At 33.2% G+C, this 60,948-nt stretch overlaps 2 protein-coding genes and 1 long non-coding RNA gene across 3 annotated transcripts in view; 1 reads left to right on the plus strand and 2 right to left on the minus strand.

The window, feature by feature from the left end:
• LOC133180698 (uncharacterized) overlaps positions 1-3,580 on the minus strand; it is a 39,957-nt gene extending 36,377 nt beyond the window's left edge. Inside the window, exon 1 of the mRNA XM_061315165.1 lies at positions 2,705-3,580. Within this exon, the coding sequence (XP_061171149.1) occupies positions 2,705-3,536 (832 nt within the window). The 5' untranslated portion in view covers positions 3,537-3,580. The remainder of the gene's footprint in view (positions 1-2,704) is intronic.
• Positions 3,581-25,601: 22,021 nt separating this feature from the next.
• LOC133180788 (uncharacterized) lies at positions 25,602-26,431 on the plus strand. Its single transcript, XR_009720383.1, has 2 exons — positions 25,602-25,721; positions 26,134-26,431. It is a non-coding gene; the product is annotated as an uncharacterized LOC133180788 (long non-coding RNA).
• A 29,680-nt stretch (positions 26,432-56,111) lies between these two features.
• LOC133180787 (uncharacterized) lies at positions 56,112-57,197 on the minus strand. Its single transcript, XM_061315251.1, has 2 exons — positions 57,086-57,197; positions 56,112-56,581 (listed from the first exon to the last, which is right to left on the minus strand). The coding sequence occupies exons 1-2, from the start codon at positions 57,099-57,101 to the stop codon at positions 56,286-56,288; spliced, it is 312 nt and encodes a 103-aa protein (XP_061171235.1). The 5' UTR covers positions 57,102-57,197; the 3' UTR covers positions 56,112-56,285.
• Between the last annotated feature and the right edge of the window lie 3,751 nt (positions 57,198-60,948).

Below are 60,948 nucleotides of genomic sequence, written 5' to 3' on the forward strand. Positions count from 1 at the left end.
TTCATATACATCATGTAAATTATTGTCAATTTTTAAAAATCCCTAAAGACTTGTGCTTTACACAGTAAGCTATCATTTGATGAAATCAAGAACATTTATGACTGAAAATTTAGTGGAAACTCACCATAATATTGATTTAGTGCACAATTTACATATCCCCCCAAACCTGACTGTAATAAAAATTTACCTTAAGTATTCGGAGGGGCATAGAATCTATTATATCAGAGAGAGAGAGAGAGAGAAATAAAGAAATTTTCTCTGTCTCACCCCATTCACACACATATATATATATATATATATATATACACATGTATGTATATACCTCTATCATAGGTATGTAATTACAAGGAATATATGCCACAGCATAAACTTGGTTTGTTTTCTGTGAAAAATTAAAAAACAAATACACAGAGACAGACCGACAGACAGACAGACAAACATCAATAAAAAAGCATGCGCAGATCTAGAGGGGGTTAGGGGGGTTGTTGGGGGGAGGTGTCTGCCCCCCCCCCCCTTCCCCCCTGGAATTTGCAGAGTTCTTAAATGTATATACTAAACCAAGTAAAAGTATGTTTTTCTAGTGGTGCAACCTTTAATTATTCAAAACATATAAAATATACAAATCATCAAATTTTTGGAAAAGCTTCCCTCTTTTCTACATGTTGAAATTTATTAAGGATCATTAGTCCGGAACATTATCATTTTTCTTTATTTTTTATCATCCACATCAAATCTCACATCATGTTTTTTTCCTGAGACAGACTACAAACTTTTATTGATTCAAATACACAAGCATTGTATGAACATGACAGGACATGAGTTCACTCCAGTAAAGCATGTAGATTTACTTAACACCTGCTACAGAAATACACAACATCCCTAGACAGAGCCGTGTTAATATCAATGGTGTCTATATCTGTCAACATGTACAAAATGTCACTGATCTGTAGAATACTGAAGACAGTGAATTAATTTCTCATAGAGACTGAGTTATACCAGATTTAGTCCTGCTTAACACTACAGTAATGTCCCTTAGTTCTCATTGCTTACACGACCCCCCCCCCCCCCCCAACTACATGTACCACCACTACACCATAATCATAATTCCTCATATCTGTTGTGAACTATAAATTTAACCTGTGATGATGAATTCAAATCAAATATAGGACGAAAACCCAAAAGGTCATAATATTCAATATATGATTATATCCAGTCAGAGTAGATCCAGTTGTACATGATGTACAGAATCTGTGTAAAGTTTGATCTGTAGTAATAAATAGTTTGTATAAGACAACAAAGTTATAGTGCACTAACATGATTATATACCTATATATATAGGTATGATTATATCCAGCCAGAGTTGATCCAGTTGTACATGATGTACAGAATCTGTGTAAAGTTTGATCTGTAGTAATAAATAGTTTGTATAAGACAACAAAGTTATAGTGCACTAACAGGATTATATACCTATATATATATAGGTATGATTTTATCCAGTCAGAGTAGATCCAGTTGTACATGATGTACAGAATCTGTGTAAAGTTTGATCTGTAGTAATAAGTAGTTTGTCTAAGACAACAAAGTTATAGTACACTAACACGATTATATACCTATATATATAGGTATGATTATATCCAGACAGAGTAGATCCAGTTGTACATGATGTACAGAATCTGTGTAAAGTTTGATCTGTATTAATAAATAGTTTGTATAAGACAACAAAGTTATAGTACACTAACACGATTATATACCTATATATATAGGTATGATTATATCCAGTCAGAGTAGATCCAGTTGTACATGATGTACAGAATCTGTGTAAAGTTTGATCTGTAGTTATAAATAGTTTGTCTAAGACATCAAAGTTATAGTACACTAACACAATTATATACCTATATATATAGGTATGATTATATCCAGACAGAGTAGATCCAGTTGTACATTATGTACAGAATCTGTGTAGAGTTTGATCTGTAGTAATAAATAGTTTGTATAGGACAACAAAGTTATAGTACACTAACACGATTATATACCTATATATATATATAGGTATGATTATATCCAGACAGAGTAGATCCAGTTGTACATGATGTACAGAATCTGTGTAAAGTTTGATCTGTAGTAATAAATAGTTTGTCTAAGACAACAAAGTTATAGTGCACTAAAATGTTCCTTAACCAAGAAAACGTCAAACATGTAAACAATTCCTAGTCACCATCTCTCTAGTCTCAATATTATCAGACCAGTAATTATATATTTATGTATATAGATCTGTATCTGTTAAATTTAATCTTATATTTATTTAATATATATATCTGTATCTGTGAGATTTAATCCAGTAATTATATATTTATTCATTTAGATCTGTATCTGTTAAATTTAATCTTGTTACGTAATTCAACAAATCATAATCAACGTAATTAACATGTAATGTAGTTATACACTTATAACAATGATTACAGTTATTCATTAACAACTTGTGATTACATTTAAAATAATGACTTTAAATAATGACTTTTAATTCAACTTAAAACAATGTCCATATTTATTGAATATTAATGACTTCCTGATTAATTATCTAAGTATAATCAATGACCCTATAAGATTATTATTTATGACTTCATTAATAATTATCTAATTATATTTATAATATAGTTTACACCTAAAACAGAAGACATAAACACAATACAACAGTATAACTTACCGGTCAGAGAGTCTCCATAAATAAGTCTATAGATGTTTACTTTGTTGTTTCTGTATGATCCAATCCAGAGTAAGTGAGTTCTATCATCATAACTCAGGCCACGTGGTCCGTATATCCTGTGTTGTCCTGGCTCTAACTGTGACAGGAATTGCCCGTCCTTGTCAATCATCTGTACTGTGTTGGTTCTATAATCACACACCAGGATGTGTGACAGCGCGTCAGTACAGATTCCACGTGGTACTAGTCCTGATCCTGATGGAGGTCCTGTGTAGGAGAAGCGGTGTCTACCTACACGATCTGTCACCACTACAGCACCACGGTCATAGTCAGACACAATAACATCTCCATTGCGGTTCTCTGTGATGTATCTAGGTCTACTATACAGTCCCTGACCTGTGTTGTCGCGCTGTATGGTCTGTATGTGTTGTCCTGTGTTCTTGTAACGGTTTACCTGGCCTGTATCTGTATCAGTATTACGCATCCCGACCAGCAGGTCTCCAGTGGAGGGGGAGCTGTAGACACACAGTGGTCTCCATGGTGCTGTGTTGTACTTTATTAATGTAGTCTGTACTCTGTGATCTGTAGACAGTTTGTTGATGTTACCGTAACTGTCTATATAAATTAAATCACCGTCACTTGTCACTGTATGTATTCCATAACCATAACTATATATACCTGTCAGATGATGTAGTTTATCACCTGTTGTGTTTGTCAAGATGAGATTGTCTTCATCACTGATCCAGACCCGGTCTGGTGATACACGGGAAATGTGACTACAATCACTAACACCTGTCACTGTGACAGATTTCTGTAACACTAATCTATACATCATTGACAGCAGACATTTATTTCATCTTTATCCTGTGGTTTTATAACAGAATCCCGTGTAGATTTCCTCAGTCAGGGAGATTTCTCTGTAAATAACAACATTGTGTTAGAATTATCTACATCAATAACAGGGCTCTCTTTACACTTACAATGTCTTAGATAAAAAACTATGATGTAACATAATTATAACTATATTAACTAGTGTCTCTGTACACTCTCTTTAGAATTATATAATAATTTATACTGATAATGTTTTAGATAAACAACTATAAATAACACATAAATATAACTATATAAGTTAGTATCTCTGTACACTCTCTTTACAATTATATAATAATTTACACTGATAATGTTTTAGATAAAAAATAACTATGTTGTTACACATAAATATAACTATATAAGTTAGTGTCTCTGTACACTTTATATCTGGTGTCTATATTAATATGACACACATCTCTGTACATTATGACTCTATTATCTAGATGTATGTCATCAAAATGTATACAAACCATAATATATTTACATGTACACACGTGTAGAATCCTTAGACTGTGTCTGTGATCAAGGCGACGTGTACACACATACAGTATCTATATACTGGGCCTTTGATCAAGTTGGCTTCCTCCATTTTGGAGTCGAGCTCGAGGCTGAAGCAAAAGTGACAAAATTAGAGCATCTTCATGCAAATGTAAGATTATTCTAAACATGCATGGGAACTCATCTATTTGTAATACATGTATTTACTTTTTAACTTTTTAATGACATAATAACACAGTTTATAAAATAAATATAGAGAACTTCTAAACAATTACAATTAGTTATGAAAAATTATTTCACTTGTTCACTTGCCATACCCCCCCCCCACCCCCGGGCCACTTACTTTTTTCTGTCTTAATTAATTTTCTATTAATTAAGAATGACAATATTCATTTTAAGACTAGTACCCTCATCTTTTTAATCCAGTATAACCTAATCTCTCCTATGTTAATGGACCTAGCCCCACACCCCCACCTCCCTAAACAAGATTTTGAAGTTTGGAGAATTCTGTTCTTTTTTTTTGTTAAAGATTTTTTTAAGTTAATTGTTAATTTTTCCTACTTTGATGTTATGTGTCTGATCTTTTTTTCTTTCAAATATAGTTTAAGAATTCTAAAACTAATACAAATGGTTATGGTTATTTTAAGCTAATTTCTCATTTCAATATGCAATTAATCAAGAAAGATATCTAAGTTTGCTTAACAAGTTTGTGTCATTTTATCATTAAATGATATAGTAAAACAATTATTGCTGTTTTTCAGTCAATACCACAATTTAGCCACCCTTGAAGTACAAGCCTTTGGTTCGGTGTATATTGTACTCCTCAGGTGGCTAAATCATTGTATTGACCTAAACCAGAAGTCTCTGATAGGACTGTAGCTCTAATGGTGAGTACTTGTAAGTATTATTCAGAGAACGAGACTGGTTCTGTATCGTAGATACAAATTTGGGGATGGACAAGTGCGTAGCAAGAGTCTCCGCCCCCAAATCTGTATCTACGATACAGAACCTGTCGAGTTCTCTAAATGATTTGTGACACGATCAATCAAAAAAAGCACATCCCACTTTTAGCTGTGCAGCATCCGCAGTATATATATTTCTATGGAGAACGTAAGATTCACTCAGATTAGTTTTGACATGGGGTAGATGTAACAGACTCGAAGCAAGTCTTAATTGATAAGGTGGACAATTTAACCTTGTTGTAGATGGAGATTGATCCTAATTTATGTCAGGGGTCTTAAAATCTCAGTTTAACTAGATACAAATACAGCTGATACAGACAGCTCTTCGATGGACTTTGATGTCACAGATTTTTAATTTTTATTGAAATGCGATATTAAAAACGAAGTGAAAGAGATGTGCGACAGTCGTCCGCGATGAGGATTTAAGATGAAATTTTAGAAAATAAAAATGCTAAAAAATGGAAATGATCGAGTTTGCATGAGAAGAGTGGAAAATTGGGAGGGGGGGGTATCGAATTTCACTAATACATTTCATTAATGGATGGTGCAACCGTGAACCCATTGCTTTACCATTTTGAAGGGGACACAAAAAAGCAGGAAAAGAAAACAGGTTTTGAGGAATTTAATTATCCAACACAGGATGTTTTCCATAATTGCGAATTTTCCTTTTCATTTGAAACAAAATAACATATAGATTCTGTGTGGAATAAGTTTTTAAACGTGATTGAGAAAATTTGACATTTTACATTCCTAGGGAAATATTTCTCCAAAATTTATAAGAGGAAAAAATCAGCATTTACTATTTGTACGTGCTTTTGATCAATTGAATCAGATTTATTTTTAGACCATGCTGTATTTTAGATACAGAATAGTTGGCTAATACAAGACAGTATATAGGGCTAATACAGAATGGAAAGTAGCTCTGCCCACTGTAGTCATTCCGTATTGCTAATACAATAATAAGAAAAACACCGGTTTCGTGTCACAATAAAGAAAGATGTACCTTGTTATAATAAAGTTTAATTGTGTATCAAGTCTTGAAATCAAAAGTCGATAAACAGAACTATGGAGTATAGTATAGTATAGTAAAGTATAGTATAGTATAGTATATAGTACTGTATAGTATAGTATAGTCTAGTCTAGTCTAGTCTAGTATTGTATAGTATAGTATAGTATAGTCTAGTCTAGTCTAGTCTAGTATTGTATAGTCTAATCTAGTCTAGTCTAGTCTAGTATTGTATAGTATAGTATAGTCTAGTCTAGTCTAGTATTGTATAGTATAGTCTAGTCTAGTCTAGTCTAGTATTGTCTAGTCTAGTCTAGCCTAGTCTAGTATAGTATAGTCCCTGAGGCTTCCACGAGGGGAATAGTTTCTGTCAAGGGTTTGATGAAAGAGCTATCCCACTCACAACTAGTAAATAAGCGTTTTATAAAACTTATGTACATATATATCATAATTTCTGAGGGTTGGATTTCCTGATACTACAGTTTCATACGTAAAATATGGAAAGAATAATACCTTGAGGCGGCACATATAAGGATTTTCAGTCCAAAACGACTTCAGATTGTAAAACGTGGGTGATTAAAAGTGAATTTTGATTTTCCCTTTTTCTTTTTGGATTATGTTAATTATTAAAGTTTTGCACAAGTATTTGTAAAAGGACACTGCAAAAGTGAGCTGAATCCTGATGACATCACAATCCTGATGACATCACAATGCTACTAAAGTCGTGATGATATCATCAGTCTAGAGATTGATCACAGAAAATCAAAACTGACGGCAAAAATTGAATTTTTGAAGGGTGGATAGCACAATCTATACCCTAGGTACAGATTTGCTAGGCATGAAATTTTCAGACTATAGAGGAATAGTTAATTTACCCTCTTAACTTAATATAGGAAATGTTTTTACAGAAGTGTAATAGTATATCACCTTAGTATAGTTAATTTGTGCACCAAATCTTGAAATCAAAAGTCGATAAACAGAACTAGATATCATTGAGATGGTGGCCATCTCAAAGGGCCCCGCTTTCAGCAAGGAACATGAAAAAGTAAAGGAGCTGAAAAGGGTTTATTTTGAAGAGGAACACTTGTGTACTATTAAGGGATGTGTTGTTTGAGTCTAAAGGGCTTCTATGTAAACCTTGTTATAATAAAAAATGGCATGAAAATCACGAGTGCTCCATACCATCTATCAAAAAGCAGCACAAAAATCACAAATGTTGCATATCCTCTATGAAAACTGTTGCATATGTATCAAAATATGGAAGGAAATTCACAAATGTTCTGTACCCTACGTCAATTGGTAAAGTTTGAGGCTGACTAGACTAATAAGAGAAAGAAACCATGCACCGAACAAAGATTTTAAACAGAGAGGCTATTTTTGACCTTGACCCTTGACCTAGAAACTTCGTTCAAGGTCACTGCACATCCATTGACCAGTGGCACTCTGTGAGTGAAGTATGAGCCACACTGGACCAAGAGGAGAGAAGATATGCTCCGGACAAGGATTTTTCATATATATAATTCTTCTATGACCTTGACCTTAGACCTAGAAACATGGTTCAAGATCACTGCATGCCCTTTACCCAAAGACACTCTTTGGGTGAAGTATGAGCCAGATTGGGCCATGAGAGAGAAAAGATATGCTCCGGACAAGAATTTAAACAGAGAGGCTATTTTTGACCTTGACCCTTGACCTAGAAACTTTGTTCAAGGTCACTGCACATCCATTGACCAGTGGCACTCTGTGAGTGAAGTATGAGTCACACTGGACCAAGAGGAGAGAAGATATGCTCCGGACAAGGATTTTTCATATAATTCTGTTAAGACCTTGACCTTAGACCTAGAAACATGGTTCAAGGTCACTGCACACCCTTTACCCAAAGACACTCTGTGGGTGAAGTATGAGCCAGATTGGGCCAAGGAGAGAGAAGATATGCTCCGGACAAGAGATCTCGGACGGACAGACGGACGGACGGACGGACGGACAGACGGACGGACGGACTGATCACTATAGGGCGCCCGCAGAGCGGGGCCCTAATTATATAGTATGGTAGGGTATGGCATGGTATAGTATAGTATAGTATAGTATAGTATAGTATAGTATAGTATCTGTTAAAATGTTTCCTATATAAAGTTAAGAAGGTAAAATAACTATCTTTGATAGTCTGAAAATTTCCACGCACAGCAAAGCTATATCCCGGGGTATAGTTTTTGCTATCCACCCCTCGGAAAATTTTCATGCAATTTTTGCCGTCAATTTTGATTTCCTATAATCAATCTATAGACTGATGATGTCATCCTGACTTCAGTAGCATTGTAACGTCATCAAGATTTCAGCTCATTCTAGCAGTGTTATCTTATTCCAAATACTTGTTCAAAACTATTATATTTATTCTTTCCATGTTTTGCCTATGAAACTGTAGTATCAGGTAATACAAACCCTCAGAAATGATATACATCAGTATAATAAAATGCTTATCCACTGGCTGTGAGAGGGATAGCTCTTTCATCAAACCCTTGACAGGAACTATTCCCCTCGGGCAAGCCCTCGGGGAATAGTTCCTGTCGTGGGTTTGATAAAAGAACTATCCCACTCACAGCCAGTGGATAAGTGTATAATAGAATAGTATAGTATAGAATAGTATAGTATAGTATAGTGCAGTATAGTATAGTATAGCATAGCATAGGTTACCCTGCTTAGACCAAAACTGTAGGAGGAGTAGCATTTTGAACAACCAAATTCAAAGAATTGTGGTCCCCTGCTTTGGGTGTTTTAGTGGATGGGATGTTATCATTTACAGCTTTAATATTGTAACTGTCTTATTTGTGTGTCCTATCTTATCTGTGCATTATACCAAAAATAAATAAATAAATAAATAAATTATTGAATAAATAACAGTTATAGCAAAGATTATAGCTTCTCAAAACTATATCAAACTTCAAGTTCAAGATCATGGGGTCAAATATCATAATAAAGTCCGAAAGGTCTTGTCAAAAGTAATGCACATGTGAAAAAAAATATCAAAAACCAGAGTGTACAATCGGAAAGGTCTTGAAACAGGTAATGCACATGTCAAATGTAAATGCCATATCTTCTCTCAATCAAAAGTTCTTAGCAATGTTAAAAGTTTTGAAAAGTAGGTCAAACTTCAAGGTCAAGGTCATGGTATTAAAAATCATAGTACATTTTGAAATACTTGTCACAGGTAATGCAATTGACAAATATGATTGCCCTATCTTTGCTCCTTCAAAAGTTAATAACACTGATTAAATGTTTGAAAAAAAGATCTAACTTTAAGGTCAAAGTCACGGGGTCAAATATCATAGCATATTCGGAAACATTTTGACACAGGTAATGCACTTGTCAAATATGAAAGGCCTATCATATGTCATTCAAAAGTAATCACAAAAGTTAATTTTTTTAAAAATTGGGTCAAATATGAAGGTCAAGGTGTCGAAAATCTTAGCATGCTCAGAAACACCTTCTCACTGGTAATGCACGTCAAATATGAAAACCCTATCTCTTCTCAATCAAACGTTATAAGCAAAGATAAAAAATTCGAAAAGTAGGTCAAACTTCCAGGTCAAGGTCACGGGGTCAAAAACCATAGTATGTTAGGGCTCGTCACAGGTAATGCACATGTCAAATATGAAAGCCCTATCTTTTCTCAATCAAAAGTTATAAGCAAAGATACAATTTTTTGAAAAGTAGGCCAAACTTCAAGGTCAAGGTCATGGGGTCAAAAATCATAGTATATTTGGAAAGGTGTTGTCACAGGTAATATACATATATAATATGAAAGCCCATCTTTTTCTCATTCAAAATTATGATCAATTTAAAGTAATGTTAAAATTTTTGAAAAGTAGGTAAAAATTCAAGGTCAAGGTCATGGGGTGAAAAATCATAGTGTATTTGGAAAGGTCTTGTCATAGGTAATGTACATATGAAATATGAAAGCCGTATCTCTTCTCATTCAAAAGTTATGACCAAGGTTAAAGTTTTTGTGACAGACAGACTGACAGTCAGACAGACTGACAGACAGACGAATAGATTTAATGTCCCCTCGCTTTCGCGAAAGTGGGGGACAAAAAATGTTTACAGACAAAAATGGAAAGGCGTCAGACACATTACCTATGCATAAGCTTTTCTGGTTTCTGACCAGAGCTAAAAACAACAATAATTGTATAATACATGTGTCTTCTACATTGTTTTTTCAAACACATACATTACGTATACCACAGTGATTTCCTCTGGTTATGAACAGCAAACCCTTTGTCTGTGTCATTGGGAGGCATCTGTGAAGAGAAAACATCAGGGGGTCACTTTATTACTTTATTGTATTCTACAATTTGGTATAACTTTACTGATAAACTTGATTGCATAAGTTTAGATTTTCTGAAACAAATGACTCTAGTTATTTACAAACTTTGCACATGTATAAATAATGTATGCCATATTTTACATGTTTTATCATATCTAGCTATTACATAAAAATGTAACTTAAAGAAAACCTGAGCTTGGGTGATTTTTTCTTCTTTTACACAACAACACATAACACTCATAAGGAAATCTGTCAAATTAAATTCAATTCATTAAAATTCAATATTATTTCATTTCTTTAATTAAAATTTCACAAATTAAGTTTCAAATGCAATTAATTGTATTCTTTCTAATAAATGAAAGGCTGTAGATATGAACAAACAAGAAGTCACCGACGACACTGTAGCTCTACTGGTTTCTACTTAATAAAGGTAGAGGAAGACAGCACTTGATTTACAAATGGATCAAAATTGTAGAAATTTTGCTTTGAAAGAATTTCACAGAAATTTCTTTTTTTAAAGTAATCAAGGCAACACCATTCATTGAAATCAAAAACCAATATACTGAACTTTCTTTGCATCTTAGTGTAGAGTGTCTGAACTACAACATATTTAAATCTACACTACCTTAGGATGCTTCCATGTAAATTTATTAAATTTTCAAAACTTTGCTGTTCTTGAGCAAAAGATTTTAAAGCTTTTTTCCTATGCATTCTTATGTAAAGTTTTGATCGCCTATTATTGCCCCACCCTACTCCTGGGGTCATGATTTACACAAACTTGAATTAACACAAGCTAAGGATCCCTCCATAAAAAATATGACTTACCTTGGCTTTCCTGTTCTTGAGAAGAAGACTTTAAAAGATTTTCTTATATATTCCCTTGTAAAACTCTAATCACCTATTGAGGCCCGCCCTAGCCCCAGAGGGGGGATGTCATGATTTGATCAAGCTTGAATTACATTACGCAGTAAAGCTTACACATAAGTTTGATCATTTCTGACACAGTGGTTATTAAGAATTAGAAGATCTTTAAAAGATACTAAGAAATTTTCACTAATTATCTCCCTTCGAAAGAGGGCATGGTCCTTCATTTGAACAATCGTAAATCCTCTTCACCCAATTAAAGTTGCTTTGCGACAAGTTTGGTTGAAACTGGCGCATTGGTTCTGGAGAAGAAGTCAAAAATGTGAAATGTTTACAGACGGACGGACGGACAGCTATACAGACAGACGACGGAAAAAATGTGATCGGAGAAGTTCACTTGAGTCATCTGCTCTTTTGAGCTAAAAACATGTTTACTATAATTAATCAATTATTTATTCCTTCACAAAAATTTCCAAGGGCAATTCCTATTACCCTTGTATCTTCATTCATGCATTTTCTTTATTATAAACTGTTGTGAATTTGTTTGCCTAATATCTACAATTTGTACACATTTATCTCAAATTCCAATCATTTAGAACATTCATGTCATATGAAACAGTTTTGGGGTAATTTTGATAATGTTGTTTACCAAAAATAAGAGCTTTTGTTATCCTAGCAAGTACTTCTGTTTATCTTTGTCTAACATCTTAAAACAAGAGACCCAAGGTTCTTATAATAACTATAACCGGAGTATAATACGATGCATAATACAAAGGATCCATAGTATGGCAATTTGATAACTGTAGACTAGACTTGTAGAAATATATCAGCAAACTAAGTCTGATCTCTATAGGAACTCAGTAGATCTTCTTAGATTGTACATGTACCATCAACATGGGTCATCTACTCCTAAGGGGGAATCAGTGTTTATGTTGTTGACCTTGTGATCGTAAAATCAACATGGGTCATCTACTCCTAAGGGGGAATCAGTGTTTATGTTGTTGACCTTGTGACAGTAAAATCAACATGGGTCATCTACTCCTAAGGGGGAATCAGTATATCAAGGTTGATGTCTGTCAAAAAAAGGGTTCTTCAGATATTGAGCGGTCAATATTTTCCATTTTAACCTTTGACCCTTGATCTTGTGACCTCAAAATCAATAGGGGGCACCTACTCTTTAAGGGAAAACTAATGTACTAAAATTGATGTCAGTTAAGCAAAGGTTCTTCAAATATTTTGCAGACAATATCTTTCAAAGTCTAGAGTAGTTTAACCCTTAATCTTTGACCTTGTGACCTAAAAATCTTCAGTGATAAAGTACTCCTTTTAGGAAACCAGAGTTCCATGTTTGTTGACTGTAAAGGGCACTAACTCTGTTCCTTAATCAGCTGACCTGTTTCACATTCTTATAAAGAAGAATTTCTACACTATAAGAAAACTCCTGCTGTGGCTTTCAACTCGTTATTTACATATTTCGACGACATTTCATCAATCATCAATAGTTACTTTCATTCATATGTCTGTTTGATACATCCCAGTTAACTCGAAATCAAAAGCCTGAAAGGCGTCAATAGTGTCAAACATTTAAAAACAGTTTTCAAACGTTCTTTTGAGTTAAATTTAAAATCAAAAGATTATATATATATATATAATATACATATATATATATATATATATATATATATATATATATATATATATATATATATATATATATATATATATATATATATATATATATATATATATATATATATATATATATATATATTGACCAACTAAAAACTAAACTGTATGACAACAAGATGGCTTTAGCTTTTCCATTATCAACTTTCCTTATTTATATAGTAATATTCCACTATTACGTGCATATTTTGTTTAAATCTCCCAACTTATTCGATATGCAAGAGCATGCTTTGAGTATGATCAATGTTAAAACTGAGGCTACTGACATATAAGATGATGTTACAGGGATTTCAACAGCCTCTTTTGAAGCCAGCATAAAATTTCAAAAATTCCATGGTCACTTTAATGCAAATATAACCCATCATACAGTATAAAACTGACTGATATGTTTCATGCCAATTGTTAGGCCATTTCTTAAGCTTAATTTGACTATGAATTATTCATCTACCAGATAAGCCGCCAAGGTAGGTCAGAAGGTAGAGCGCTCACTCCGTGATCGGAAGGTCGTGTGTTCGAATCACAGCCGTGACTGATCTAAGTAGATAAAAAAAATAGTTAGCAACTGTTCCTTCGCCAAGCGCTCGGCACTTTGAAGTGAAAGTTGCAGGTGCTTCGGATGAGAGCTTAAAAACCGAGGCCCCGTGTCATGGTAGGCGTTGGCACGATAAACAACCCTCACTGCTCAATGGCCCTGAGTGCAGAGTAAAGGTCAAAATTTGAAGCCCTTCACCGGTATATGGTGATGTCTCTATATGAGTGAAAAATTCTCGAACGGGACAATCAACCAATCAATCAATCTTCCAGATAAATATGTAGGGATCTTGGTGGGCGTGACTGCTCTAATCATCCTTATATGGTTTAACCCTGAGTTTATACGGCACAAATTGATCCAGGGACCAAATGCTTTGAATGAACTTAAATCTGTATAACAAATGATGCTTCTGAATTAATTTCTTTACTGAACAATTTAAAAAAAAAAGATTAAATCAATCACATTTGAAATTGACTCTCCACATGGATTTGCAGGAGAAGTCAAAAATACATGTATATTAAATATTAAGATGAACAGGAATACAGACAAATGATCAGACAATCCAAAAGACAATAAACAAGAGGCCCAATGCTCACCTACTGTTCTTCACCAGATTTTCTCCTTTGTAATACTTATTGTGGCCCCACCCTACCACCAGGGGTCATAATTTTAACAATTTAGAATCTACACTACCTCAGGAAGCTTCCATACAAATTTCAGCTTTTCTGGCTCAATGGTTATTGGGAAGAAGATTTTTAAAGATTTTTCCTATATATTTCAATGTAAAACTTTGATTCCGTACTGTGGCCCAACCATACCCCCGGGAGCTATGATTTGAACAATAGAATCTACACCACCTCAGGAAGCTTCCACAGAATTTTCAGCTTTTCTGGCCCAGTAGTTCTTGAGAAGAAGATTTTAAAAGTTTTTTCCCTATATATTTTAATGTAAAACTTTGATTCCCTATTGTGGCCCCACCCTACCCCTGGTGGGCATGATTTGAACAATTAAGAATCTACACTACCTCAGGAAGCTTCCATATAAATTTAAGGTTTTCTGACCCATTGGTTATTGGGAAGAAAATTTTAAAAAATTTTCCTGTATACTTCAATGTAAAAATATGATTCCCTTTTGTGGCCCCACTCTAGTCTCGAGGGCCATGATTTGAAAAATTTAGAATCTACACTAACTCAGAAAGCTTCCACATAAGTTTCAGCTTTTCTGGTCCAGTGGTTCTTGAGAAGAAGATTTTAATAACCCCACCCTTTTTTGGTCTTTCCTTGATTATCTCCCCTTGGAAGGGGGCTTGGCCCTTCATTTTAATAATTTAAACTCCCCTTCACCCAAGGATGCTTTGTACAAACTATCTTGAGAAGTAGTTGAAAATGTGAAAACTTTACAGACGGACAGACGGACAATGGGTGATCAGAAAAGCTCACTTGAGCTTTCAGCTCAGGTGAGCTTAAAATGTCATCAGTCTACAAGTCAGATGACAAAAATGTTTCATTTTTACTGACATTAAGCCAATGGACATGCATTATCAAGGAAATGTTTACCACACAGATGTCATGTCTCTTGTTTTTGATCTTCTCTCTCTTGTCACACACCCTGTATCTGTGTCCTCTGCACACACCCTGTATCTGCGTCTTTAGGATACTTTACTACAAAATGATAAAGCTGCATCATTACCCAAAAAAACACTTTTTCTAAGTTTTATATATATATATATATATATATATATATATATATATATATATATATATATATATATATATATATATACATATGATATCAACTGTGTGAAATTGTGAAAGAGGGTACAAAATGATAAATCTTGCTGCAATTCTCTTTCACATTTAATTGCTGCACCCGATGTTTCTCCCAAAGTTATCCTAATCAAGGATTTTTAAATTCTAAATCAGACCCAATTGTCTAATCATGCTAATTGGTAGAAGTTATACAGGGAACCAAGACAACCACAATTGTCTCCCACACGTTTAAGGGTAAGAGAGGGGACAAGTTGTTAGACAGAGGGACACACATGCATGCAGACAGAAACTTAATAACCGTGATTATCAGAAAGCATAATCCACATTTTGATACTAGCCCTAAATAATAAGAACAAAATTAATTCTAAAAATCTGTAAAACAATGATTCCTAAGAGTCCTTTGTCCTTTACACTGAATTATGAATACTTTTACTTATTATGTTTGTTACTGACTGTCTACAGAAATATATCGGTCTGACCAATCTCATAGAAGGCGAGGCAGAGGTATGTGATTTATTTTTTCTAAGGTCATAGTATGAGAGAAATAAACAAATCTGGATAAAAAAAAATTATACCCCTATTCTTGTATTTCATATGCTTTAAAAATCTATTATATTTGTCAACAGTAAACACCCAGCTATTGTTCTATTAAACAACATTTCAATCACTGTTTATGGCCAAGGCTCTTCCACACTGCGGATCTGAGAGATGCTGTTAAAACTTATCTTGCTATTATCATTCAGTTTTGATTGTCATGAATATTTACAGAATAATGTATTTTATAATTGTAATGGTTTTAAAGTTCATTTTAATGTTTTTAATTCCTATAATATAAATGTTCAGGTCTTGATATCTGACCCGACTCATTTGCCGCGTTTCATTGAACCTATCAACTGGCCACAGTTGTTGACCCTGACGTATGTGTGGAAAAATGACGTATTTAATAGAATATAGTTCTCAGAAATAAATTTGCAAGTTAAGTCTGAGCTAGTAGTTTTTATGGCCAGGGTAGGTTACAATTATGGTAAGTAACCTGCCTGGTCTAGTATGCAATAAAAGTCAATGTCTCAAAAGTCCTTTGAAACAAAACAAGTTTAAAGCAGAGAAACACGGACCTCTAACACATCAGAGGTGGGATCAGGTGTCAAGAAGTTCAGAACCCTCACCCTCTCCCGAGTTAGGGGAGTCAAGAAAATTACTTGAAGAGGTAATCATGATCTTTTAAGGTCCTAAAAATCAAATAAAATTACATTACAAGACCGGACGTCGTAGACATTGGCTACAGAGATTTACCGAACATTCTCAGGAATCTGCAAAATGAAATGGTGATCAATAATTTATTGAGAGACCAAAAGGAATAATTAATTAAATATTGAATAGCAACTTACTTATCTTGCCAGAAAAGTTACATCGCTTCACACGACTTACACATCTGTATCTGTAAGACATACGTTGTAGATCTATACCAAACTTTTACTAGTTGTGCATGCATGGGTAGACAGACATCTCGGCCCAACGACACCTTGGCCCGTCACGCTTGACATCTCGGCCCTAACAGGTCAGCACAAGATTGTTGACACGTCGGCCCATATAAAAGACACCTCGGCCGAAGCAAAATTTTATGATGGAAAAAAATTAACAGCGTTTGAATTGATATTATTGGTGTAATTATTCTTTCTGACGATTAAACAATTTTTTTAAATTAAAAAATAGGGGTCTTTGATAAATAATCGTTTTATTTTTCCAAATTATTTAGATCAGTCTTTCATTTACATCTATGTCTTGTGGAAAATGCCATTTTTTTTCCTGCGATATCACGGTTGCGACCGTTAATTTTGTTTAAAAACAGAAAAAATGAAAGACATTTTATTGTTTATATAGATCGATCTATAAGTATATATCTAAATTATCGTATAAAGATATTTGTTTTAGCACTTAAAATAATTGCATTATTGGTCTGTACTTCATTGTATGTTTCTTTTTCTTTTTTTTTTCTTTTTTTTTGAAAAGCATACATACTTGATTTTATACAAGTAGCCTGGAAAAAAGAAAAAAAAGGGACTCGAACAATAGCGACGATAATGTATTTATAACTGGAAGTGTTTTTCTTAAGAAATAATGTGAAAATATTCAATGGATGTAAATGTCTTTAATGACCATCTCCCAATTTAGTCTGCTCGTAATTAACCCCCAATATTGTCACCAATACCAAAGGATGCGCCGCAGCATTTTGTTTTTCATCATTCAGCACTTTAATTAATAGCATTGTCTTCTCATTCCTGGAATATCGTCAATGTGCTCATGGAAGGTCTTTTTTTTTTTTAAATCTTGATAGTTTATTCATGTACTTTTTTCGGTAAATATTTAACTCTTGTTCCATAATTGGAAATATATATTTCATAGTATAACTGCTTGGGCCGAGATGTCTTACGTATGGGCCGACCCGTCTTAAATCTTTGGCCGACCCGTCTGAGCCGAGATGTCATTGGGCCGAAATGTCAATGGGCTGAGGTGTCGTTGGGCCGAGGTGTCTGACATTCCATACATGCAGGGATCTATCAGGGACCATAGTATATAGGTCCCTGAATACATTTCTCTATCCTTTTTTGTCACATTTCCTATGGGCGTCAACCATGCTGCTTAAAAATAACACTTAGCAATTTACCTTCGTTCAGCATTGCTAGGAAAGTCGTCTGTTCATGACGAAATAGTCTTCCGGTCAAGACTGATTGTAGACCGAGCCCGACGTATCCTAACATTCACAGTTTTCGTATTCTGTTCGGCTTTACACCACATCCATAAAAAACAAACCCTTAATCTTCTTCTCATAAGTCCTGTTCAAGCAGATCTTTTCCCCTATTTTGTTTTATCTTTATCGTGAGAACTATCCCTTTGTTAATTAAGCACTTAGAGTCAAGCAATGAAGTGGGGGGTATGAAGGGGGGGGGGGAGGGGAAGTCCCTCCAGCTGTTTTCCAAACATAATATCTTAATGTTAATTTAATATGAAAATGTTGGGATATTGAAAAACCAATCTCTCCCTCTCAAATACACACACTTTAATTAGTCAAATCTGCCCATATTAATGAATTGAAAAAAGAGCCCCCCTTTTTGGACAATTATCTCATTTTTTTTTATTTCTCGAGAAAATTGTCAATTATTTTTCTGCCCTTCCCCCTCCCTCCATTTCTCTTTCGAAAACGATCATCATGTGCCTGTTCCTCATTACATATGTATTATGCCAAAATAAGTATAGTTCATTAATCAGTCATTCTACAAAAACATGCCCAATTAAGATTTTTTTTTATGTCGCTTAAAAATTTACCGTTGTAATATCTTAACTACAAATTTTAAGATCGATTTCAACTCCTAGACTTAACATACACACATGGTTTTGTAAATATTTACCGATATATATGCAGTTAAAGTTTCGATATGAACATTATGTAATGTTGAAAAAACGTATTCCACTGCAAATCTTAATGTCGCTTCAATTCTTTACACATTTCAAGATGGAATTATCAGCCGTAAAAGAGTTCCAAACAGACTGCAAATAATGTTAAAAAAGTTTTTTATCCTATATAAAGAGAAATCAAACCACTTCTCGCAAAGAAATGCTTGGATCTTCTTTCATGCAAAATCAGAGCATGTCGCAAAAAATCGATTAACTTCCGTAACGATTTTGTTTTAAATTTCACGGACAGAATGCAGATTTCAAAAAGAACTGAAACTTATCTGAAAGTGACCACGGAACCTTATATCATCGATTCTAGTTGCGAGTCAGCTATTTTAGACGATTATATTTTCGACATAACAAAATGAATTAGAGAAAAAAAGTTGTCTCTCAAAAATTTAACGTCCGTAAACGGTAATTCAGGAAGGTTTTTTCATTAAAGGTATAAAAAAAATATTATTTTGGGAGCGAAATGCTTCATACTTTTGCTTAATATCCTAAAACAAGCTTTAATTTTAACTATTGCCGAGAATTTTAACTTTTATTGCTTGGGAATTAACTTCCGTAACGATATTTTTTACCGAAATTTTAACTTAATTTCGCATTCATGCGAGACTTTATGAATCATACTTGAGTGTTCTATACTGAACATCAGAAAGGAAGAATTGGTCAAATTCAGCTTTATTTAAAAATAATAAGACTTGATCAAGCATTAACTTCCGTAACATTACCTTAAAATCAATGGAATATTAAAATTGTTGTAAAAAGTTAACGTGCCAGATTTGTGGACATTTTTTTTTTTCAAGTTCATTGATAAGTCCTTTAGAGAATTATGATGTTCAATTTGCTTTTTGAAACAATTATTATGCCCCCGTATCGAAGATTCGGGGGTATATAGTTTTTGACCTTTGAGTTTGACTCAGTTTTGCAAAATTTTTCCGAACTTTAACCTTGGCCATAACTTTTGAACAATTGGTGCTAGGGCTTTCATACTTCAAATGTGTAATCCTTGTGACAAGGCCTTCCTTTGGATATCAACAACTTTGACCTTTTGACCGTGACCTTGGAGTTTGATCTACTTTTGGAAAACTTTAACATTGGCCATAACTTTTGAACGGTTGGTGCTAATGCTTTCATACTTCGCATATGTAATCCTTGTGACAAGACCTTCCTTTGGATATCAACAACTTTGACCCTTTGACCTTGACCTTGGAGTTTGACCTACTTTTGGAAAACTTTAACCTTGGCCATAACTTATTTTTGAACCGTTGGTGCCAGGGCTTTCATACTTCACATATATAATCAGTGTGACAAGACCTTCCGTTGGATACCAACAATTGTAATCCATTGACCTTGACCTTGGAGTTTGACCTACTTTTGAAAAACTTTAACCTTGGTCATAACCTTTGAATGATTGGTGCTTCAGCTTTCATATTTCACCTGTATATTTCTTGTGAGAAGGCCTTTCCTTAGGCACCATTAATTTTGACCATTTGACCTTGACCTTGATGTCTGACTTCCTTTTGAAAAACTTTTAACTAACCTTTTCCATATCTATCCAATGGTTGCTGCTGGTATGGGGCTTTCATATTTCACAATTATATTCCTCGAGACAACATCTTACTTTGGGTACCAACATATTTGTTTTGCATTTAAGAAAGTTTAATCTTTGCTATAAGTTGCCATACGGGGGCATCTGTGTTTCCAAACACATCTTGTTTTTTCTTTTCATGTTTTATACCACGAATTGGTCCATTTATCGTAGAATGACTGTAATGTTGTTTTTAAAATAAATTATGCAATTATCATTGTATATATCATTCCTTACTTGATTTAAAGATTTTACAGTTTAATGGGAAATTATTATTTTTCTTATCTATTTATATAATGATAACTACGAATCATGCATATAGTTTGGGTATACAAGGTTTCCATTGGCAAATCGTCCGATACGGTTCTAGTATGCGGTCATCCCTGCTTATTACTCTCAGAGTGATTGGTCATCCCTGCTTTCATCCTCGCAATGCCAGGGGACCCGAGTCAATACGTTGTCTAGGACAACGTATTGACTCCGGACTCCTGGCATTGCGAGGATATGACCTAGCTGATTTAGACGCTTTAGAAAAACGTCAGACAGCTTTTAATGATAGGTTGTATTTACCGACAAGGTCATTGTATAGACCATAAAGTGTGCCTACATTTCAGCTTGTTTCTGCACAAGATAAGGTGTGTGGACTTCCCTGCTTGAATCTTGTGAGCAGAGCACTGACAGTGACCGTGTAAAACGGATTCGTTAGTGACAGGTGTGCAGACGTCTCTGTTTGTCCTTTGAGGAAGCAGGGGCGGATCCAGGAATTGAAGTTAGGGGGGCGCAAAACGTAAGCAAGGGGTCTCGGGGCCGCCTGGAGCTCCTGGATTCTAGAGCTTTTGTAGGGTAAAAATGAGGTCTACCGAGTAGACATTTTTACATTTTCTCGACGAAACTATGATTTACGTTAACTTTGACAGATTTAGTGGGGGGGGGGGGGGGCGCCGGGTGAGCCCCCCTTTGATTTGCCACTGGGAAGTGCGCTAAAGTGAGGACTTCCCAGTCAGCATACTTGTTCGCTACCATGTTAAAGCGTACGGGCCGGTATCCAAACCCTTTAAATGCACAGCACGCATAGTGATTAAGACTGTACATTGTACAAGTTTGCGGCATCTCTGGGCTATCCGCTCTATTACAGAAGGGGGGGGGGGTGATCACAGACAGTGCCCCCTCGCACTTTACACTGCCTTGTTTAAAAACGGTATAATATATACTGCAAGGTTCAATACAGTATTCATAAACTATAACAGATAAAGAAAAATATCAGTTTCTGCATTTTCTAAATCCATATAAGTATTGGTGCGGTGGGGATAAGGGAGGATGTGAAACTATACCCGTGACGTTTAATATGGATGATATATAGATATATATATATATATATATATATATATATATATATATATATATATATATATATATATATATATATATATATATATAGAAAGCACAAAGAAATCCACTTTTATAAGTATACCCACTTCCCCCCAGCCCGAGGTTCAACTCTCGACCTACGGAATCTGTCTCCTAGCAGTATAGGAACAGCGCGCTAGACCGCTCGGCCATCTAGGTAAGTCAAAAAACTTGCTTTCGATGCCGATGAAATTCTTGCTGCGCCGATATATATATATATATACATATATGTATAATTAGAATTTATTTCATAGCATGTATAAAATTTCAAAATCCGAGTGCTACAACAAAAACAGGTAGGCGGTTGAATTATGATAAAAAAAACTACACTGTGTGTACAAAAAATAAATCTTTAAGAAAGTGAAAATTAAACGTCAGTTTAACGTCAGTATCATCGCTGGTGGATAATGAAACATCAGTGTCAGTGTACTTTGTACAGTCAAGATTGCATTGCTTTGAAGAAAATCCTATTTATTCATGCCAGACAAGTTAATATGATCTTCCTCGTTTAGGAATTCAATAATTGTTGAAATCCACTCGTGTACTTTTTGATTTTAACAAACTCTCTCTCCGTAGTAAGATAAATGATAAATCACATAAATGATAAAATACGTTGATCGGGCATGTGAAAGGGCCATACAAGTGCATTTTCTTGCTTTTAAACATTATGTTTTAAAAATACCTGCGAACATGGATTTTTTTACATCTGATCTGGAAAAAAAAAAAAAAAAAAAAAAAAAAAATTGTGCCGATGTAAAAAGTTTTAGCATTTGCAGAGTCGTCAGAAGAAACCTGAAGCTTCCCTCTATTCAAATTAGGGGTGCATTTTGTGTAAATGTATTCATCCAGTGACTTTTCATCCGATATGCAGGTCTTTTTAGCACTCCGTATTTCAATTTTCTTTCCCTTAAGGTTTCTCAATTGGAAATACCCAAAGTAATTTAAATTGGAAATTCTGTATTAATGAGACAGAAGGAGTTAAGTGCAAGCTATATGCTACAGGCCTCCAATATAAAGTGATAAATACCGAAAAAAAATCAAACAAAATCGACTGAAATAGCGTTTATTAACAAGTAAATCAAAAATCATAACACAACTTAATCAAAAAGAGTTTTCTCCCAGAATTTTCAGTTACCCATTTGAAAATGATTTGACCATCGATAGCTCGGAGACACCAGACACGATGTCGTATAGGGTATATTCGATTAAGCGACACGAGTTACTAGTAGGGATGGCAACGAATATTCGAACATTCGAATATTCATTCGATGAGTTGATATTCGAATACGAATTTAAGATTCGAATATTCGGTGTTTTTCAGATTTCATAAAAAGAAGTAATGTGATTAATAAATTTTGATTAGATCATTGCTGGAATTATCCCTGTTTAATTTGCTAGCGATCAATTTCGATCGCCTGATTTCTTTCACTACTTTCTTAGCTTATAAATCTACTAAATAACATGTATTTTGTTTTGAGTAAAGTGTTAAAGAATTGTACAATAATGCTTTATGTATAATACAAAACGTACTTTCATAGTTTTTATTAGTTAGATACGATCGGATCTAGAATCGAGGACAACAAATGAAATCTAAGAATGTCTAAAAGGCGTGAAGAGTATATTTATCAAAATAAGATTAATTGATCATTGAATGAATGTCCGATAGAAATAATTTGTAATTAATATTGTAAAGGGCTTAATTTCAGAATAAATGTGTAAATTACTTGATTATCTCGGGTTGTAGATAATCTTGAATTTTCTATTCATTATCGGGATATTAGTTAATCACCTAGGAAAATTGTCTATGGAAATATTTGTTTACATTGTATCAAAGATTATAATCATATCTCTTATCAGGCAGATAATTGTAATTTATTACACGTATTGAAATCTGAACAGAATACCGTTACGACTATCTTGCCTTTTGTAAGACGACTGGTTCCTCAGTTGGAGCTACTATAAATACACGTTTCATTTGTTAAAAACATTAACAAATATCAAATGGAATTTCTTATTGTACACCTACAAAAGTCTTCATACAATTTTACTTCCAAAATTTAGTATACCTACGCTAAACCTTTCATGAGAGTAGGATGATGCATATTTAAGATAAAACAGATTTTATTCATTTTATCGAATATTCGAATATATTCGAATACTTTCATTGAATATTCGAATATGAATTACTGACAAAATTGACATCCCTAGTTACTAGAGTTGTAAATAAAACAAGACATCTTTGACACGAGTGACTAACCCGTGTTACGCGAGTATACTCCTCAATTTACCTGGAGTAACAGGTGAAAAAGTGGCGGGAAGTGAAGACACAATGTAAATGTGAAAACTGTTTCTGCATTTTTCTGCAAATATCAGTGTTTGTATTAGAAATTACAACGTCCATGAAAAAAGTCTACAACGTTATTTTGACATATTTTTTTTTCTCCTTTTTTAGTTTTCAGATCAACTCATCAATTTACTATTGTGTTATCATTGACATATTTTTTTTTTTTTTAAAAAGAAGTTTATCTTTCTTTTTTGTTTTGACTATGCTTAATTGTTGGATTAATCATTATAAAAATGTCTATGTATATTGATCAATGAAATTATTCCTATAGATTTAACAATTGTAACATAGATATGTCGTGTTAATTAGTTAAATAATTCAGTTTCAAAATAATAAACTCCAATATGAGAGCAATGGCAGCTAAATGTGCATGTAATAATCTTATAAATATGGAGGTCGCATCCCCAGCTGGTTTGTTGTTTACAATAAATATGCACTTAAAAAAGTTATACTTATATGGAAATTACTTTGTCAGCCTTCAATCACAATCATAATATTGTACCATTAATACATACGTAATTTTTTTAAAAGATAAATTTAGTTAAAATATTGAACATAATTTTTAAAGACTCGGAGTTAAAAACCACAGTCATGAAAACCATTAAATCATATTAGCTCAAGGTTTATTTCCAACCGGCGTCACAAAATTTATTCAAGTATATGTCTCTCACATCCTATGACTAACACTGGATTCCCAGATAGCACGACTACGTTGGGCCAACATTGGTAAATGGTTGTATGGTTGGCGTTGGGTGGACAACGTTGGGCCAACGTTGGACCAATGTAACCATGTCAACCTTATTGATGATGTTGGGATTCCTATGTTGGCCCAACGTTGGTCCAACGTAACCAACTTTTATATTCGCTCAACTTTCAAAGGGAGTTAGGATTCTAATGTTGGCCCAACGTTGGCCCAACGTTTGTAATACACCCTTACTGAAAATGTCTAATCAAGTTGGTAGTAGTACGTCGGCCCTGCGTTGGCCCGATGTTAGCATGTATAAGTGTTTCAAGATGGGATATTTATATTGGCCCAATGTTGGCCCAATTATTGTACTGTCAACTAAATGATGGTGTCCATGTAAGCTGATGAGCGTTACGTTGGGCCAACGTTGGTTCCAAGTTCTTAAATCGTTATGTTCCCAATGTTGTCCCATTGAACTGTTGTGTTGCAAGCTTATTTGAATGCAAAACATTAATTTAGATGCACATTCTGAAATAATAGAGGGCATTCGCTGTCTTTGCTTTTAATTCACTGATGACTGCATCTGTTTAGATCTGATATTTTCACCATTCTCATCTTTGAACTAAAGTGATCACAGCACCAAAAAGTTTTTTGTTCTTTTTTTTTTTTTTTTAAGTGGGTGCATGATTATTTATTAGTTTTAAAATCCTTAGCTCTAAATTATGAATTATTTCATGAGCGTTGTATTCATGAGAATAAGAGAAGACTGAATAACATTTAAAAAGTTCCCAAGAACAGGATGTGAATGAAGCCTACATATATACATAAATCAAGATAACACAGCTTTATAATTAAATTGAAACAAAAGTTAGGCGTTCGCTGAAGCTTGGAGAGTCGCGGCGATTAAAACACCAAACTGTTGAGTGAGCTGTCAGATTCAATTGCTCACAGGTGGGTGATAGACTCAAAATGCAGAGCAAGTAAGAAGGGAGATTTAAAAACTATGGATTATACCATTGTTACAGCTGCGATGTAAGTATAATTATTCTTGTTAATTCAAGTTTACTGTTAAAATTGTTTGGAATTCATCCTTTTCTTGTTTATGCCCACAAGCACTATATAAGTTAATGTAAATATGAATTATATATGTGTATACAGTTGGCACATACATGTACTTTAAACTTTTATTTACAATAACTTCTAGTGCTCATTAAGAAATACAATAATAAGTAAGGTAAAAAACATCTTTCAACTTGTCTCCATCTATTGTCTATTGCATACACGATTATGATTTTAACAAGGATACTAAGGTTTATAGATCAACATGTACTAGTAGTATTTTACATCGTTGTCTTTAAAAGACTTAATTACATGATTTATATTTTGGAGTCTGTACCAGTATTTGCTTTGTTTCCAACACCAAATTATTTGTATTTTCAATCAGAGACTGTAAGGAAAACAAATGTTGTAGTGGTAACTGCATGACAATGAAACTGAAGAACATAAAGGACTGTATGAAGTACGTATGCCTAAGATCAAGATGGAGGCCTGGGGAGGCGACAAAGGGAGGAAAAAAGAAAGAGCGGGAAACAAAACAAAAGGACAGTGATAGAGGAAGTGAGCCAGGATTAAGAACTTTAAATTAATATTTTTTCATACATTTCCACCATTATCTATTTTAAAAGTAATTTTGTAAATTCTGATTGAATTTATATATATCTATAAAATAATTTTACAGTGAATCACTTGTAATGTTTTCTTTGAACATGTATGCATTATGAATGCAGGTTGAAGTGTGTATTATTTTTTTTAAACAGTTATGAGAAAGGTCTATATAAAGAATTATTTATAAATGTATTTTCAAGAAGTATTCATTCAATTTATTTAAACAGATGTAAGTTTCATCCAACAATTGCCCAACAGAAAGAAGCTTAAGGCCAATAAACCGTAAATATCGGACCAATCATTCAATGAAGGGTCAACGTTGGGCCAACCTAACTAACCGATTGTAAATGTTGTTTCTATGTTGGCTGTTAGTTGGCTTACTATAATAACTACGTTGGCCCAACAATATGCCATCTGACATTTCAACAAAGGCCCAACATTGGGCCAACCTAACCAACCAGTTGTTAAGGTTGGCTGTTAGTTGGCTTACACTTATACCTACGTTGGCCCAACAATATGCCATCATGTTGGACCAACGTTGGGCCGATGAGCAAAATGACCGTGGGCCAACGTAGGACTACCAACAGTGGGCCAACGTTGGAAAAAAAATTGGGCCAACGTTGGCCCAACAATGTCTTGCTATCTGGGTTAATGAAAAATGTCAGCTATGGTACTTTTCTGATCAATTATTATACCCCATGCAAAAAATTACAGGGGGTATATTAATTTTTTGGCACGTCTGTCATCAGATCTGTATTATTCTTTATTTGCTTAATACAAACGTATTTTCACAATTTTCTTACAGTATATACACGGAAAAATCAGAATGGTATGGTATGACGCTTATGTACATCCAAATATTAAAATTTGTTGACAAATATTGATCCAGTATTCTTGAGAAAATTGTGTATATTTATCATCACTGACACTGTCTGTCCTCCTGTAATCTCTGTGTATATTTATCATCACTGACACTGTCTGTCCTCCTGTAATCTGTGCTCGTTCATTATTATTGTAAATATGTATATATGTTCAGGGCTTTGTTATTCATGAGGTAAAAGGCTGGTTGAAATTTGTAAATAAGGTGCCTTTACTATAAAGATTTTGTACCTTTTTGGAAAATAACAAATGAGCACAAGACTGTTTCAGTTTCTTTCATGAATGTAAATGACTAGTACATCACTTTACACTGACCGTATTTACGACAACTTGAAACATTCATGCGCTCATATAAAAAATGGGCTTGCAAAATCGGGGTGTGGCCTAACGTCTATGAGAAATCGATGTAAACAACGTACTCCTGCTATATTAATCAGATAAATACCTAATTATAGTGCATAGAAGTTAAAATAGAAATTAATAAACCACAATGTTTGATGGAAAGATTGAGGCAAAAATATGTAGAAAATCTTCAATTTAATTTTTTGTAAATTATCGAGGGGCCAGATTTGGACGTTTAAACGATTCATTCTTTACGGGTTTACGTTACGGTGTTTTCTCTGTCTGTCCGTCCTTCTTTCTATAAAAAGGTGGATTTGATACCCTTTAAACTGAGTGATATGCTTATTCATGCAAACTTTGCGGTATAAAAAAAAAAGATTACGATTTAATATTAATTGATGGATTTTCCATAAAATGGGGAAGGAAATTTATTTCATCAAGTTGTGCTCTACAATCAAAGATATTTGTATTTTGTAGTGTAATTTTCGTTCTGCGATTGATTTTTAAGAGTTATAAACTTGGAAAGGTATGGTTATGTAAAGCAATGTCATGAAGAGTAGATGAGAGATTCAAAAACGTCAAAATTTGCAACTACTATTTCAAATATTTTAAAATATTTTTAAGAAAAAAAGATTGGTACAAAATGACGGGTTGTGGGTTAAGGCATAATATGCCACATTTATTATTGATGCAGGATAAAGTTCAATTTTGTAGAATGATACTAAGGTATATTGTTTGTTTTAGAACAGCATCAGTTTGACTGAAATATTAGTGATGAATTCAATAATCTTTCAAAGCAAAAAAATATTCTTGTTCGCCCAAAGGCTTTTATGGGTCTTTAAGTAAGTAAGGATGAAATCATGGTTACACTTTAGTATCTTTATTTTACAAATTGACAATTCTAGATTTGTTACAGCAAGACACGGAAACTTGAGATCTCGGTAATCAATCGAATCTTTTATGTAAATCGTTTATAACAAGGAAGAAAATATGTTAACATTAAATGCCTCTACACCAGGAAGAGAGTGAGAACCCATTCACAAGACTTCACTAAATCATACCCTGCTTTTGTCATACAAATTTATAATAATTTATCACAAATTACAGCAGACATCATTGGTATTCTTTTCCGTAATATGACTGGACATTACAATGTTTATGATACGTTTATCTTAATTTTTGTTTGAAGATTGACCAATAAGTACTAAAGTATCTCCTAAAAATAAAAAAAAAGGTTTGATTGATTTTCAAAACATTGACCCGTATATCATATAATACGTGTATGTGGTTGTGCAAGAAGCATAGAGCAGTTTTATAATATATTGTTTGTCATTGACAGATTTTTTTTTTACGTAACAAACATTGTTTTATGACACTAATAAAGATCTCGTAGTATCCTTTCCTGGGTTCATATACAATAAAGATTTATTTGTTTTCTTCATATAATTAACAAATAGTCGTACATACACTCTGTACATTAAAAAGAGATAATAGTAATTGTTGCTCAAAATGTTGATAATTTAAAATTGGTAATTTCTAAAGTAATATTGACTTTATTGAGGAGAGATATTCTCATGAAATAGAAATTGTAATTCTAACACAGGCATGTAGCATCTGGGAGGGGGTGGGGTGGAGGCAGGGGGCCTGACCCCCTACTTTTTTTCCAAAACATACTTTAACTGTTAATATAATTTGAAAATATTCATTAAAAAAGTAGCCCCCCCCCCCCAACACACACACTCTCTTAGGGTCATCAGAAAGTTTAAAAATGAAATTATGTGAAATTTAGAGCAGAGGTTCATTACTCCTAAAACTTGGAAAGTAATAAGCTAATGTGTTTGGATGCAGAATTTATTGGGTTTTTTTTTTTACACGAAAGAGTTGTAATGTTATAATGCAGGATTTCCCTGAAAACAAGGAAGAATGTATTATTAATTGACCTTTGCCCATTAGTTCGTGCGCGATTTCAGTTTATAGATTAGGGTGAATAAAGCTATGTTATGTTCAGTACTTGAGAGTTTAAAAAAAATCATCGCTTTCAAGCGATTAAAGAAAATTCTAGTAAATACCCGTATTTAGGATTCTAGTCTGCTTTATGTTAATGATTGGCACATTTATTATGAATCACTTAAAGAATACAGTTGAACTTCGGTATCTCGAACACTGATATCTCGAAAACCATGGATATGTCGATGTGATTTTCTCGATCCGCTGGAGTTCGAAATAACAAGGGTTGACTGTATCTTGAAACAAAATGAAGAGATATGTATTAATGCAGCAAGGGTGTGCCTTATCCATTGGTTAATAGATAAAAACGCCAAGTGTTATGGTACAAGAGTTCGGTATTTGTTTCAGAACAGCATCAGGTTGGGCTGAATATTGACGGTTCAATTTAGGAAAAAATATACATTTTATTCTTTAATTTCTTCTAACCAGCCAATGCTCTCTCTTGGACTAAAGCTTTCAATGTATATATTCTATTTATACATGCACAAAACTTTTGCATTTTTCACGGTAATAAATATTTTGGAGTTTCTTTGAATAAGGACGGAAACTTGGCTACACTTAAGTATCTTTAACAAACAGAATATTCTGGGTCTGTCAGAGCAAGACACGCACACTTGAGATTTCGTCGAGAAATCATACTATCTTTAATAAAAATCGATTCTAACAAGGAAGAAAATATGTTTATATTGAGGACCCCTTCATCGAGAAGTGAGTGATAAACAACTGACATACACTGTATGGGTATCTCTAAATTTTCAAAAAAACATATATTCCCTTTCAGGCATTGCTTCATAATAATAAATCATATCTAGTAATAAATAAAACTTATAATAAATGCGCATTCGGTGCATCAAAATTGGTACCGTATAAGATTAAAATCATATATCTCTAGGACTCTCCTCTGCCTTCAGGATCTTACTCATACAAAAAATTAGAGGAATGGCTGAATTGTTACAAAAGACTCATTATGTAGGGGCTTCTTGGACTGATAACAATTCAAGATTGGTTGGTTCATCCGAACATCCGATACATTGGACAATTAGACTTATACAGGGTGTTTCAGAAAACATGCAACCATTTACTTTCCTCGCTTTATTTATATGCAAACAGGAACATATGAAAGTTTTATATAAAATTATGCTAAAAAGGCTTAAGTTTTTATTGATAACAAAAATTTAGAAAAAAAATTACCATCTGAATTAATTATGATGTCATATTTGACATCACTGAAAAAAACAACAGATAATTTTATTCTTAATGTGGAATTTAATAAAAAAGGAGTTCCGATACTGCTTTATCAGAGCATGTCACCAGTTCCTGTGATTAGGACAATGAAAATAAGGTTTACAGAATGCAAAGAACTTAGTAATATTAGGTGGAAGTTGTATAAATCTGTAAAATTTTGCAGCTAATGGAAGAGTTAATGCATGATCAAAGAAATTTTAAGAAAGAAATGGAAGAAAAAGACAATTAGAACACACGAAAACATTTAGAATGTTGCAAAAGAGGCATTGTTCCAGAGACTCACGTGAAATCCTTTTGTAAAATAACTGAGATCGTGAACAAACTTAGCAAGTCAAGTGTAGATTAGATGCTGAAATATGTTTTAAATCTTAAACCTTGGACTTGTTAGAACAAATGTTTGCAGGACCGTTCAACTCTTTCAAATCCGTTAAATTGGGTCTCCACACTCACCTGACTTAACACCCATTGTCTTTTATCTATGGGGGTATTTAAAGGTCAAAGTTTTTAAAATACACCCCCAAAAAACAAATGAACTCAAAATGGTTCGAAAAATGAGACCTGATTCATTACCAAGAGACTCTCTGCAATAGTAATGAAAAATTTCTTGCATCGGATAGATTTATTCATTCAGCAAAGATGACGCCATTTAGAACATATTTTGTAACTAAGTGAAATTTTACAAGTTTCTTTTTCTTTTGTAATTCATTATCTATTTGCCATATTAACTTTAATTTCATAAGAATAAATCTTGAAATTGTGACTTTTAAGGACATACGCAATGTACCTTACCTACTAATAATTTTTCGAGATATTCTTAATTTTAGATTATAGTGCCATCAGATGTTCGTAGACAAAAAATCAGCATGCATTACCAGGGGTTTTGAAAAGATATCAATTGATGAAAATTCTTGTATAATTCAAAGAAAAATATACAAAAAGTACTAAACATATATTCTACATGTTTTGCTTATCCAAACCTGTTTTAGAAGAAGTGTACAATAGCATATATTGACATTAAAATGTAGGACACTGTTCCTTTAAGTATTGGAACTCTTCAACTCCAGGGAAAAATACAATAAAGTTCAAACTACGTTGCGTATGTCCTTAATTTGATATGTTGGTGCATGGTATTGGTTGAAACACCAGTAAAATTTAATCAATCACAATGGTTGCATGTTTTCTGAAACACCCTGTACTTGACACCTACAGCAATAACAGTGAGAGCTCTTTATCACATATCTTAACTTGGGACCTACACCGTTAATGTCATTAATGAAAGACCGGTAACGTTCTATTTTTCACATCTAACACCGGACACATGTTCCACTTTTGTGAAACTTCTTAAGACTTCCCGGTCACGAAGCTAGTGCCCAGCCACTAGATAAGCCGACGTAAAAAATGAAAATATTTTACGTTCAGACTTGTTTTAGAAAGGAAACGCCATAAAAGTTTGCTACAGTTTCCCTATAAGTCATATTTGTGTAAAAACGTATATTTACTCCTCTCTTTATATCGTTCAAATTTGGAGTAGGAAATGAGTCACAATACAAGGATTTCTGTCATTTTGATCTTATTCAGAAAAAGTTAAATATTATAACATTCAGGAAAAAAAACTTAATTTGTAATATTTCAAATTGTTAAATTTAGAGAAGTTTGATAATGTATATATTTTTTAAGCCAATTTGTATTGTTGTTCAAGAAGTATCCGTGAGGTTTTTTTTTTCTTTAACTAACGAATATTTGTCGCCGTTAATATTTCCTTAAATGTGTATTGATGTAGAATGTTTTCTCAGTCGCGAAAATTAGTTATCGCAGATTGATTTCAAATTGACAAACAAATAAAAATGTCGCAAATAATAGTTGGTTTATAATATGATTGCGCCCATGGGAAAAGGGCTCTTATGGCAATTTTTACAGATTTTAAGTTTTTCATGGATATTAATAGAGCAAGGTTAGAAGTTGCCAAATCTGAATTTTTATGGCCCTACGTCAACTCTAAGTAGGTCTTTTCTTCATTTATATCAATGATACTTTAACAGATAAACAATGACGTCATGTTACTTTCGCACCAACGTCAAAAGTTTTCAGAGTGAACATGACTTTTACTTTGCATTGTAATGTTACAACGGTAATAAATGTATGTTATTGAGCGTTTTCAGAAACATTTTTGAGTCATTGTCTCTTTTAACAATTGTATAATATGATAATAAATAGTTGTATTAACTATTATCCATCTTGCAGTGGTGTATAGAATTATGAGTGTTTGTTCGTTTGTTTGTTTTACATTTCACTATGCTGGAATGTCAGGAAAACCCGAGAAGCACGCGGCTTCTGTTCAATATCAATTTATTCTCTCAAAACCAAAGTATATATCTCGTGTAATAATCGTATGAGAAACCTGTAGAATTCATTTGAAAATCATCTCATTTTAAGCATGGCTTTCGATAGGACAAGATGTCATTTTTTTTTGGGGGGGGGGGGGATTGAATCCAGTCTAAACGATGTCTCTTTCAAAATGTGAAGTTAAAAAAATATTTCAAAAAAATTCTCGGGAACAACAATAAAATAGATGCTGCTGGGTAGTGAAAATTTGTTATTGTTTTGTTGTTGTTGTTGTTGTTTCTGTTTTCTAAATATAATTAGACAGAAAATTTGTGAAATGTAGTGAGTTACCGTATACGCTGTACAACAATTTAAGGACATTAAGTTGATACACTGCATGTTAAGCAATATTCAATTAAAAAAAATTCAAACAAAAAATCAGAAGGACCTCTGCCCGCATGTGGTAACAAAACTTCTTTTTGGTTTTTAAATTGAAATGATACACATTTTTTCAGTCACAGCAAGAAATATTTTTGAACAATTAATTTTAAGTAAGCAGGTTGATAAATTATAAACAAATGGATAAATTATAATTCACATGCATTTAAAATAAAAGGAACAGATCCAGGATGACCAGTGGTTGGATTGTGTGTGTGTGTGGGGGGGGGGGGGGGGGAGTTAAATGACAGAAACATGCAATACATGTACTTGTAGTTAACATGAGTTTAATAGCATACGAGGGTTGTCGTATTTTTAAAATCTTCCTACATTTTAGGTATGCAGGGGGATGCTTTCCCACCACCAACCCCATAACCTCCAAATACGTCATTTGGTTAGGTTTGAAATAATATTGAAATAATTCCTCAATTTATTTTTGCACCTTGAACTCTCTCCTTACGTACATGTATATGAGCAGGGTCATTTTCAAAACAAACAGCGATCATGAGCTCCACATGCCTGGAACTGGAAACTTAACTGCTATCAAATCTAGCTTATCATGAGAAAATCTGCGTCCTAGAATAACGATTTTGTTTGATTTTGTAAAATTAAATGGTTTTAGAAGAACATGTATACACTGGGTATTTATAGATATTGGGTATTTTATTGTCATTTCAACAAATTTTATCCGAACTTTTGATGAAACCAGTATGTAATTTTTTAAATAAATATCAAATAGATTTTTAAAAGAAATAAATCATAAATAATTATATATATGTTGTCGTTATGAATCAATGACATGCAGATTAATTAATAGAATTTTTTCGGCTGAAGGGGGGTGTAAAAATTAATTGAAAGTTTTATATATCCAGTCAGTTAAATGCGACTGGTTCATAATATTCCTTGACTGGCTGAGTTTTTAAATGACAAATTTTTACGATGTGGCACACATTTAGGTACATGTAAATATTGTTATGTGATGGTGTGTGTAAAATCTCCCCCCCCCACCCCCACCCCCCACCCCATTTCTTGCAGCTTCTTTATCGTTTGAAATTCTAATGTTATTGTTTTTTTTAAAATATGTTATTGTAAGTTTTACAATATAAAAATTCCATTCTGGCCCCATGCCAGAGACTTGGATATGCTTATCCTTGTAAAGCTTTACAGATACACTGTAAAGTAGTTAGGTCCCGGTAATATAAAATGACCCTAACCCTCTTCCCCGGTCTCCTGCACTGCCACAAAAATAAAAACTTGCAAACATATTCTTAGTCTTTTGTGCAATATATTTTTAGCATTTAATTTAATTTGTACAATGCATTTTAAATACAATTTTATCTTAACAAGATTTATTTCAATAAATCCATATAACAAAATCAGCCCGTTTATATAATTCAACGGCAAGTTAAGCTATATCATACTAAACCGATAACTGAGATTATTATTTCAATAAGAAAACGAGTTTTAGATTGATAATAGAACTGTAATGACATACAATGCTGAGATTCTATGAATGACAAGGATTACATATATTTGACTTTTAAGTGACTAAATAATGCAGATAAAGCTAAAACCTTTGAACTTTTTAATGCACAGCACGAGTACCAAAATGTTATTTTTTCGAATTACTGAAAATAAATAGACAGCAAAAGAAAAAAAAGAGATAGAGATTTCTTTTCATAACACAATATTGTTGCGTTTTCGAAAATTCGCCTTTTCATTAAAGTTTCACATTTCACACTGTATTAATAAACTGGATTTAATGTAACATGAAATATATGGAGATAACACATTGTATTAATAAACTGGATTTAATGTAACATGAAATATATGGAGATAACGAACAGTATTCAAGCTCAAAAGTCCATTAAACAATACAAAATAGGAGCAGAGCAAACACGGACCTCTAACATCAGAGGTGGGATCAGGTGCCATGGAGGAGTGAGCATCCCCTGCCGACCGGTCACACCCGCCGTGTGCTCCTTGTCACGATCGGGAAATAACGGAAAAATCCGTCGACAATTCAGTGTGTAAATAATAGCCTAACAATTAGTATGAAAAACGTCAGTCAGCATTTCTCTCTCTCTCTTTCTCTCTCCCTTTCTCACACACACATCAGGTATACATACATGTAAACTTTTTTTAAGCTAGAACAATTAGAACAATTTTATTTCATTCGGTAGTTTTTGTTTGTTTTGAAGTACTTACATCGGAAGTGGCTACAACAAAAATAAGACGAAACTTTTTTTTTTTAATTTCATTTTATTTTAATTAAATTTATGATCATTATTACTGAAAAAAAAATTAAAATTCAAGTTATTTTAAAAAATAATTTCATGTTAAAATAAATAGATGCACATGTAACAGATTTAAAAAATAAATGAAAATCTGGTTCAATGTAGCATCTCTTTCTTATTCTGTATTTTTTTTCTCTTTCACTTTGACAGCAGCTAGTTCCATGAGCTTTCAAAAATACTTTTAAAGAATATATAAATATAATAATTACAATTAAAACGTTTTTTTTAACTGATGATAAGTAGATTTTAAAAATATTTTTTATACTACGGGAGCAAATTTGTATGAGTATGTTGATTTTGAATGGTGTTAAAAAAAGACAAAAAAGAAAGTCCCTCTCTGGTACCTCTCTAGTAACTCGCTTGGCAGAGTTACCTCTCTTGTTTTTATTTATAGTTCTTAAAAGTATCACGTTCGTACTTTTGCTAGATTTGTGAAAACTTACAAGAATACTTTTCTTTTCTGTTTGAAGAAGTGTGATCAGTTTCAAATTTTTGACAATTAAAGCATTTTACAACAAAAATTTATGCACGATGTACCAATGCTTCAATGTTTACATGATCGATGTGTTGAGAATGGTGGGGCGGATCTTATACAGGAAAACGATTTCCTCTGCAATATTTTGATAATATACCCGTGTCTAACAAATAACTTCAATTTGTCTATATATCAAAATCGCATTCGTTCATCCATATTCAATTCGGGTCTCGAATAAAATTCTAAACATTTTAATTAATATCAGTGGACTAGAAGATCAGGACGTGAATTAAAGATATAAATGAAAATAAATTATTTCAATGTTGAGGACAACGACAAAAGTGAGCTAGACGTGTCAAAACGTAAAACACGTGGATAAAAAAAATCTGCGTCGACGCTCACCGTCTGCAACGTCATATCTTTATGACGTTATTTCTCTGTTTTAGCAAAATTGCCATAAGGCCCTTTTGTCATGGGCGCAATCATATATCAGGGTTGCCAAATGCTTTAGAACTTGACCTTTGGCATACTTTGTCATACCTTTGTCAAATTGTATACGACTCTTAAATCCAACAGGATTATCTTTAATTTTTATTTTCTATTTGATATCGAAGTACCTTGGAGTTTCCAGTTGTATTGACATAATACTATGACCTTTCTCACACAATTAATTCCACCAATACTATTTACACTTTCAGATACAGAGCTTTCATATTTAGCATGTACATTGCTTGTTAAAATCTGTAATTTCTGTTTAATTGTACTATTTAAGAACAGAAGTCATTCTGATGATTTTATTATGTTTAAATGTCTATTGCAGGCGACTCTCGATTCTTAAAATGCCTATTTGAATGTACCGTTGACTGAAGTATCAAACTAGTCAAATTCTCTTTTCGTATCCATTTTACATTATATGTTGATCATATCCATTTTAAAGTAAATTGTTTTTTCATTATTCAAATTTACGTTTACTATATGGTAAATAGTTATAAGTGCGAAGCACAGAACACATCTATATACATTTATCCAATTTTACATTTAAAAAACGGGTTTTAATTATTTTTTTCTGGAATTCTCCTGCGGGAAGTGCAGTTTATGAAATTAATCAGTTTTACTGGAGTTTCGCAAGGAAATCTTAATGTCACGCGAAAATTTCAACACACTGATAGCAATTTCCGGTGCAATAATCAAGTTTTGAGTGTTCTCATTTAAACTGGGTTAAACCAAGAAAATGAGCAGTTTATTACATTAAAAAATCGACATCTTTAAATGATATAAAAATCAAATAAATTTTCCGCTTTTAACTTCTAGAGACAGTTAAGAACTCCTTGATCCGCCAAACCCCGGGGGAGTGGTGTCTGATATATCTGCCTCTGAAATAAAACCAGAGGATACTACCTGTCCCTAAAAATAATAATTTGTCTGTTTAGAAGAGAAAACAGGTCATTTTAAACTAATTTCCTGATTTGATCTTTTAAGTAATGAAATTTTAGAACTTTAAGTATCCTGGTACTGGGCGATGATTGTATAAGCCGAGGTCCCGTTTCACAGTATGTGCTGGCACGAAAAAGATCAATCACTGCTCAATGGCCCTAGATGCCGAGTATAAGTTTAAATTTACGGACCTTCCCCGGCCAGCGGTGGCGTCTTCATATGATTGAGAAATTCTCGAGAGGAACGTTAAACAACAAACAAATATTTCGTTTCATATACACGCTTTCCAAAAATTTAACTTTTGAAATCTTAAAAATTGTACAATTTCCTCAAATGTCTAGTGTACTTTCCTTTAATTAGGCCCTTGAAGATTGATTGTTTCTTTCTTTACGTCTCTTTGAGAATTGTTGTGACGACACCATTTTCTAGTGGAGGACTGCAAGCTTGTAGAGGCTCTTATGCAGATCGAGCAATACGGAATCTTTTTTGTGACAGTATGTTCTGCGACACTGGACCGTAGTTTAAACAATGTCATCAGGAGAAGTGGACTCTACGTCCATCATATGGATTTGACCCTGCGATGTATATGAGAGGACCAATTCCTTCTTGAATCTCAAATGAAACGCTCTAGAAGTACTGCGCCACACAAGACTCATAAAGAAGAATATTACCTATGAATTAGAGCACTTGAAGCTGACAGTAGGTTTGAAAAATATAAGTGGTCTTGGGATCCGAGAATCTTTGCTTTTGCTAAAAAGTCGATTTCAATTAGAAAACATCCAGCCTTGGGAAGAAGACTGGAAAAGTGCACATTAGCGCAGAGTGCGAGTTATCAGTATCATTACCATACGGAAAAAAATATGCATCAAAGTATCTAAGGTCAACATTAACAACCCGTCGAGGAGCCTTATCATCTAAAGCATTTATTATAAAGCAAACAACACCACTACCTTCTAACGGAGAAACCTCTGGTATTGCCAAACTAACATGAAAGACAAATGCTACAAGTCGCTTGTCAGAGACTAGTTGGAATACAAATTCACAGTCTATGGCCCAAGGTTACACTAAGAAGACCAATTAGAGAGTTAAAAAAAACACGTTTGTGATATGCAGATAAATGGAACTGCGAAACTAATTTTATTTATTAATAAGTTTAAATATTTTCATCAAATCATTTAAAAATTTAAATAATTTAAAAGTGAAAGCTAACATTTTTTTTTCAGGAAATAAATAATAATTTTTTTTTGTTAAATCAATAATGATAATAAAATATTTTTTTTAAAGACTCAAAGTAATAGATATTTAAGTGCTGACTTTAGAGATTATCTGTATCTTAATGAACAACATCTTGTACAAAAATTCTACATCAACCTCTCCATGTGTGAGTAGGGGGCATCAGACTTAGCTGGTTAAGAAGGGATATTTATTCTACTTAACATCTGTTAAAACGTCCACATATTATTTTGTAATTCAATAAAATGTCTCATAAATCTTAGCTTCCGCTAAAATGTCCACAAACCTTCCGATAAAACGTCCATTTTTTCCTCTTAGGTGTCCTGTCAATCCTATAAAATGTCCAAGACCGTTTTTAGCAGTTTACTTGGGATCAATTTAAACAAACTATAGTTGTCTGTAAATATTTTTTTTCTAATTCTCCTCCCCTTACCCGTACACCATTCCCATCAATCCTAAACCAACCACCTTTACAGTCTCTACACTGTTAATTAAAAACCGTAGATGAGATTTATTTTAAAAAAGTCAATATTTTGAAGTTATAAAAGATTTAAAAGAACATATTTTACTCAATGTACTATTCTGTTAAAAATTTATGTTAAACAATTTTTTAAAAATGATATTTTACTTCTTTAAAAAAAAAACTAAACAAACCGACGCGATACGAGTTAATGAAGTGCATCCGAATTTATTGTTAATAAAGCTTAAAGATCAATTGATTGTACTTTGTTAGAACTGCATTGGATTGACTGAAATATTTAGGGTTTAATTCAGTTAAAAAGAATACACAAGTGTTTATTAGTCAACTAGGCTCTGGGAAATAGAGGGCCTTCGTCTAGAAATCTGATTATACCATTAGGTTACAATGCCGCAAACTATAAAGGCTACAAAAGCCGATGATCTTCCTCTTAACGAGGGCCATTTAGGTGGGTACATGGGATGTCAGAACAATGTTAGAAACAGAAGAACGCAGAAGTTGCAAAGATGTCAAACTATCATATAGCACTGCTGAAAAAACATGGAACAAGACGGTTGCAATTTGAAGAATAAAACTGAGTTCAGGAGAAATGGGGATGTATTCAGTACATGAGGTGCCCACCTACGCAAGGAGAAACACTTCTGTTATCAAGAACAGCACAGGATGCACTCGACGAATAGGAATTGCATGGGCCTAGAAGATGACATGAATTTTATCCAGCACTACACACCAGCGAATGACAGCGACGATGAAGTATACAACTGACAACAGGCTATTATTGACGGGTTATCAAGAAAGTGATGTAATAAAACCTGATGATGGGAGATCCGAGCGTAATATAAGTAATGATAACACGGGTATAAAGATGTAATTAGATATATGGAGGTAATGATAACACGGGGTATATAGAGGTAATGATAACACGGGTATATAGAGGTAATGATAACACGGGGTATATAGAGGTAATGATAACACGGGGTATATAGAGGTAATGATAACACGGGATATATAGAGGTAATGATAACACGGGATATATAGAGGTAATGATAACATGGGGTATATAGAGGTACTGATAACACGGGGTATATAGAGGTACTGATAACACAGGATATATAGAGGTAATGATAACACGGGTATATAGAGGTAATGAAAACACAGGATATATAGAGGTAATGATAACACGGGATATATAGAGGTAATGATAACACGGGGTATATAGAGGTAATGATAACACGGGGTATATAGCGGTAATGATAACACGGGATATATAGAAGTAATGATATAACGGGGTATATAGAGGTAATGATAACACGGGGTATATAGAGGTAATGATAACACGGGGTATATAGAGGTAATGATAACTCAGGATATATAGAGGTAATGATAACACGGGATATATAGAGGTAATGATAACACAGGGTATATATAGGTAATGATAACACGGGTATATATAGGTAATGATAACACGGGATATATAGAGGTAATGATAACACAGGGTATATATAGGTAATGATAACACGGGGTATATATAGGAAATGATAACACGGGTATATAGAGGTAATGATAACACGGAGTATATAGAGGTAATGATAACACGGGATATACAGAGGTAATGATAACACGGGATATACAGAAATAATGATAACACGGGATATATAGAGGTAATGATAACACGGGGTATATAGAGGTAATGATAACATGGGATATATAGATAACACGGGGTATATAGAGGTAATGATAACACGGGATATATAGATAACACGGGGTATATAGAGGTAATGATAACACGGGATATATAGAGGTAATGATAACACGGGATATATAGAGGTAATGATAACACGGGGTATATAGAGGTAATGATAACACGGGATATATAGAGGTAATGATAACACGGGATATATAGAGGTAATGATAACACGGGATATATAGAGGTAATGATAACACAGGATATATAGAGGTAATGAAAACACGGGGTATATAGAGGTAATGATAACACGGGTATATAGCGGTAATGATAACACAGGGTGTATAAAGGTAATGATAATACGGGGTATAAAGAGGTAATGAAAGCATGGGATATATAGAGGTAATGATAACACGGGGTATATAGAGGTAATGATAACACGGGGTAAAAGGAGGTTATTAGGTAATGATAACACAAGGTATAAAGAGAAAATAAACCGTCATGAAATAGCAGATATTACCGAGAATGAAGGAGGGCTAGCTGAACACAATGCTCTATATAAAATGGTTCTAGATGGCACTGTGTTCCCACACAAGCGTATACACAGAGGAGCATGCTTATTAGCATAGCACATTAATTTTAACATAATCGAACCAGGTGCACTCACCAGTTATTTTCGAAGGAGTTTGGTAATCGACTTTACATTCTTTAGAAAAAAAAATCATATATGTAATAGACGGGGGAAATCCATAAAATCTGAAAAAAGTATAGTTCTAATATATTTAGGTTGTTTCATGGATTGACAGAAAGGGTCTCAAAGATTATTCTAAACACTATCAATGATAGATTTTAACAATAAAAAGTATTTCGTATACAGGTGTACAAATTTAATGAACTCTTTTTCAGTTTCTTTGTAGTTAAGCAGCTTTGTACCCCAGGAAAAATTGTAAGGCAATATGATATAACATAATATGAGGGATCAGAAGTCACCGTTGTCCCTTCAATGGAGGAGATGCTTGCAAATGAAGTGTTCAATAAATTTATGATATGCTAAATAAATGTTCTGAATTTTGAATTGATCACAAATTAAGCAATGTACTTAGAATTTCTAATCTGAACGCAGGTCATTCTATCTGCATAGAAATACAACTCTTCAGTGTTTACTGTAAACAACGTCCTTAAAGAAGGACGGAAACATCTTAAGTATCGTTACATACATGGTATGTCACAGTAAGATACGGAGAATAGGAGATTTCCGTTGAAACCACAAAAAATCTTTAATGTCCATCGTTTCTGACAAGGAAGAAAATATGTGTACATGATGGGGTACTAATCTCTAGTACGTTAGTGTCTCTAAGTCTAATATGTGTACATGATGGGGTACTCATCTCTAGCACGTTAGTGTCTCTAAGTCTAAAGTGATATAGCTTGTATATCCGATCCATTCACCCTAATTTAAAAAAAAAATTTCGACAAATATCAATTCTTTACATGAGTTTCAAATTGTTAATAAAGTATTTTTGATTTAAAGAAAAAAAAAAAAAACATGTATACAGAAGGTTCATTGACAAATCTTGTTTTTATTGCTTTTAAGGCCCTTTCATTTCTAGATAAATGACATGTAAACAATCATAAGTATCGTTGAATAAAGCACTTCTAGATGGGATTTTTTTTTTCTGAACTTAATTCTATATTTAATCATGAATACTGAAATCATAACTTCACACAAAGAAAAAAATCAATTCTGGTGAAAACTTATGTTTCCAGTGTTCATACTTTTTTTTTTGGGGGGGGGGGGGATTAGAGAGTGTGATTTGCAATTTTTAAGTATATATTTTAATCATTAAAGTCTTAAGTAATTAGGTTGCTTTTCCAAAATGTTTTAACATAGTTATTTATTATCTATTTATTGATTAATTGATTAAATTATTTTTTTTTTCATTTTTTTCAAATGTTTCTTTATTCATAAACATTTTATTGGTAATGATTTTAAGAGTGTATTCAATTGTACTGATCATTTTACAGTCAAAAATGGAAATAGTCTTTTTTTTTCCTTTTGTACCTGGCATTCTGTTCCACTGCTTGTAATTAATATACAGGTTGATCAAGTGCTTGGTATTAATAGTGTTCCTTTGTGAGTATTTGTTATAATTCTCAATATTTATATATAAATGTAACGTGTAAAAAACATTTGTATACTGCTTCTGTAACTGTTTGCAGTATTACTACAATAATGAAGCTTATGTCATTTTGTGGAAATTTCCATCACATAAGGAAGAAAAATCAAGTTTATCAAGCCTCTTAGTTTTACTTGACTATCATAAATAAATCATTATTTTACAGACCTAAACATCAACACACGGAGAGTGATCTGCACTCAGCATAAATTGCAGTTTCCGGAATATATATTTTAGGGGAGAGGAGGGAGGTGAAAAAATCAGATAAATCGGCTTATATCAAGTAGACTATTATCCTCCCCTCTTTTTTATATTGCTTTGTTTCGGTCTGGTTGTGTATGTGGGCGTTTTTTGTTGTATGTTTTGTTTTCTGCATGTTTTTTTTCTGTTTGTCATTAGTTTGTCTTAAGTTATAATTGAATTAATTTATTGCATATAAGATTTTGTCTGTTTGCTGTTTATCGTCCCTCTCGATAATTTTTCACTCATATGTAGACGCCGCCACTTGCCGGTGAAGAGCTGCAAATTTAGACCTATACTGGGCATTCAGGGCCAGTGGGGGATCTTTTTTGTGACAGCACCTACTCCGACATGGGACCTCTGTTTATACATATAAGTTTAAGAAAAAAAATAATGATATCAGTGATCGATCTCAAAGATCTACAAGAAATATAAAAATCTAAACAGATCTAAAGCGTATGAAATGGACCCCTGTAAATTCCAGATGTGGGATCAAGTACCAAGGAGTAAAAAGCATCCCCAGTCGACTGCCATGCAAAATCACGATTGCCATGAATCTTATGCATTGAGCAGTTAGATGGAATAAACTGCAATCAAATTGTGTAACAAACAAAAAGGCCTACCAATTAGTATGAAATATATCAGTGAAAATACGACCCAATGACAGGTTGTATTTGCTAACAATGTCATTATAACAACCAGAGAATTAACGAAATGCCGATTCCAAACGAGGGTGTCGAAATCTTGTAACAGCAACTTACTTGTCAGTAGACTTTCTTGATTTAAATATTGATCGTATTCAGAGCATTCTCTTAAGTATAGAATAAAGTGGGAGACAAGAATACAATATGCAGGTGATAATGCAATAATAAAAAGGAAAAGTTGACGATGGAAAAGCTGAAGTCATTTCGTTTGTTACCGTCTTATTGTTAGTTAGCCATATCATCCCTAGTGGGTAAAACATCCAAACATGAAGCAGATATGAGAGACTAAGTTGTTTCTTTTATTTCAAGTACACTCGGATATATTGAGTGGACATCTAGATGTTAGTAATTATTAAAGTTGCATAATGAGTCAAAACCATGTGTTTCTTTTAAGAAAATTGTATCACAAAACAAAGGATTTCTGTGAAATATGAATATAGCGAAGTTTTGACAACTCAACTGCACTGTAGAGCAAGAAAACACTGCAAAATATAAGTGCCAGAAAAACAAATGTTGTATCTATCGCTTTGTTTTTATCGTCAATGCCAACAATGTCAAGGTCACGCGTCCTTTATTTTTAGCGTGAAACTTGTAAACAACATTGAATTGGGGCAAGCAGAAGTAAGGAATAAGTTATGATAATCTTTTTTGAAGATTGTATAAAAATTCTCAGTCATCCGACATTTATATCTATGGAATTGAAACCATGGAAAATTCTTCAACTTTTCAGCGCATGCGTATGTGACGGTTTTGGTTTTTATTGAGTATTTAATTTGTCTTTATTAGCATATTTAATGCCTTAAATTACCTTTATACATTTTCCGATAGTTATCCCTGATGTTCAAAGTCCCGTATTTGTAACTTTATTTGTTTTCACATGTGCTCAAGTTAAATTTACCTCCATATTGGCTGTCATTCCGAACTTATTTTGGTTCCTGACTTTTCATTGGTTGACTGATAGTACTTTGAACATATCAGAAGTCATTTTAGATATTCACATTACTATTTCAAAGCTAGTTAGTTGGAATGATTTTCATTGGTCAGAGTTTATATATAGATGGTGACAGCGGCATTTTCAAGTCACTCTAGGCTAAAGAACCCAAAGGTTCAAGCTTTCTCTTCTTCTCTCTTAGGGTTAAATCCCGGACTGCTCGTGCAGTCATATTTTTTTTTGTTTAGGACACGATCTAAATTCTGTAAAAATGTAACTAAGACCTTAGCTATAGAGTCACATTGGTTCAAGGATGAATTAGGTATCCCTGGGCCTTTATAGTGTTGTAACGTGTATGATTGGGTTGTTACAAGGGATATATATACACTAAGTTTTTCTCTTACTCTGTCTGAGTTTATAATTGCAATGATTAATAAAACCGCTCTATCTGAGGGTAAATCACACAGTATTAAAATTTTTTTTCTATTATCTAGAGACGGGGACTGGGTATGATTCTTGCACCGTGTTTCTCCTCCTAGGTTCCTGTTGATAGGAAAGAACTGGGTGTATCAATCTTCTTCAGATTTCCTACACCCAGAACTTAACATCAATTCCCTAGGATTACTTACCACTGGTGCTTCTATTCTATGGCTTCTATTCTTACCCCTACTACTTCTTTATTTAACGATTCTTTTGCCGCTTCTGATTCAGCTGTCGGCTTCTTCAGCTAACTTCTGAATGCCTGACTTCCCCAAAGCTTCGCTTTATATACCCTTGGGCTAGTCTATGCCAAGGGAAGTCAGGTCATTCCATTATTTGAGGTCTTCAGTGCGTTTATTTAAATGCCCCTTAACCATTACAGTGTTATTTATAATAAATAAATTGCCTTGTCCCTTGTGTAATAAATAGGGCTTTAGGGATTTTTCAGTCTACTGGCATAGTGTCCCACTAGGCCTATTATTTTTAGGGTGTTGTATGGAATCATAAAATCTCTTAAGGTGTATGGAAGCTCACTCCTATCTATTTTGGTAGATTTTTCTTAGGGTACTATATATCACACTCATTTCTCAATTATATTTTTGTTATCAAATTATATTTACTTTGTTATTATTTATTCAGTTATTAATTTATTTTTCTACCTCATTTTTTTTGTTTACATTTTGAGATTATTTTGGAAACTTATTTGTTATTTGTTGTCAACTACAAATTATTCAGAATTATCACCATAATAAATTAATTGTTAAAATTCAAACTTTCTTCTTATTTCAAGGTGTTGATCATAATCTAGGAATGTCAGAACCTGGGTTGGATAAAACAGGACCAGTTATTGTACCTTTACATAGTTAGTGGGCTTAGTCTGTTCCTTAGTATTACTTAGTAAAGTTTTAAAGATAATTTTGCATACTTTGGGGCAGATTGAGTACACTCTGCGGCCATAGACAAACTGGTTCCCGTTACACGTACAAAAAAGAGGAAGAAGTGAAGCAATATTTTTGTGATGGGTTATACAAAGGTTTTTTTTACTTTTATTTTTCTCCATTAAATTAGATTTTTTAAGTTCTGAAACCTGTAATTTTCTGAAACCTAATATCTTCAAGAACTGAACAAAATTTGCATGTATCATACAAAAATTCTACTATTGTCAATTTTCCCGTTTGTCCGTCACAGTGTCACTTTAATTGATAACACGTCGACAATGTATCTGAATGTCGAGTTGAAGGCCAGAGCAATTGTTCACTTCTCATGTAGAAGTTTTTGATATAAAAAAAAAAATCTGCTTCACAGAAATATGAAAGCAGGACGACCAATAAAAGAGCACAATTAATTCCCATCGAAATACCAACACTTTGTTGGAGGACCTGATCTATAAAAACTACATAGATGTTGTCACCAAGGAACTCCAGCATCCTTTTAATAACTACCTCAAAATACTTATGTGTAGAATCAGAGTGATTTTGATTTTCTACGAAGTAATTTTGTAGATGACGTCGACACGTAACAAGATATGAAAATTTCTGAGGTCCATCTTTATTGAAGACGCAGTTTTTCTATGATATGAAAAACCCTAGTTTTCAATTTATTGTGAGGACTGTAAAACCTGGATTAGAAAAGTTTAGTCTTCATAACCTGCGAAGCGGTTTACAAAAAAGTGTAAACTGTTCATCCCAAGTTATACACGTATAATATGGGTAGCTTATATTTATTCTTTATAATTTAATTTTCTATTTTAAAATGTAAAAGGTTCGATTTTTTCTATCCAATTAAATGGCGAGTTTCAACCAGAACCAAATTTTTTTGATATTGTTTCGTTATAAATATTGTTCCGTTACAAATATTGTTTCTGAAAAAAAAAATGCTAATGAAACCCTCCGAATCATGGAATGTATACTATAGATGTAAGGAGTGGAAAAGAAGGTACGGTTTCAAAACACATCTGACCATGTATTTTTTTTTTTCAAATATGAAATTGTTATGAGAAATTAAAACTTATGCTTTCTGATTTGATAAAATTCTATGCAAAAAAGATCATACACATTGTTTTCCAAAATGACTTTCAAGATGCTAATTGCTAATTGTTACGTCATAAACTTGTGCGTTTGCCGAATTTTCTTTAAAAAGTGCAGATCTAGACATCAATATTAAGTGACATTTTGTTTCAGACAATAAAGACCACGTGCATCGCCCATAATTGTTTTTAGAAATGTGACTTCTCAAAAATGTTTACACAAGATATCAAAAATTGAATTGGTCGAGTACGAAAAAAACCCTTAAACGAGTTATTTTGAGGCTTTTTTCTGTGTTAAACTTAGAAATTCAAAAATTAATGACCTGATTTTTCCAAAATTGTCTTCCTGATTTAGCACATTCATATATTAAACTCATAATAAACACATTTCGAAACTTTTTAAAAACATTAAAAAAAAAATTTAGGACATAATACAGCCAAATCCGTGCTTAATTTTTTGTCACTTACTTTTTGCCTCAATCAATACATTACATACACATATTATAAGAAATGTATTCTCAACATCTCTAATCGGATTTATAGCAAATCAATTCCTGAAGCAAACACTTTATTATTCATAAGAAAAGCACAGTTTTTTTTTTTTTTTTTTTTTTTTTTTTTTTTTTTTTTTTTTACATGTGATTCATTCATTCATTTTTTTTTAATTCACTTATTTAGTTGCATGTATCTATCTATTTGTTTATTTATGTGTTTCAAACACCAAACTTTATATTAATTCATTCAAAACATTTTTTTCATGATGTCTTTTGGGAATTTTTTATTTGAGAAAGAGTTTTTGAAGGGAAGATCAGGTCTATAATAAATTTGATATTTCATTCATTTGATGGTTACTGATAAATTTTACCTGATACTGACATTTTGCAATCAAAGTGTAATGATTTTGTTGATTTAATTGAAATCGTCAGTATTTTTCTTCCCCTTAAGTTTGTAATTGTCCATCTCTTTGGCGGGGGATGTTCCATATTTATATACTAGTAAACAACAATTTTAACAATACAACTGTTCTCATGTACGAAACAAAGATTCCCCAAACTTTTGGGGTTGAATGCATCCTGGAAGGGTTTGAGTAAGCTAAAAGTAGTTCGAAAAAGAAAAAGGATTTTGAGCAAGACACAAACCAAATATTTAAGTCATACGGGGTGTTTCAAAATGCATGTCACACATCTTAATGGGTATAATTTAAATAAAAGCATGGTGCCCAAAATGCTAAAATATCATAGACAATCAAAATGATCTGAAATATCGGGAAAATGAATGATATATATGTAGCTTGTGTTGTGTTGTTTTCTTTCTGCCTTTGGATGTGTGGCATATATTGTAAAACACCCTGTATATGTAATTATAAACTTTTTGAACCTGCGGTGCAGTGAAAGGCTCTGTTTTCTTGATTGGGGGAGGAATTTTCCGACGTCGTTTTCACCAAAGATTTGAATGTCAAATAATAATTTAACAGGATTGAAACAAAAAATTGAAACGCTTCTTCGACTGGATCCACCACTGGATCCACCACTGGGTCTTTGTCATAACAGGAAGTAAAACATTTTATTTTAAATTATTCAAAAAAACATGCGTATTTAATATTTTTCTTTACGAGCTTATGATGTTATGAAGAGAGAGAGAGAGAGAGAGAGAGAGAGAGAGAGAGAGAGAGAGAGAGAGAGAGAGAGAGAAATAAAGTATCCCACCTCTTATGATGAAATCTGTTTCCTTTGCGTCTTTATTTGTAAATGGTATATATCAGGTCCACGCGATTTATCAAAGTAAAATGTAATCAACTACACAAAAACGCAAAACGCAATTCTACGGCAGAAAACAATAAATATTCATTCAACGGCATCCCAAGAACAGCTCACAAAAGTTGATATGAAGTCCTAAATGGAGTTTGAATGAATACAAAGTATATAGTAGGTCGACATCATACAAAAGTAAATATCAATTTTATGGAACACAAGAGTTGATTTCAAATTGACGGCACGTAAATATTCAATTCGAGTCAACTGCAAACAAAAATAATAATAAGTCGACGGCATAAAACATAATTGACACAATTATTTATATCAACTCAACTGCAAGCAAAAGTAAGAAATGAATAACACAGAAATGTAAATATCAAATGGACTCCATACAAATGTAAAAATCAAATGGACTCCGCATATTCGTAAATATCAAATAGACTCCACACAAAGAAACTTTCAAAAGGACTCCACACAAAAGTAAATATCAAAAGGACTCCACACAAAAGTAAATGTCAAAAGGACTCCACACAAAAGTAAATGTCAAAAGTACTCCACACAAAAGTAAATATCAAATGGACTCCACGCAATCGTAAATATCAAATGGACTCCACGCAATCGTAAATATCAAATGGACTCCACACAAACGTAAATATCAAATGGACTCCACACAAAAGTAAATATCAAATGGACTCCACACAAAAGTAAATGTCAAATGGACTCCACACAAAAGTAAATGTCAAATGGACTCCACACAAAAGTAAATATCAAATGTATTCCTTCAGAAATTAAAATCAAATATATCGACTCCACAAAAAAGTAAATAGTAAATATGAATAGACTCTACACAAATATCATCAAATGGACTAAACTCATGAGTAAATATCAATTAAGAGGACTCCTCACAAATGTAAATGCTAATAACATCAAATCTACTGAATACACAAGGAAATATCAAATCGACATTATATCAAATCGTCTGCATATCTTAAAACATCAGTGTGATGCAGCGGCAATAAAATTGTGTCTTGATCTTTCGTTTTTCTTACAACATGTTAAGTACCGTTTTCCTGTATTTTGTCACGTGATACATGTACTGACTAATGTGCAAGCGTAAAAAAAGACTCTTAACATAGAAATGAATAAGTAGAAAAAGAGAGTCTTTGCTGGAAAAGAATAAGTGCAAATCTTGTTATTATGCAATAATCTTTATTGCCACTTTTATTAGAAACAAAAACACTTAATTCGGAATCTACTTTGATTGTTTTAGCTAAGTTTTTGGTTGACAGTATCTATGCAGTTTTTGGAGATCAAGTTTTTCAACAATCTGTCGGAATTCCCATGGAAAGGAATCTTTTGGTCTGGTTTTAACTTCAACATTTAGATATATCGGCTTCCTTTTATCATCAAACAATAGTTTTTTTTCTTCCTACTGTTGATTTGATGTATCCCTTTGAGCTTGAAATAAAAGACCATAGAGTCTGACACATCTATGTTTACTTTTACACCGGGAAGAGAGTGAGAACTCATTCACAAGAGCTTCAATATGTTCTTCGTCAAATACAGATATTTTATGCGTAACAAACATTGTTTTATAATTTAACTCAATCAGTATTTTATTATGTAAAGTCAATTTACATCATTCGATATCAGGCATAGCCTATATAAGTCCTCTCCAAGAAGGTCAAGGTTACAAATGTTAAGAACTGACAATGGTTTACAATGATGAAATAATTCGTCATAAGTTATATTGATTTCTATTGTAAACTAAAAAAAGGAAGAGATGAAAAAGATAAAATTATACATAAAAATTATTACTTAGTATGTATTCCCATTATACAATATAATGAAAAAGAAATAAAAGAGTGCAAAAAAAAAAAAAAACAACAAAAAACAAAAAAAAAAAAAACAACGAAACTAAATAAGTAAATAAGATATATCGACGACGTATTGTCAATTAACAATGGTTATTTCCATTCTTATGTCGACACGATAATCCCGGTGAGCTTGGAATAAAAAGATACCACAGATTATGACACATCTGTATCATATTCAGATATTTTACTAGAAAAAGACGTTAATGGTAACCTAGTACTTATGACAAACGTCATGACTTAAACTTTTCTATCATCAACTTCCCTAAATTTTGAATCAATATACCATTATCACCTGCATATGCAGTTAATGTATCCCATTTGGTTCGATACCCAAGTAGATGCGATTCTCTATGTACAGTCCCTGAAACGTTCTACTTTCCCATTTTTCCGTTCGCTCACCGTTCGTTCACCGTTCGTTCAGCGTGCGTTCACCGTTCGTTCACCGTGCGTTCACCGTTCGCTCTCCGTTCACAGTTTTGCGTTCACCGTTCACCGTGCGCTCGCGTTCACCGTTCACAAAGCGTTCAGCGTTCGCTCTTCGTTCCGTTCACTTTGCGTTCACCTTGCGTTCAGCGTTCACCTATCGTTCAGTTTTCATTGTCATTCGGAACTCCGAAGTGAAAGGACTTATCTTTTTGTAGTTAAGGAGTTACAGGTTTTTTTAATTTATTAACTAGCATATCGTGTTTGAAGAATCATTATTTCATGAGGAAAAATATCTACGATATATATTTTTATTATTCTAACTTAGCTGTTAAGTTATTTATTAAATTACTCTGGAAAATAAATGTTGTTACAAAATATAATAGAACTAGTTCTGAGAGTTATACATAGTACTGCGGATATCCTGTTAATTTATTATCTTTAGAACGAATTAAATTGATAGTGTGGTTAAAGGAAATATTTATTTAAAATGTAATGCACTACAGAATTTCTCTACTATAATATGTAAAGTATATAGTTATAGAGAAAAAAATCTTTCTTCACCGTAACTTTATATATGATTAATAACCCCCCCCCCCATTTCCGCCTAAATCGGTTACTTAGTCAGTACCGTATTTCCAGAATATTTAAATTAACATTAACAAAAAGCTACGGTCTTTTTTAGAACAAAAATTTCAGTCTCAAAACAAACATGCATCTAAAAAAGTCACAAAACAATAGTAGATCAAAATGTACACGTGTCGGCGGTGGTATTTGAAATTCGCAGAGAGTATGTTTCACATTCAAGTGTTAATGCCCAATGTATTTTTACTAATTTATTATTCAAATGTTGGAATCAAATCTAGAAATGATAAAAATAAATGTTATAACTTGTTGGAAATACTCGCACTTTGTCTTCGATGTGACGAAACTTTCACACTTGCACAGTGTCGAATGATTTTGATTGACAGGACAAGCACGTGGACTTCGTGTGAACTTGAAGCAGGAAAATAAAAACGAGTATGACTGTCAAACAAATGGATATGATTTGTTGATAAAAAAAAAAAGAGTTACTTTCACTGTCTGATATATTTAGAAAAAAAAATTCAGAGTTTTTGTTTGATATTGGTACAAACATTTGATGAAGCCTGAATGGAGGGGGGGGGGGGGGCTAAAACTGAATATTACTCTCTCTCTCTCTCTCTCTCTCTCTCTCTCTCATTTGTCTGTTTAATAAAAACTATAACACCATATTACTTAAATATCAAGTTTTGAAAATTGAATTTATAACAAATAATATGAATATGTATCTTTGTATCATCTTGTCCGAGTATAATCACGGCCATCTGGAGATACATGTAGACGTCTGCTCAATAAATCATATTGAAAAATAGAAATGACACATAATATATTATTGTATTAAAAATTTAAAATACGAGGGTATAAATGTAATTAATTTTTTTTTTATTACTTTACACGAAATCGCCTTGACACGGAGATATATATATATATATATGAATATAAGTTACAACCGCTTTAATTCATTCTATAAATCATAAGTTTTCTCTGATTTGTTATCAACTAAGAATAAACATTTTTATTTTCCAACTAAAAACAATATCTTTTATACTTCAGCGTTCGGCAACAATTGCAATGTTTTAATGCGATAAAAATCGTGTGATTAAAAACTTAATGTGCATGCATCGTCTTTCTTAGGACAATTTTGGAGAATTTATTTTATTGACTTATTTATTCATTCATTTATTTGTTTACTTATTTATTATTTGGTTTTTTTTGACACCTGACATTATAATACAATAAAATAGTTTCAATGCAAGGAAAAGATCAGAGGCATTCCGAATATATCGTTCATCTTGCGTTCACCGTTCGTTCACCGTTCACTTTGCGTTCGCGTTTGCGCTCCGTTCGCGTTCTGCGTTCGCTCACCGTTCAGCGTTCACACATCGTTCACCAAGTTGCGTTCAGCGTTCACACATCGTTCACTCACCGTTCGCTCTGCGTTCGTTCAGCGTTCGTTCACCGTTCGTTCAGCGTTCGCTCACCGTTCAAGTGGGAAAGTAGAACGTTTCAGGGACTGTACGAACAATTTCTAAAACGACGAAAGGTATTGACAAATAAGTTGATGATACAGGAATATCAGCAATCTCGTTGAAAGGCAACATTTCGCAAATTCTATGGTCGATACAATGACCTTGTCAGCGAATATAATCTATTAAAAAGTTGAATGTTGACTGACGTTTTTTTTTTTTTCAAACAAATTGTTAGGCAATTGCTTTTACACTGGATTGTCTAAATGTTAATTTAAGTAAAATTTTGTCATTCAAATTTTCTAACAGTTCCTTGGAGTTTTAAATTTTAAATCTCTACACCTGATTAACATCATTTCTCGAATATATTGTAGTACAGTACTTCTGAAATTCCTCCTTCACCACTATCTGTTATTATTTTAGTGAGGAGTGGAATATATTGTAGTACAGTACTCCTGATTTTTCTCCTTCACTGCTATCTTTTAATACGAGTATTTTAGTGAGAAGTAAAGAAAGAGGCTTGGTAGAACATTTACTGGAACCCGATATGTGTCTTTGTTTGTAAGGAGTTTTGAGTAGTTTGGGAATCCAGTATAAGTATGGTAATTCTAGTTCAATGAAAATATGGAGATAACGAGTAGTATTCAAGCTCAAAAGTCCAATGTTCAATTTAATTGTATAATAAAAATATTTAAAATATAATGGTGAAGATAACGAACAGTGATCGACCTCAATAATTCTATAAAAAATACAAATCTGGGAAGTGGGCACGAAGTACGGACCCCTGGAAATTCCAGTGGTGGGATAAGGTGTCTAGGAGGAGTAAGCATCCCCTTTTCACCAGTCACACCCGCCGTGATCCCTTTGTTTTAATTAGGTAGACAGAACATTCCGTAGTTAAATTCAGTATAAAAACAATTACAATTGGTATGAAACAAGTCAGTCTAATTACGACCCAATGATAGGTTATATTTGCTAACAAGATCATTATAATGACCATAGAATTTACGAAATGCTGACTTAAAACGGTTTTTTTTTTTTAAAAAATCCCTGTAACATCGTTATCTGTTAGCAGCCTGCCTCGCTTTAAAAACTGATCGTATATTGGACCATGCTGTTGAGTATCGAATGAGTTGGGAAATGTTAACACCTTATGCAGGTGATAGTGGGATACTGCCTCATTAATAATTAATGTTGAAGATGGTAAATGTGGTATCAACTTGTTCGTCATACAATTTAGTTGCTAGTTAGCCCTTAACGTCTATAGCTAGTAAAACAAACAAATATGAAACAGATGTGGCAGAGTCTGTCTTTCATTTTAAGTTCACTGGGAAATATCGATTCGACATATGAATGAAAGTAACTATTGTTAATTGATAATACATCGTCACTTTATCTAAATGTTCAATTGAAGGCCACATGAAGGACTCAACTGACACATGATTTTGAAGAATTTTCCCCTTAGAAAGGGAGCTATGGATATAAGTTGATTATTATCACTTTAAAATCGGCTCTAAAATATTTACAAGAGGTTGAGGCTCAAATTTTACGAGAAAGAATCTTCTAAGAATTTTTGTGAAAATTAATAAACTCATAAGATTTTTCTTATGATGGAAATTTATTGTAAGACGTTTTGGTGAAAAGGTCTACTGGTTTTTATTCTTTCCTTAACAAATTAATTTTAAATAGAGCTTTATATTTACCATGATGTCAATCTGCACTACATACATCTTTCCCCTGGTCACTCTGAGATGAGTTTGAAAAAATCTTAACCAATCAAAGCATATTAAATTCCTGATGATTTAATTCATCTGGTGATCAGAGCATCAATATACAGTTATTTAACAAAACAGTAATGTTATAGTAAAACGTAGACCTGGAAATTTAATAACAGTCTTTTAGATTATTGTTGCAGGTTGTATGTTAAATGGACATAACAATATACAAATATATAAATTAATGACTGTACATAACAATATATATGAACATGTTATAACAGTATTGAGCACAGGTAATTCACTGGTTAATGCTGAACATTTGAAATTGTGTCATTAAAAGTCACATGACATTCTACATGTTAGTCAATAAAAAAAATATATACATAAAGTTACATGTGACTACTGCAAATGTGAAAATTTACAAGTGTGGTGTTTCAACTTAAATATACAGTAGGTTACTTTTTCAGGTAAATACCTTCCATGAACAGATGACTTTGTATGTACATCTTATTCATCTTACAGCTTACAGATTTCGCTTCATAATGGTAAATTTTCACATTTTACAGTATTCACATCACAAATCTGTTTCTTTGCTTATAAACAGCTCTATAGATTAAAGCTGAGAAATGTTTACCCTGTTTTGTACAAAAAAATCCTTAATCAACAATGGGTCAATCTAATTAATGCACTTAAGGACCTGTCATCTATCAAGCTCATTGTCATAGCAACACACAACTGACAGATTTCTTTTTCCGCTGGAATGCATTGGCTGCCATGATAACGGTGGCTACTTTTGCAGGGTTTTTATTGTCCCGTTTGGAGTCCGGAGTTTCTAGCAAAAATGCCTTGAAAAGATTTTTATCAATGTTCATTTCATGTGGGTCACCCCCTTCTGCTGTGACCCGCTTTTCCTCCTCTATGAGTTCTTTTGCCTCCTGGAATAGCTCCCTGTGGACCTCAGGTTTTATGGGATGCGTATGGATGTGGATAATAGTTCCGAGCTTCACACGATTGGCTGAAATTATAGAAATTACCAAGTTCATTACACCGACATATACAGAAACATAAACTGTTAAAATAATTATATTACTGAATTATTTAATTTGTAAATAAATTTGATCATACAAAGGATGTACATTTATTAAGTAGTTTGTACACTGTACTGTAAAACACATTTATCAGGGTTTATAGCGAAGTACCACGGAGGAATAAATTTGATTTTTTATTACTAGTAATTAACATATTTTGCTATACCAGATAACTTCATAATACCTCTTTACAGTACAGTTAATGAAAATCACTTCGCTATAAGATTGAGTTCATTATAAGTGTGTTTACTGTAGAATAATGTGTTTAGCTGTATAAAGTATTTTTACATTCTGCATCGTATACTGCATCTATACAATTTGTCTGAGTAATACACTGCACTGCATCCATTGTACTGGAATACTATAGTAAGTTAAAGCACATAGACCAGTTATAAAAGTACCTGGTCACATGACCAAATCACATGACTTACCACCTCTGCGGAGCATTATGATTGGATAAACTCCTCCCGGAGGCTCGTAGATGACTCGTGTCAGTACAACAGTCAGGTTTATACACAGATAACAAATTATAAGACGGTCTTCCTGTTTTGTTTTGTTTTTTTTTTTTTGTTCACTGTCAGGAAAAATCACTCCCCATCCAATTTTATCTCCAACAGAAACACTGGACTCAGCTGAAATAAAGAATGATACAAAGTACAATAAGTCTCCTTTTCAAAGAGACACGACACACAACTGACTGAATAGAATATTTAACACACAGATATTGTCAGCCAGAATTATATATTCTAAGGCCTGCAGCATTCACATCATTAGTCTTGATGTTCCGACCTTAACCTTTGAACATATGACCAAAACAATTTCTGGTTCTTTGGACCTAGTTAGAGAACTGAAGTTTGCAGGGTTGACCTTGGAAAGAATGACTCCATACATAAATGCTTTTCTTCAATTTTTTTTTCAATGTATTTACTGAGTATGAAATCTGTATTTGAAAAACTGAATTATCAAATATTGTAAAATATCCCTTAACGTTAAATTTGTGCTTAGTCTCTCCATATTATAAGTACTGAATATGTAAAATTTAAGGGCTTAAATTTCTCAAAATACAAAGTTACATAATATGGTTAATGAATAATGCACTAGGACACTGCTATAAGGCACTAGCATTTTGATGCTGGACCTTCCTGTATCACAACTACCTGTTCTTATAATCACTATTCTCCTGATCAAAGTAACAAAATTACACCATTATCCATCCCTACTAGAGATGTTATGATACAGTAATATATTGATCCATTTAATTGTAATACCATGACAATTGTATCACATCATCAGTGTAGCATGATGTTTATTATTATATCTCATTAAGGTCTTCCGACTTCCTTCGGAAGACCTTATTGTTTTCCGTCTGTTTTCTATTATTAAGGTCTTCCGACTTCAGCGGAAGACCTTACTGTTATTCTTAGGTTTCTTTTCCTCTATTTAAGGTCTTCCGTCTTCAGCGGAAGACCTTCTTGTTATTATTAGGTTTCTTTTCCACTATTTTTATTATTAGGGTCTTCCGAGCTTCCGCTTCGGAAGACCCTTCTGTTATTCTACTGTTTCTTCTTATTTTTTTTTTCCCGCAAATTTTTGTCAGCTGATTTCTCGGAGATTTTTCGCCTGATTTTTATGAAACGTTCAGGAAAGAAACATTATGTTAAGGCCTAAAAACGGTTTTTTCAATTTTTTGATTTACGCCTTTATTTAAGAGTTATTGCCCTTTAATTGATATTTGGAGGGTCTTGTGTCCGGCTGAGATCTTGGGAACTACGTAAGATAGTTGTATGAAAATTTTAAGAAAATGTAGCTAACGTATTGTAATTGACTAAGTCGTTAAAAATATTGGCTAAACTTTTCAAATTTGTATGTTATTTGATGGCAAATTTTAAGAATTTTTTTTCATTAAATTTTGTTGCTTTTTGTCTAATAACTTTTAAACTCAAAATATTTTGCTAAGACATATAGAAGAAGAGTTGTGTGAAATAACAAGGGCTTTCAGATGAAATCAAGAAAAAGGGGCTGGCCCTTATATTTAGGGGTCAGTACATCATAAATGTCTTTTTTGAAATAGCTAAAAATGTTGACATTTGCTATAAAATTCTTATTTCATACTATCTAGAATACTAAATCTTTTTATTTGCCATAAAAAGAAAAAAAATCATGCTTTATTTAAAGCTTTTTTAGCGAGATGAATTTCATGTAAATATAAGAACAAGTTGTCTACAAACTAAAAATAAATCATCGCGTACATGCCATGTCAGGACCTAAATGTATACAATTATTACTATATGACGGCTTTCTGTCATGCTGGTACTGAAATGTGCCTATATATTTGTCACTTTTAACACCTATCTAATTCCTAAGTTACAATATCGCAAATGTTTTGGTTCGATCGCACTGGATGTAAACATTCAACGGCATTGTGGGTAGGGGACCAGCATGGCGGCATTTGTCAACGAACCAAAAATTCGCACTGTATGTTTGACATTGATTGCGTATGAAGGCATGCATTATTCAATCCGCAGCTAGGCTTATGTGCAGATTAACATTTCTGAATACGTATATGGAGCATTAGTGTAAAGAAGGATTTATTCTGAGTTTTTAAACTGAAGATCTTGTGTGCGATTGCGAGGAAATTCTGACGACAGAGTATTTGTGTAACGAGTAAGAAAAGAGTTATCAGTGATGTGTTATAGTGTCTATGTCATTCCTGTGAAGTATGAACGATTCAAAAGAATTAAGGTAAGATTTTTTTATGTAATTAAATTATTTGGAATATACACAGATTGATAAATGCCACACGCACATGACATACATGTAATACACTGATCAGCTGATGTTATCTATTTTATAGTACAGACTCAAACTGTAAACACTTTGATGATATTATCCAACTTTTACTACTATAGTTTGTCATGCTAATTGATACTTTATTAGATTTTATTTCACAAAGAATTTGAAATAATTGATTATAAGTTGTAAAATTCAGATGGTACAGTTCAGTTTCAGTGATCATGGTGATTAGATTAAGAAAAAAAATTGTGTATATTACATAGAATACCAAACTTCGTTTTCTTTGTGGAGTGTGGTTATGAAATTTATTTTGAGCACAATGCAACCGTATGTTGGGTAGTACATGGCAGACCCAAATGAAAATTAAACAAAAACTTGTAGGTTTGTTAATGGATAGTTTTCATGGGCTGTGTAAATTTCACAGTCATGGCAGTGAATACTCTAAATATAGCTATAATCGCTGATGTCGTAACTATTTGGCAGTGATTTAATAGTTTGTATGAAATTCGGTGTGAAGTCGGTTATACCAGCTTGTAAACAGCGAATGACATAATCATGATAATTATTATGGTATGTGTAAACTACATTGAATTATTTGTTTGTTAGTTGTATAACGTCCCTCTCAAGAATTTTTCACTCATATGGAGACACCACCGCTTGCCGGTGGAGAGCTGCAGGTTTTGACATATGCTCGGCACTCAGGACCATTGAGCAGTGAGGGATCTTTTTCGTGCCAGCACCTACTGCGACACAGGACCTTGGTTTATACGGTCTCATCCAAGGACCTGTCTCCACGTCCCACAGTGGCATTCGAACCTGCGACATAAGGATCAAGTCCTTACTCGGTGACTCTAGAGCATTCGCTTTTACCCCTGTGCCAAGCAGGGGACCTACATTGAATTAAGTTAACTAATTAGGTATCCAAATTTATTTTTAGTTCACTCGCGGTTTCACTCTTCCTAGCACCTATGCCAGCACCTACTGAAACACGAGACCTGGTTTTATATGGTTTTATCCATAGGATCTGTATCTTTGTCACTCAGTGGATTTGAACCTATGAACTGGAAGTATAAAGGGTTACGTCCATTTGGACTAATTATAGCCATAAGTTTTATTATTCAGAATGAAAATGTATTAGCCTGAAACTATCATTTCACAACTCTAGAACAAAATGAGAAAATACTCTTAGCAACTTTGCCACTTTATTCTTGAAAACAAAAAGGCATAGGTTCAACAATACACTATCCAAAATACTTTAAATATTGCAATATGTCAGAATTTTATATTCTGTAACACATGTAAAAAGTCCTGCAGCTTAATTAAATTTCTCAGGTATATTTCATGATCAGTGTACAATGTATATAAACAGCAAAAAATTGGAAATGTTTTATATGAAAGTTTGAAATAAATTTTAGGGATGGGAGTTGGATAAATTTTTGAAACTAGGGTTAGTCCGAAATTTTTCTCACCAAGTAACAGGTGACAGGACTTGTTAGAAATT

Source organism: Saccostrea echinata, unplaced genomic scaffold (genome assembly GCF_033153115.1).
Source record: "Saccostrea echinata isolate AGI-Se365-2 ecotype Australia unplaced genomic scaffold, CSIRO_AGI_Sech_v1 ptg000007l, whole genome shotgun sequence".
NCBI classification, from domain to species: Eukaryota; Metazoa; Mollusca; class Bivalvia; order Ostreida; family Ostreidae; genus Saccostrea; species Saccostrea echinata.